Source organism: Quercus robur, chromosome 4 (assembly GCF_932294415.1).
Source record: "Quercus robur chromosome 4, dhQueRobu3.1, whole genome shotgun sequence".
NCBI lineage: Eukaryota > Viridiplantae > Streptophyta > Magnoliopsida > Fagales > Fagaceae > Quercus > Quercus robur.
In genome coordinates this window covers 8,713,528-8,785,616 of record NC_065537.1, presented here as the reverse complement: position 1 = coordinate 8,785,616, position 72,089 = coordinate 8,713,528, and the positions used below count along the sequence as shown (strand labels likewise).

Sequence of the window (72,089 nt, the reverse complement as noted above, 5' to 3'; positions counted from 1 at the left end):
AAGCTGTCAAGCGCCTACAATCATCCAACAGAGGAGAAATGACATTGTTAACATAAGCAGCATTCTTAAAAACCTCTACCATAGCTTGAGCATCCAATTCAACAACAAGAGAGTCAATGTTTAAGTTGCAGCACGGCAGTAGCCCCTCTCTAAGCCCCCATAGTTCTGCAATGAAACTATTCGTTGAGCCAATATGTCTAGTAAAACCCCCAACCCAATTGCTGTGCTCATCCCTCACCAAACCTCCACATCCAGCTCTGTCCGATCCACCTAAGCAAGATCCATCAGTATTGAGCTTCTTCCAACTTGTTGGGGGTCTCTCCCATTGAATAGCCCTTAAGGCTTTGTGACTTGGGTTTCTAGGAGAATGAACATAGTAGAAGAATTCCAAAGTTTGGTTCATAATATCCTTAGACAGATTTTGGTTCTGACCTTTCCTATTGAAGACAACCATGTTTCAACTTTTCCAAATACATCACACAGCAAAAGAAAATATAGATTTCCAAGGGAGGTTACCTTGATCACAGCTGCTATTGGTTTTCCCATTGAGATGATCCATTCTTGGAGATTGCTCATCCAAAAAGCCTGATTGGATATGCTCACTCCCAGCTGTATCCACACGGCTTTGACCCAAGCACAATCTCTAATGGCATGAATGATCGACTCGGGCTCTCTTTGACATATAGGGCATAGCTCATCAACCACTACCCCTCTTTTAGCAAGGCACACCTTTAAACCTATGCTATTGTGTGTACACAACCTCAGGAAAGTTTTAATTCTAGGTAGCGTTTGAAGCTTCCAAATCCAGCCATAGTTGAAGGGAGGGGCAAAATCCTCCTTCGTTGCAATAGAGTAGGCACTCCTAAGATCAAAAACTCCCCTTGGATTGCTTGACCATGGTAGCTTGTCTTGACCTCTACTCATGAATGGAATGGAGGTTGCTTGAATTATGGACTTGACCTGAGAGGGGAGCTCAAAAGGCATCTGATCTCAATCCCAGCACATATTTGAAAGAATATCACCCACCTTCCACTTATCAGCTCCTTGGGTTCAAGGTCCTTGGATCATGTAGTGTAGTGCACCTTTACTTGTCCAATTTTCCCACCAAAAGCTGACCTTACTGTCTCTTCCAATTTTCCACATACTGCCCTCATTGAAAGTAGCCCTTCCTTTTTTCATTCCTTTCCAAATCTACGAACACGGAAGCCTATCTGCATTGGCCGAATTTATCCTTCTGTGGTTGCAATATTTCTGCCTTAGAACTTTAGCCCATACGGCTTCTTTCTCAACATGTAGCCTCCAATTAAGCTTGGCAAGCAAGGCAATGTTTCTACCCTTGGCAGTTTGTAGACCAAGCCCACCTTCCTCCTTCGATTTTGCTACCTTTTACCACCCAACCCAATGGATTTTCTTGGACGATTTTGATCACCCCCAAAGAAAGTTTCTATTCACCCGGTCTATTCCCTTAAGGCTTTTGTTCGGAATGTGAGTGCATTGCATAACATACACATGAATAGCCACCGAAGAAGCATGAATTAAGACCGCCCGACTAGCCAAAGAGAGTAAGTTAGCTTTCCACCTAGCTAACTTGGTCTTCATCCTATCGAGGATGAAATTAAAATCTTGAGATGAAGATCCAGGATGCTTAATAAGAATTCCAAGGTACTTTCCAAGAGAAGGGGTGGAGGCAAAACCAAGAATATCACAAAAGGATTCCCTAGAATCCCTATCCACATTTGGCGAGAAATAAACTCTTGATTTAGCATCACTTATAGCTTGACCCGATAAACTGCAAAAATCATCAAGAAAATCCCTCATAGCCGAGCAATTGGTGTGGTCAGCTTTGGCAAACAACACCAAATCATTTGCAAAAAATAAATGTGAAAATGCCGGTCCACTGCACGATGCCTTCACGGGTTGCCAAAGCTTAGTATTACACTTCTCCTCAATGAGTTGTCCAAGAAATTCCATACAAAGAATGAATAAATACGGCGAGAGTGGGTCTCCTTGCCTAATCCCTCTAGACAGATATATCAGATCAAGTGCTTTACCATTGAACAAAATAGACGTCGAGATTGTGGATATACAACTCATAATAATATTAATCAAATTAGATGGTAAATTGGCCCTAATTAGCATATCCCTTATGAAGCTCCACTTGAGTTTATTTTACACCATTTCTAGATCAATCTTTAGGGCCATGTACCCCACCCTTCCTTTCTTCTTACTGATAGTATGTAAGACTTCTTGCACTATGATCGCATTATCAATGCCCTTTCTTCCCGGGACAAAAGCCATTTAGAGAGCAGAGATAAGCTTGTCCAAATACGGTCTAAGTCTGGCAACAATAATCTTTGTAACAATCTTGTATACAATGTTGCACAAGCTAATAGGTCTATAGTTGCTCAACATCTCTAGACTTTGAATCTTTGGAATTAAGGCAATAAGAGTTCAGTTAAAATATTTCGGGACAGTCCTCTCTGTAAAAATCTTTTTGATCACATCAATCACCAACCTACCCATAATCAACAAAAACTTGTGAAAGAAGCCAGTATGCAAACCATCTGAACCCGGAGCTTTAAAAGCTTTTAAAGACCATAGGGCAAATTTTATCTCTTCCTCCGATGCAATCCCACCAATATTCTCCTTTTCTTCATCAGATAACCTAGCCTGCCATTGGGATACATCGGGTGCAGCCCGAGATCCCGATGTAAAGGAAGAGGTTTAAATACTGTTGAAACCACTCCTAAACATTTCCTTAACAGCACTTTCTTCATGTATCCACTCCCCCACATGATACTTAATGGCCAAAATCTAATTCCTCTTCCTTTGTACAAGGGTAGACACATGGTAGAAATTAGTGTTTCGGTTACCTTGTATCATCCAATTAACCCGAGACTTCAATGCCCAAAGCTCCTCTTCTTGATTAAGCACTCGGTCTAACTCCTTAAGAAGCTCATTCTCCAAATTAACAAGGAAAACAAAAGGTTTCACAGATAGGGCTTGTTGAATACCATTGATCTTAGCCAAAAGGTTCTTTTTCCTAGTAAAAATATTCCCAAAGTGGGAACCATTCCACCTAATTGCTGCTTGAGTAAACCTGTTCACTACATCCCCTAAGGTGGGAGAGTCTCTCCTGGCATGTGTCACAAGAAATGGGAAGGATGGCTCTAATAGCCAGGAGGTTTGAAATCTAAAAGGCCTTATTTTCCCCAAGATTGTTCTTAGCTGCATCTCCAAAAGAATAGGGCAGTGATCAGAGTGGCATTGGGTGAGATGGACAACTCGAGCTTCTGGATACAATACGCACCAGTTAGGATTCACAAATACCCTGTCTATTCTTTCCTGGATTAGTGTTTGGAACTCCCTTCTATTTGTCCAAGTGAAATGGGGCCCTGAGAACCCTATGTCAATCATGTTACATTTATCCAAACACTCTTTAAATAAGAGCGACCTATTGACACTCACTGCTCTTCCCCCGAATTTATCTTCCTCCATAAGTGGTTCATTGAAATCACTTGCCAACACCCACGGCATATTATGCAGCTCAGCAGTTTTAATAAGGTTATTCCACAAAATAAATCTTTCAGTAGTTCTAGGACTAGCATACACAGCAGTAAAGAGCCAGCTAGAATTAGAGTTCCATACCTTAACAATAGCATGAATTTCCTACTCGGTATTAGCCAGAGGCGTGACCTCCACTCTTTCTGAATCCCACAGCAACCAAAGCCCACTGACATATCCAATGGTATCCATATGCATTGAACCATCAAAAGGCAATTTGTCAGTTATCTCCTTTGCCCTACTATCCCAACACGTGTCTCCATTACAACCAACATCGTTGGATTATGATTCCAAACCAGCTCATCAACATGCTTCTGAAATAAGGGCTTAAGAGCACCTCTACAATTCCACACGATTATATTCATGAGGACAAAAATGATCTGGGTTGGGGCAATTATCAGTTTGGGACAACATCTCCGCCTCCTCCCTCAAGCTCCATTCAATCCGCATCAATACCTCGTTGAGATGCAACACTCCCAAAATCCTCTCCTTCAATGCCCTGTGGAGACTGAACAGCGTGAATTGTTGAGACACTCTTTTCCCTATGAGGCTTGTGGAAACCCATAAGCAACAACAACATGCAAGCATGCTAGATGCATCACAACATGGCCCCACTTCATTTTCACATAAATAAATGTGTAATTTTGTTGTAATAGGAAACCTAATGCGTGATAGCACAGCAATTGGACACATAATGTTGTACTACCCTTCATGAACTGTCATATCAAGCCAATTCAAGACATCCAATATCGAACCTTGAAGATGAAAAAGACTTATGTATTATCAAAATTTTACCGGATAGAGACAAACCATCAATTACTGTGAACTCGATGGGCTTTAAATGTGATCATACACTACCCTTCAATTACCTCTCTCTCTCTCTCTCTCTCTATATATATATATATATATATATATATATATATAGGCCAACACATAAGAAACCACACTACCCCTTACTCCCCCATAACACACACCGCAACGCACTCCCCAGTGAAACACACCACCACTCACATCATACAATGCCCATATGCAATTGACTACTACCTCGGTTTCTTGACAGCTATGCATGGGAAAGGAATTCCGATGTAAGAGAATACTATGCCGATATGAGTGGGAGTTTTGTGTGAACAAGTCAAATGCTTTGCACAATAATCTAGTATTACTCGGAGAACCTTTGCTAGATCGTGTGTCGCTAAGGAAGCCAAGGCGCAATGTCGGCAAATGCAGACATGCAGTCCACCGAATACACAAGGAGAACAAATTGATGTTGCTTCATAGGTCCAAATATCATATGTTGCAACTACTTGCAACAACCACAACCAGGCAACTCACACCACGTGAGCGTAACAGCATCTTAAGCTATGAATCATACCTATCAAAATGAATGACACGTTCGTACCTACCAGAATGAAGTTGCACCATCTTTGTTTAGGGTGCATCTTCTCTAATGTGAACTCGTTCGTGACTTGTGTTATGTTTACGTTTATTTTTTTTTTCTTTTTCCAACTTATAAGAGCATCTCCAATAGATTCTCTATCTCTACTTTTTCTCAAAAAAAGCTCACTGTTCATGCTCTAACAGCTTCTCTAAACACACAACTTTTCCAAATTTTTTTTTAGAGTTGCTACAGTAGTTCTCTTAGAGCATCTCCAGTAAATTCTCTATATTTTTGTACTATTTGGAGAATGAACAGTGACTTTTATCTTTTAACTATACACTTTTTCAAATACACTTTCCAACAGATTCTCTATCCCATTCTCTATCTCATTTAAATATTATTTCTTCATTCATTCTTTATTCTTTTTTTTTTTCATCATTTATCCTTCCTATATTTATTCCCAACAATTATATTTTTCCAATGAAAAGTGTTATATCCACAACATTTTTCACAATACATTCACAAGAATCACATCAAAATCTTATGTGGAAAGTTGTTACTAGTTCTAATTTGAACCCACCGATGAAATTATTTTTTTAATCACCAATATTAGCTAATAACAATCTATTACTTAAGATTTATTGTGAAAATATTCTGGTAGCATTTCTTAAGGGTTATTTCTTATTATTTTTTCCCTTCACACCATCTATCATCCATACATTTTTTTTTTCTTCTCCACCACACACGTATCCCACTATCTCTATCAACCCTTCTTTTGCTTTTTCTAGTTCATTCCGGATCACTTGTGGTAGCCTCCAAAACAATGACATATCTCCACTTCTCCCTCTCTTTCTTTCTCTTCCTCTTACACATACACACAAATTTCTCTCCCTCTATCTCACACAAACAAATTCTCTCTCATACACACATAGATCATCAGCAGAGAAGTGGAGATCGGCGTTCTACATGTTTGTTTGTTTGTTTTTTTTTGTTTTTGTTTTGTTTTGTTTTTTGTTTTTTTTTTTTTTTTTTTGTTCTGGTTTGATTAGTTTTATTTTATTGTTTAGATTTCATTAGGCTTATGAGAAAGATTGTTTTTGTGTTTCAAATCTTTCGATTGGGTTTTGTATTTTTGTTTTGATTGTGGTATATTACCGTTGAGATAGAGAAGTACGAGAGAGAAAGAATTATTTTTTATTCAATCGGGTATTATTTTAAGGGAGAATATTTTTTAGAGGTGCTACAGTAATTGCTACAATGTTCTCTACTTGTAGAGAAGCACTGTAGCAACTCTAATCTAAAAAAGGGAGATAGAGAAGCTGTTGGAGTGAGTTTTTGGGGTGAACAGTGGGCTCTTCTCTCCAAAAAATAGATATAGAGCATCTGCTGGAGATGCTCTTAATCTAGAGAACATTGTAACAACTCCAAACCATTATTTTATCTTAAAAAAATACCCAGCTGAATAAAAAAATATTCTTTCCCTTTCCTCCTCTCTTCTTTGTTCATCCGTCTCTCTCTCAAATGGTAATACAATCAAAACACAAACAAAATAACAGATCAAGAATAGGGAAAAAGACAAATTTAATTAGAACAAAAAATCTAAAATCAAAACAAAAACAACAGATCAAGAACATGAAAGCCTATCTAAGCTCTATTGTAACAACAAAGTGAATTAGAACAAGAAAAGAAGGAAGAAAAAAAAAAAAAAGATAGACGAAGGCCAATCTCTTTGCCAGTTGTGTGTGTGAGTGAAGTGAGATGAAGAAGAAAGAAAATAAAAAACAAAAATGCAAACATAGAGAAGAAGTCAAAAGATCATGGTCGGCAGTGTGTGTGAAGTGAGACGAAGAGGAAAGAAAATAAAAACAAAAAGGTAAACAAAGAAGAAGAGGAGAAAGAGAGAGGGAGGTATCAAGTGGAAAGTAGAGATAAAAAAGGAGATGATGGAGATATATGGGTATACATGTGTGGTGGAGAAAAAAAAAAGAAAAAGAAAAAAAAAAGAAGGAAACGTATGGATGAAAGAAAGGAAAAGAATAGGAAATGACCATTTAGAAATACTACCATAATATTTTCACAATATTTTCACAATAAATGTTAAGTAATTAGCTAACATTGGTGAGAAAAAAAATAATTTCAGTGGTGGGTTCAAATTCCACATAAGATTTTGATGTGATTCTTGTGAAAGTATTGCGAAAAATGTTGTGAATATAACACTTTTCGTTGAAAAATATGATTGTTGGGAATAAATATAGAAAGAATAAATGATGATAAAAAAATAATAAAGAATGAATGAAGAAATAATATTTAAATGAGATAGAGAATGGGATAGAGAATCTGTTGGAAAGTGTATTTGAAAAAGTGGATAGCTAAAAGGTAAAAATCACTGTTCATTCTCCAAACAGTACAAAAATTTGGACAAGCTACTGGAGATGCTCTTATATGCTCTAAAAAGGGGTCATGGACTCCTTTTTAGTTTAGGATCCCCTTTCTACATTCAATTATTTATTGAGTCACATTATACATTCATTGTTGGTCTGACTGCTAGTCTAGTGATCCCTCTTAGCTGCTGCCTCGAATGCTTCATATATATATATATATATATATATATAGAGAGAGAGAGAGAGAGAGAGAGAGAGAGAGAGAGATGGGTTCAAGTTACACTTGGTGTAACTCTAGAGAGTTATATCTTTTTTAAACCGTTGAATTTAAGTAGATTCAATGGTTAAAAAAAGACCCACATTATTACAAATATTTCTTATTAGGATCTCATTAATTGCCGTCATTTATTACATTCAAAACCTATCTCTAAACCCAAAAACGTTTGACGTCTAACTCTCTCTCTCCTCCACCATTACTCCACCTCCACAAGTTGCCGGCAAGAAAAAAAAATGTGGATTAGGCTGGCCTGCTTTTCTTTGTCTTTGTTTATTTATTTCTTTATAGGAATTGCAAGGAATCTACCTGTTTTCCCAAGTTTTGATTGACTACACTGAAGGGAGAAGGAAATTGTAGTGAAGTTTCTTGGAAGTGACCTTAAAGTGTTTGTGGGTAGCCTATTGTCTTCATAGACTCATAGTCACGCCCACATGATAAGCATCTTTGATTCATACCGCTGGCTCATAGAGAGAGAGACAGGTTCAAGTAGATTCAATGGTTAAAAAAAACCCTCATTATTACAAATATTTTTATTAGGATCTCATTAATTAGCCTCATTTATTACATTCTAAACCTATCTTTAAATCCAAAATCGTTTGACGTCTAACTCTCTCTCTCTCTCTCTCTCTCTTTGTTTCTCTCTCTCTATCTCTATCTCTCTCTATCTCCTCCACTATTGCTCCACCTCCACAGGTTGCTGACAGGGAAAAAAAATGTGGATCAAGCTAGCCTGCTTTTCTTTGTTTTTGTTTATTTATTTCTTTATAGGAATTGCAAGGAATCTACCTTTTTTCCCAAGCTTTGGTTGACTACATTGAAGGGAGAAGGAAAGTGTAGTGAAGTTTCTTGGAAGTGACCTTAAAGTGTTTGTGGGTGGCCTATTGTCTTCATAGACTCATAGTCATGCCGACATGATAAGCATCTGTGATTCATACCGTTGGATCACAGAGAGAGAGAAAGGTTTAGAGATAGGTTTAGAATGTAATAAATTAGGGTAATTAATGAGATAATAATAAAAATATTTATAATAATGAAGGTCTTTTTTTTAACCGTTGGATCTACTTAAATCCAATGATTTAAAAAATATGTAACTCCTTAGAGTTACACCGAGGGAGATTCTAGCCTTTTGCCCCTATTGGGAAAAATATTTAGCATTATGCCCTTGTTTCCAAACTATATAGGAGCGTGCCCCTATTTTGATACTCGGCCACCTAGTAATTGAGTTACTTAAATAACTCAACTTTTATGAAGCCAAATTCTGGGCAGGTTCTTACCACGCTGGTAATCCAGCATGGCTCTTGGGCAATAAAATATTCCTGGGTACTGTTCATAACTCGGCAATAGGGAAATTGAGTTATTGACAGGATTTCAAATCACCTATGCGCAAGTGAAGCTCAACTTGATGAAGGGAAAATCGATTTATTAACTATACTCGGCTCTAGTGTAATTGAGTTGTTCTGCTATTTACATCACCCCATATCAACTTCTCATGCAACATTACATTACATTCTTCTCATCATTTTGAGATCAGCTTCTCCTCATTTTTAGGATTTTCTGCTGGAAGTTGGTGTTATCTCTCTATCATCTCAGGTGAGAAACTCATTTTCTTCTTTGAAATACATACAAAATTTTATTGTGTAGGTAGAAGTAGTTGTAGATATTATAAAAGTTTATCAACCATAATGTATGTTTTTGTTAGAGAAGAATTTTTAATAGGTTGTATTACTTGTGCTTTGGTATTTTCTTGAATGAGTGTTATGTGAGTAGATTAGGGTTATATTAGTTGTTTGGCGTTGTTTGGTGCTACAAGAAATGTACAATAATCTATAGAAACAGTGATGAGTGTTATGTGTGTACATTGGGTTATATTGGGTCATTGCTGGTGTAAATTTCATTGACAAAAAATGAAAATCTTTATATTTGCTAAAACTAATGAATAGTTAATCTTTAGATTTGCAAAAGTTGAATGTACATACTTATCATTGGTTAGACATTAACAACAACATTTTGTATTGCACACGTGTAGACATTAACAACAACGTCTAATGTTTGTGGTCAAATGTGAGTGTTACTATTTCATTTTTAACATGTAATAGTACACAAATTTATGAATGTCTTTGTCGTGTACCATTTTATGCAGCATTACATTATTTACCAACAGTTGATGCATACTGTTAACTTGATCATTGGATGTTATTATATTCAGCGTCAATGTCTGGTTCTAGCAACCCACAACTCTATAGGCCTCACGATGTGTTCACTACTATGGGTTGTTGCTAGGTATTGGAAGATGACTTCAGCTATCCAATCAATCTGAATCTGTGAAATAGTGCTTATGTTCACAATACCATGAGACAGGAGTGGGCTTGGTTATTTTGTGAACAACAAATGTTTTATGATGAGTTGGTTGATTATAAGTTGTCAGTGTCTTGGTGACTCGCATCGTAGATGCCTAGAGACATAATCGACGAACTTCGTAAATCATTGAACTGCATAAGAGAAGAAAATAATTGAATGAAGATATGTCTTAATCGATATCGAACCTAAGTCGAGATTCAGGAGTTAGTGGAGGGTGGGTGGTACAAGCACACACAATTCATGCGATCACTTCTTGCTGATCCCATTTATCAATCAGATGTGGAGATGTCAAATGAAGAGTAATTGTGTAGTGGTGTAATTAGACTTTGTTGGAGAACTATTTTGCTTAACTATTTTTTATATGTATGTGTGTCACTGTTGTTGCATTTGTACTATGTAAACCTTATTATTGATTGTGAGGAGCATGCACGTTATTCATAATCTAGATTATTCCCATGTAACGTATAAAAGTTAAATATTCCCAACATGATGTTTTTCAATAAGCACCTACAACATAACACATAAAACTTAAAATAACTTACACGATACCACCAATATGCATGCATTGCATACTGAACACTAATGCTACTAATATTATTAACTTAACCCTAGACATAACACACACACCACATAGGCATTCACTCAGATAGGTAATCCTCATAGTTGAGGACATTGTTACGTTCTGCCGGAATGAGTTGTTTATTGGCTGCGGCGGCTGCACCTACGGTATAACACATAAAACTTAAATATTCTTACATGATGCCACTAATATGCATGCATTGTTTATCGAACACTAATGTTGCTAACATTAATAACTTAACCTGTAGACATAAGAGACACATCACATAGGCATTCATTCTGACAGGTAGTCCTTGTAGTTGAGCACATTGTTACGTTCCACTAGAGTGAGTTGCCTGTTCGTTACGGCGGCTAGCACTTCTACCAGTTGTAGCATATGATATCTGGACCTACAAAGTATCATAAGATTGTTCTTTTTTTTTTTTTTTTTTTTTTTTAATTTTTTTTTAATTTAGTCACTGCACGCTTATATTGGTGCATGTTTCACCGTGGCAGTGTAAGCAAGATACGGTCGACCAGAGGCGCTCCAAGTCGCATGAGATCATCGTGCAAAGCGTTGGAATCGTTCACGTGAAAGTCCCACTGCCGCCGCAGTTCGGCATAGTAGTCCCTCTTATCGGAATCTCTCTCCCTCCTATAGTTATCTGGAAAATGAGGTAGCATCCAACTGTGCATTGACATTGGAAAATGCGACTTCAAATTGATATGTGTAGATGTTTTGTAAGGGTAGATGTAAATGGGACTTTATATAGGAGTTTTGCAAGGGCAAGTATTCACGTGGATGTGACTATATGTAAAGGTAAGTATTCAGGTGAATAAAGATGATATGACTCGACAGTGTATTGTTCAGTGAGGTGTTGAGGAGCACATGCAAAACTGCGAACATGACTTGGCTGTACAGTGGCGTCTGTTGGTGCATGTGGTTTGCTGAGGCAGTTGTTTGATATGGCTATAGCTTGTGCTACAGCAACGGGTTGGTGATGTGTACTGCAAAAGAGGTTGCGTATTTATTCACGTGAAGACTATTAAGCATTCCTGTGCTTCATTTGACATGACTTGACAAGACAATGTCGAGCTGTGTTAAATGTATTATAAACTTTTCAGGGATGCTCTACATTCTTGAAAACAGTGCATTGCAAAAGGATGCATATCTGTGTATTCTCATCCGTGTAGGTGATATGATCGACAAGGTTCAACAATGCGAAGCTGTTGAGCAACACATGCAACACTGTGAACATCAATGTAGCAATGGTGTACAGCTTACCCCCAAAATTGATGCATAAACTTTGAAGGGATGCTCTGTGTTTTCACGTGAGTATGGATGGGTACTTGTGGTTAAGGTTCAACAGTGTTGAGCTATCCATTGTAGCTACACTTACTGCTCCCTATGGTGGTATTTAGTAAGTGGGATTGAAGAAAACTGATAACAACATTTGGTTTTGTAATGGTTGGCAGGATTTCGTTGAATGCCATTCTATTTGTTATGGTTATTTTTTTGTCTTCAGATATGAAGGAAATTCAAGCTTCCATGTTCTTATATTTGATAAGACTGCCACTAAGATTCAATATCCACCCAGCAAATCTTAAAGTTGGAAGATCATCAGGTAGAAATAATAGACTTAGATGAAGATGATACAAACATATCCCTTAGATGATTTGCCCATAAAACATGAAGCCAGAGAAAAGTTTGTTAAGAAAAAATTTTCTTGTACATAAAGAGGAAGAGAGAATGAGTGGTTAGTCTGGTTTGGATGAGTCTGTATATAATGTATCTATATAAAGTAGTACACCAGCAGAACTAAGAGACATAGATACGGGTATATGATATAGCGACTCACGGTGTCATATATTTGAATTATTTGTATTATTGAATCATATGTGTGGTTGGTTTGTGTGGTTTGGATAAGTCTGTATGTATTGAATCTATTAAATTTTTCTACACAGGCCTATGCAATAAATCTAAGTTGGGTGATGAGTGTTATATGGGTAACATTTCAAATTACATAGACAGAATATTGGAAACATCAACATATCTAAGGTTTTTCCTACATTACAAAGTAGAGGACATTGTCCAACCGAAGCACAAGAATCATATGTAGCAACAAAGAACAGCAGGAAAAAATGAGCAAGTGATTTCATATACACTTAGCCAATCCATTGAAAACATTGCAACATACTGACATAGCAATGTAATACATTACCAATTTCATGTCATGCATGGTGGAAGGGAGTATTATCTACATCTCGACAGTGATGGTTCCAGTTGGGCCCTACTCTACTCCGGTGAGTCCTTGCTTTAGGAGCCATATGGTTTTTCTGTGAAAGAGTGGTTGGTCTATGTGGTTTGGATGAGTTTGTATGCATTGAATCTATGAAATTTTCATATTAAAATTTCATATGTAGCAACAAAGAACAGTAAAGGAAAAAATGAAAAACTTATTTAATATAAACTTAGCCAAAACTAATAAACAATTAATCTTTAGATTTGCAAAATTTGAACGTACATAATAATCATTTGTCAGATATTAACAACATTTTGTATTGCACAGAATGTATAGACATTAACAACAACGTCTAATATTCGTAGTTAGAAATTTTTGAAAATCATCATTGCTTGAATCTGAGAAGTCTAAAATATCTCTTTTATCATCTAACGCAGTAATTTCATTAATAGACTTCATAGCTCATTCTTGTGCCTTCCCCTTTAGATGCTTCCTAGCTTTTTGGATTGCGTGAAAACAGTCTAGTCGCCTTTGCATTTGATTGTTCTCTTATTCAAGACGAGCAAGTATGTTGGTAGGTTCATCTCTAGGTAACTCGGCTGAGCATGCCTTAGGAACTCATAACCCATGCCATCGACAATACACCTCCAACTCACATCTCTTCTTGTATAGGGTTGACCATGGTGGTTCTGCTACGGTGAACTCTGTTGCAGTGGTATCTATACTTAGTTTTGTAGGTTTGCCGACCATGATGTGCCCGACGCTTCTAAGACTTTCGTACGTGTATATTGGCATATTAACGAAATCTCTCTTCTTTCTAACCCATTTCCCTCCATAGTGATCTGTGTATGTCTGTAGTTGTTGATCTACTGAAACTTATGATGATCCACATGTTGAAGTAGATCCAAACTTATTTCGCATTTTATGATTTGATGTTGAGGTTCTACGACTCATAGCTTAGTCAATCTACGAAGTTAGTGGGGTAGAAAGAAGATCATTATTGTGGTAAATTTGTAACCTCATTTCATGGTCCAAGCATTACAATCCAAAGTTATTAGGGCTTGTCAGGTCAATACAGGCTGGAAAAACACTATTTGAACAGGGTTATAAATGTTCCCAGTGTCATGTGTCTAGATTCGTGTGGGGACCACACCAATTTAAATATAAAATTGGTGACTAATTTTCCTCCATTTATCTAAATTTAACTGGGATCAGTTGTAATTACGCTCACTTTCATATAGAAGTTAGGTGAAAGTTAGTTGTGCTTTTTTTTTTTTTTTTCCCCACTCCCGCGTAATTTCAAGTTCACCTCCCCTTCTATAATAATAAAAACCCAAAATTGTTCCTCTCCTACTTAGCTAACAGTGCATGTTCCCAGTTACCACACTGATTCAGGCACCTTAACATACAGCTCCCCTCTTCTTCAATGAATGCTATGGAATTTCAAAAGAATCTCTCGGTATTAATGATGCATATCTTTGGGTGTTTCTGTATCTTATATAGGAAGAGGTTCTCCATCTATTTTGATTTTAATTTTCTTTACAAGTTTAATGGTCCTGGTTTATGCTTTGCAAAACGAATTCCACCCATTCCTAAGGTTTGATTACTCTTTTTCTTTCATTTGCTTATACTTTCATTCCATTTTGTCAAAAAAATTTATTTTTTAATTATATAATTTTATTGTTTTCCTATGATTGATGTTGCATGTTTATTTTCCGTTTCATAACAAGTTGCAAGGAAACTCACAATTTTAATGGTCCTGGTTTATGCTTCCTAAGGTTTGATTACTTCTTTCTTTCATCTACCTATACTTTTGTTCCTTTTGGTGAAATTTTTTTATTGTTTAATTACATAATTTTTTTTTTTTGTTTTCCCATCATTGATGTTGCATGTTTATTTTCTGTTTCATAGGAAGTTGCAAGGAAACTCAGAATTTTAATGGTCCTGGTTTATGCTATGCAAAATGAATTCCAACCATTCCTAAGGTTTGATTACTCCCTTCTTTCATCTGCCTATGCTTTCATTCCTTTTTGTGAAGAATGTTTATTCTTTAATTATATAATTTTTTTTCTTTCCTATGATTTATGTTGCATGTTTATTTTTTGTTTCATAACAAGTTGCAAGGAAACTAGGGAATTGTTTGAATTGAAAATGAGAGTTCTGATAATGCATTAATATTTCAATGATATATTTCAAAAAACCTGTTTATATTGCACACACAAGGCTGTCTCCCCATGCTTTAGAAATCGAAGTTCAAAAGGTCTCTAAGGTTCTACTTCTTCTTCTTCCCCTGATTGCCCTAATGTATATTATGTTTTAGCATAAAAATTTGTTGGTAACTTATATGATAAAGGGTCTTTAAACAACTTATTGTCTTAACAAAGGTCATCTATGTTTTTACAGTTTATGTCCTTATTTGGTGTGCTTTTTTCCCCCACAGGAGATTGTCATAAAATTGGGAAACTCTATTGCCAACGAACTGAGGCTTTTTAACTACTTATTTTCTTACCAAACATCAGCTCTTTTTTATTGTTTATGTTGTTATTATTATTGGTCAATTATTTGATAGGTTGTTGATATTCTATTTATTACAGCTTTTAATGTTTTCATTTTAACGATAGTCACAATTGTACTAAAACTTTCTATTATCCCGTCAATCTATTTTCAAGTCATTGAATAATATGACAAGTAGTTAGTTGTGATTTTCCATAGTACTTGCTTATTTTGTTAATAAAGGTTATTTTTTTACCCCTGTTTATGTTGTGATTACAAAAGTATGGTTAGTATTTAACCCTGATAATGTATAAATAATTGCTTATTCTCTTGAAAAAGGTTAGCTACTTTTTTACTGATAGTGTTGTTATTATTACTGGTAAATTATATGACTTATTGTTAATATGCTTGTCGTTAGAGCTTTTAACATTTTTGTTTTTATGATATTCACAAACTACCAGAATTTTGTATTTTCCTAGCTAATAAATTTTCAAGTAATTAACAAATATGGTGAGTGGTTAGCGATAGTGTTGTGTTAATGGTTCGATAATACAAGTATATTATTTGAGCTAGTTATGGATGAAGCACAAGGTAGAAGGTCAAAAAGGCATTTGATTTCAAATGAAATAAAAAAAAAAAGAGCTATCCGAACTCAAGTGGAGATGTGGTGTAGATGTGAAATGGATCCTGGCAACCTATTTGATGTTCCTATTTTGTACGGTCTAGGTACCTTTGCCCTTCAACGTAAAACCATCAATGGAAATCTATTTGAGATACCTAGAGAAGTATGGTTTTGGTATCTGTACCTTTGAATGTCATGATAAAAATGGTGCTACTAAGAGATTGAAATCGGGAAAAACAGTGGGAATTATCAATAAACAATTGGTGAAGGCTCCTATTATTGGATGTGATTTTCAATTTGGTAATGTGGAAAATACGTTGCTGCTGTCTTAATTGAATGATGAAATCCTCCAAAGATGTGACAAAGAAGTTATAGATGAAATTAGATGTTCTTGTGGATGTGATGGTAGAAGAGGTGGCAACTGATTTTATTCCAAATAGTGCGAATACTATCTTTGGGAGCACTTCACATGAATCCAAAACTATATCAGGTTAGCCTTTTGTTATACTAATAATGTGCAATGGCTATTTGGAATCTATCTTTGCACTACTAATAATGGTAAATTTAGCAGATGATCTTCGTAATGAGCACTTGATCCACGTGATAAGCCTTGTCAAAGTTGCTGCCCCTATAGGTAATGAATGGAATAGAACTTAATTTTTTTCTTTTTAATTTTAATTTTTTTTTGTGCACATGCCTTTTCAAACTATATGTATCGACATCCAAATTAAAATGCATGCATATGAATGTTTGAAAAAACACCCGAAATCTAGTTTGTTTTCCATTACTCCATCAGTAAACCTAACTACCTAGGTAGGTTAAATAAAAAAATAGTTGTTTGTTTTCTTTCTCTTGCCCGCTAGCATTAAAATCAACAATAAGACACTGTCCATTAACCCCTCTCTGTTGTAAGGTACCAATTACCTCTTCACCTCTTCGTTGTTTTTGTTAATAACACTTTTATCTTCTTTTCCCTTACCAAAGATAAATGAGTTTCATACTTCTATTCATGGTTTCACAAACAAAACAAGGTCAACCCTCTAATTAGCTGGCTTTCTTAAAAACATTGAATCTTGTGGCAATACCTCTTTGACTCTGTTTTTGTCTCTCTTTCTGTTTGTTATTTGTTTCAATCACATACTTAAAGTAAGTAAGAATCTAACTAGAGCTTCATTTTGTTTTGGACTCTTTATATTTAAATAAAACCTGCGAAAGAAAATATTTATGCTCTTTTTAAAAATTGCTTTCTCTCACTATATATATGGACACCAAAATTTAAATACATCCATATGAATGTTTGAAAAAACAGTCGAAATCAAATCTGTTTTGAATTAGCAATTGTTCAGATTTATCTATTTAATTGTAGAGCTAAACAAGTTGGCTCCAATAGCTACCAATTATATATTTGACATTCTAACTAAAACTTGATTTTGTTCTAGATTGTTTACATTTAAATAAAGCCTACTAAAGAAATTATTTATGCTCTTTTTAAAAATTACTTCCTCTCATTAGTTGGTAATTAGTTTAGTTGTGCTCATTGTTGGTTCTGTACCCTTTTCTTTTAACTAGCCTCCTTCTCATGCCACATCATTGTAGGCAAATATTTCAGGTTGCAATTGTTGTTGGTGGGGGAAATATCACCTCACAAGTGAGACCAAAAAACCCTTTCAAAGTGACAAAATTTTCAAAACTGCTTGTGGGGAAAGTTCTTTCTATTTTGTTATTCTCCAATTATTTGCAAAAAAAATTATTTGTCCCATGATAGAAAAAGATTTTGATTTTCGTCTTTCCATGGTCCAAAACATTTTGAGTTTAACTCTATCTATTTTTATATCAAATTCCACAAGAAGAGTTAATATTAGTATAAATTTTAAAACCTTTACCATAAAATATTTTCTAGAAAATTTTTCATTATAGATAATTTATTTGAAAACTTGATTTAATTTATTTAAAAAAAAAAAAAACACTCTATGACCGGATCTAAAGATTAGGTTGGGAGATAGATAATTTGTTTCCAATAATTTTAGTATATTTTGGTATTTTTTTCACCATTCATCTGCTGATTACATTAGGTAAATCCTTTATTTGAATTGATCGAATATGCACATATTAATCCTTTCAGTTGTAAACATAACATCTATTTTCATGATCGAATATGCACATAATTTTAGTATTTATGTCTCATTGAATATAAAAACCAAACTAAATTCCTTTTAAGATTTCATCTAAACTCTCATTTTCATCCCATAAAATCTGAATCATCTGCATTTTCTAATAAAGTTTGCTAAATTATAAATTAGAACCATCATTTCTAACTAAAAATTTCTGCATTTATACATCTAATCTACCAAACAATACCTACTAAATAATAAAGCACAATCTTTCTTGTCCAAAGCATATTTTATGTCACTGTGATGACATTGAACCATACTCATGTGGAAGCACACATTAATAAAATAAAAGTAAACCCCACAGGTCACACATCACATAGCTCCCAAAAATCAATTATACAAATTCAATCAAACTATACTCATCTAAGCTAGTAGATAGACAATCCAAATATCATTTCCTATACACCCAACGTACAATTCACCTATGCTCACAAACCACACTTATGCCAATTATTTATAAGCAATTACAAGTAAAGCCCCTGTTGATAAGCCATATCATATAAGGTTTGCTAGTCTGCTCGACCCTAATTGTAAAAAAATTACATAATGCTAAGTTTTGTTAATGAAATTTTCTGGTTAATAATATGAATTTAGACTTAACTGATCCTTTTAAAGATGAATAAACTTATGATTAATAAATAAATAAGAAAAACCAATAATATAATAAAATGCAATATTTTTTTTTTCATTGTTTTATTTAATTATATCCATTCCTGTGCGGTAGCACGGGTTACATACTAGTTTTATTAAGGGAATTAAGCTAGTTGGATGAGAATTAAGACTGATTGTTTTTGCATTTATGTGTGTCGGTATTGGATAAGATTTGATTTGACAAGACTCTCTCTATTTATGCGTGCAGGTACTTATATATTCTTCTTCCTAACACTTTTTCTGGTTTTTAGGTTATAGATTTGGTGAACAATTTGGGTGCAATTGCGAGGTATGGGACTGAGGAATTTATGGAGGCATTGCAGGTTGGAAGGAATGTGTGCATGATTTGCCAATTTGGTGTTGGGTTTTAAGGGAATTAGGCTACTTGAAGTGGTAATTTACGCTACTTTTTTCCTAATGTAATTTACACTACTCTTTTTTAGAGGGTATTATGTAAACAAGTTTTTCCATGTAATTTACAGTATTTTTATAAATGTAATTTATGCCACTTTTTTTTAAGAGGGTATTATTATATTATATATTTGAGCTACTAGATAATGTTACCCAATTTAGCCTTTTATTTTCTTGGACAATCAGATATGTTAGTGCCTAAATATAAGGATATGGATGGAGAAGTGGAAACATATATCCTTTTGGATAATTAGTGATAGGAAACAGGAAACATAGGTATCAATTATTAAAATAAATCTATAAAATGTTCATCCAAGAGTATAAACGTGTATGAGTACGGCAAGTTTAATCTAATTTTAACTACAAACTAGCCTTTGAGCACGCGTGTGCTTAGAGGCTCTTCTATTTTTTGGATGAATATTAATTTAGAGTATTTATTATAATTTGGGATTACTACATTTTTCAATAAAAAAAAAAAAAAAAAACTAGGGGTGTGATGAGTATTATGTGTGGTGAAATAATTTTCCATTACAACGCCGTACTTTTTTTTGGGGGGGGGGGGGGAAATGTAGTAATCCCAAATTATAATAAATGCTCTAAATTAACCTTTACCCACAAAATAGAACAGCCTCTGCGCATGCGCGTGCTCAGAGGCTAGTATCTGTTTAATGTACTTTTATGATCTCTTTTTATTTTTTTGGTATAGCCATTGCAAAACTAATCGATAATGCATCTAATGAGGTGGGTTCCTTTCTGTTATCATTTCAATGACTGTAGTTTTTCTTCAAATATGCATATGTTATTAGTGAGGTTACCTTATCCACATTCCAGTTGAAGGAAAAAAAGAAAGAAAAGGATCATTCAATATAAAAATCATCACACATTGTGAATATGGTCATATCATCATAAAATTAAAACCATGTTTGTGGACCTAGAAGATTACATATAATAATATACAAATACTTGAGAATCACATTAAAAACCTTTCATATAATCTATGGAAGCTACAAAAAATACTCTCCCCCCTACGCTACAATCCCTACTTCCCCTGTCTGTTATGTATTGCCAAAGGCAATTATCAAGAGTCAAAGGGTAGAGGAGGTGGAAAAGCACTCCTATACTCTGAAAAATCCACTCTCAAAGTAGCAACCTCAGCAATAAGCCCATTTAAAAGCTGTCAATGAGCTGCTTGAGTAGCCATAAAGGTCTCCATCATAGCACGAAGAGAGAGAGGAGGAGGAACGGTGGGCTTCACAGTTGCACTGTCAGCATGTACCCCATCATCACCATCGTCAGCAATAGCAGCTGTAGGATCAACAGGACTCTCCTCAGCATGAACATCTCCAGTGGTGGACTGTACTCATGGTCTTTTTGATAAACCAACACTCGGTCCAACATTCTTCTTTTGTGCACTCAGTTGTTTCAGAAAGGTGGCTCCTATAGGGGCTGTGATGTGGATCAACTCTAGGGAAGGAAAGTCTTCTAACTGCAAAAAGTTTAGAACCCTATATATGAAAACTGGGAAGAATAGACCATGCTTCTTACACTTGCTCCTATGTCCCTCAGCAAGCGTTTGAAAGAAAAAGGGAAGGAAAACAAATGGAGGCATTAGTGATGAGAGCGTACAAAAAGAAACACCTCTCTATAATTAAGATTGGTTAACTCACTCGAGTTCATTCTTGGGTCAGATCCATGTCACTAATCTTTCATAAAGAAGAGTCATAACATCAGATATAAAAGGACGCTCCGAGTATGGACAAGTAGGTCTACAAACATGAGGTACATTAAGTGCATTGGATACATCATTCTTAGTTATGACAAAACTTTGACCTCGAATCCAAGTACTCAGATTATCATCAGAACGAATACGAAGATTGGAATAGAACTCTCTACTCAGGGCAGCTGGAAGGGGTTATAAATCTTTACACAGAGACAACTAGTTCCTACACTGTAGATTCCTATGGACAAAAAGAGGTAATTCATCTAGATTAATTTGTCGTTTTGGCCAAATATTCCTATACTAAATTATGTTTTCAAACCTTTGGTCATTTGTAACCGTTTCAAACCTTATTTCATCAAACACAATTGCAAGCTTAGATGATGAGGCAGACACTCTTTTGGGTTTGGTTTTAATGGTTTTAGACTTCTTAGGAGCCATAAGTAGGATCTATAGATACGGAACAAAAGCACAATTGAAAACCAATATTCAAAACTACGTTAAAGACACATAAACACAATGTACATATGCATGAGAAAAAGACTACATGATGCATGGATACAATTGGGGCATGAATGAATGCATTGAAATGATCAATTTTCTAGAAATATATGAACATTGACCCATGCAACCAAGTTATTTGAAAAACATGCAAACCCACATTGCACATTGTGTAGCTGCATTAAAACCAGTGACTACCAATCCATCGAACTTTAGACGGTGGTCACTTTCAGGCAATTATACCTAATTCAACAAAACCCCAAATTCCATGAAGAGCAAGATTGGAAAATGAACCAACATGCATACCCAGCTGTGAAAAATTTAAATATAAATGATAGAGAACGTGTCACCAACATGCATACACAACAACCTATGAACTAGTTCAAATCAAAACTACTCCTATTCATTAAAATCCACAAATTCCCAATATGAAGACATGAACCCTAATTTCCCTTTTTTCACAAATCATGAGTTCTTTGCAATTAAAGGGTAGAAAATGTGTGTACAACATCCATACAAAAAAAAACTCATTACATATTTCACGTCAAAACACCCACACCCATGAAAATCCCCAAATTCCATTTGAACAAATGAACCCTAAATTCAATGGGCTTTTACAAATCAGCTATGTTTATGTAATTAAAGGGTACAAATCGTATGAACAACATGCATACATAAAAACCCATGAACCATTTCAGACCATAACACCCAAAATCATGAAAATCCCCAAACTTGCATAGTCCGAAATTTTAGCTTTTAGAGGGAGATTAATGCAGGATTTTTAGTTAATTTCAATGGGAAGCAAGGGTAAAAGAGTCTTACTATAGTTGAGGATCAATGTTTGGAGCTCGAGAAGTCGCTTTCAAGCCTGAGGAATCGAGAGCCATCGAACTGCTACTTTTGTGGGGAGTCGATTGCAGCAATCAAACACCAGAAATAACATTGACTAATCCAAATATGGAGATTGCACATAACTCAATATTAGCATCAGCAAGTACTATAATACTCGCTACCTCTAAGATCGAGTTTGATAAAAGATGACCGATCCAACACCAATCGAATAGCAATTAGTTTTTACAGAGAAGTTTGGCTGGACTCATGCATTTTTTTGATGGGTCGAACCCCAGATTTGACTGATCCAAAGGGAGGGATTCGTAATCAATACTCGACTACACTAGTGTCGAGTTTTATAATCCTAACTCGAGTAATGTAAAGCCGAGTATTGTCTGGTCGTGATGATCAAACTAGTTAGAGACGATTGCACATTACTCGATGTTACCATAATCGAGTACTATAATACTCGCTACCTATAAAGCCGAGTTTAATGAAAGCTGACCAATCCAACACCAATCGGATAGCAATCAAATTTTACATATAAGTTTGGCTGGACTCGTTCATTTTTTCGATGGGTCGAACCCCAGTATTAACTAATCCAGAGGGAGGGAAATTTGTCATCAATACTCGACTACAGAAAGATCGAGTTTTATAATCCTAACTCGAGTAATGTAAAGCCAAGTACCATCTAGTCGTGGTGGTTAGAAATGATTACACATTACTCAATTTAAGTGATATCAAGTTACTATAATATAACTTGATATCTCTAAAATCAAGTTATGAGGAAAACCCATCCACAATAATCATACTCTAAGCATGTGGAAAACCCTGTGGAAACAAACATACTCTAAGCATGTTTCTTTTGTTATCCGCTGCAACTTAGTTTTATCAATACACCAGCTATGTTATGTTTATTACAATTTTGATGAAGCACTTGTGCATTGCAATAACAAGTTGCTTTTGAGATTGCACCTGCTATAAATAATTTTTGCCACCAAGTTGTAGAAGCTGGAAATCATACTAAACATAAGGCACTGCTTGTAATAATAACTACAATTTACATGCAACTGAATTGTTCGCTTGACCAGCTTAGTGAAATCTCCAAAGTACATAACATTAATGGCATTAACAAAGTGCATGATCACATAAGTACATAACAAAGTACAGAACTTAGTATCAACTTCCAAGCAAAAAAGAACAATCTAACACCGTCTTCTCATTATGTGCCTGTTCAATTGGTGTTGTTCGGGTGCTTCCTCAGGCGGTGGGGATCATCCTGGCTGCGTAATGTACGTCCGTTATCACCCATCCACCTTAGCTGCTGTACCTACTGTAAACAGTTCAAATATGTTATGTACACTGGAGCTATATAAGTTATTAACAAGCAACATAGCCACAACAATGCTCAGATTCATGACTTACGACGAAGGATGTGACAAAACTATTGAACAACCTCATTTCACGATTCTCCAGTGAGCATCATATTTAAATAACAATTGGACTCATTTGCCTATCCATGCATGAACATCAACGTTTGTTTCATCTTCAAACCAAATACTTACTATGGCAATAGAGAACAATTTACTACTACTGAGTTGTTAACAGTCACGTAATGATTTATATGACAAAAGTTGTTAAGAAATGGAAGCTTTACCTAAGAACCAGCTCCACCGCTTTTTGACTCTGCATTTCGAGTAGGACATGTTCTACGGTTGTGCCCCTCTTGTTGACACAACCCACATCTTAACTTTGGTCCATTCTCGATCCATAGGGAGCTCGACAAATCCCTATCATCCTCGTCCATCTCATTGCAGATTTGTGTGGACTTTGGCAGACCTTTGTTCTGAATCAATCGCGGGTTAGGCATCACTAGTCTAGTTTCTTCCAGATCTGGCCATGCTAATCTGTCTTTCAACGGTTGGAATACTGGTTCATAGCTGTGGTACCTTTGAGTCACGCTATAGCAAGGATCAATAAATTGCTACGCATCGTGCTTATACTTAGCACAAATTGCTATTACGTGTGAACACGGGATCTTGTACGCTTCCCATTTCCCGCACGTGCATGTCATACCCCGAAGATCAACCCTATGCGTGTGTTGTCTGCCCCCATTACTTAGAGGATTACCCGATGTGTCAACTTGATATAACTGTACTTGTGCCCACATTTGTGTCACCATATGGTCTTTTGCCATCACTTGATTTTTTTCGAACTTGTCCATGGCATACTTGCACCATTCTTGACCCACTTCCAACTGATCTAGGGTGAGATTATGACGAGCGTCAAAGTACAAGTTCACTTTGAAAAAGGTGAACCTCACCATTGCCATTATTGGCAAGCTGTGTGCACCTTTCAGTACTCCATTAAAGCACTCCGATAGGTTGGTTATCATTGCTCCGTATCGACGCCCTCCGTCGTGTGCAAGTGCCCACTTTTGTTTGTTTTTAGCTTCGAGGTACCTGTGTGCAATCAGCTTGACATTGCAAATTAATTCCAGTGTGGCTTCAAACTTTCTAACTTGATTCACACTTGCTGCCCTCCATACCAAGTTCTTCAACTTCGAAATTTTCCATTTTGTGTTAACATTACTGGCTACATGGTGGAGGCAGTACTGGTGATGGGCCTTGGGAGGCTGCAACCAAGTCATACTTGTGTCATCAAAGCAGACTTTTATCCCTGAATACCGGTCAGAAATGATGCAAAGATTGGTTCGGTCCGTAACAAATCGTGTCAGGCATGCCAAGAACCATCCCCATGTCTCCTTGCTCTCACTCTTAACAATGGCAAATGTGAGCGGATAAACCTCGTTCTTAGCATCCGTTGCCATTGCTATCAACAACCTCCCCTTGTACTTGCTATAGAGGTGCATTGCATCGATGCTTATCACCGGCCTACAATGCTTGAACCCTTTAATACATGGACCAAAAGCCCAAAAGGCACAGTTAAATGTGCAAGTTCCGAACACACCACGACAGTCACACTTCAACTGTGTCACTGTGGTTGGATCTACATCTTTTAACACAACCAGAAACCGAGGCAATTCTGCGTATGACTCATCGAAATCCTCGTAGATGGCTACAACTGCCTTCTATTTTGCATCCCAAACCTTATAATGAGATGCCTAATGGTTGTGCTTCACATGCAGAAGACTATGTAGGGTTACTATTGTTCTTGAAATGTCTTCTCGTACATATGACTCAAGTGTGATGGCAATGAACTTCGAATCCATCATCCTTCCATCATGATCCACCTAGAGTGATGAGCAAGTGTGAGGACCCTAACATGTTGTGATCATCCACAACTTGTGCCTTTTGCTATAGATAGCTCAAACTGACCACGGACATGCATCGTGTACACACATTACAACCAATCTCTCGAGGTTTGACTTTATGTACTTAAATTTCTTATTGAGCCCTACAAAGAACATGGTTAACGCGTGTTGAACCGCAACTTTATTCTTGAATAGCATCTCCTTGCTTAGTTCGTCCCCTGGTCGCCAACTTATCAGACCTATTTCCTGGGAAGGTGATGGGTCATGGATGTTATCCCAAATGTTTGATGTGAACCATTCGGGGTTAGGGTTTGGATTGGGGCAATCACCCATATTGTTTTCAACTTGTAGTTCATCTAAAAATTTCGGCTTGTCCTCCAGTCCATCATTATCAATGAACTCCTCGTATAGATCTCTCGTGTCATCCATTCTGATTGCCTCATCCAAGTAGGTTTGGATATCTTCATTTCCGTGAGTATACCCTCAACCCTCACGGGTGTGGATAGATCCTAACACTTTGGCGTCTTCAATATTGTCCATTGCAACCACATTGCATGGTTGAACGTTGTAGGGCAAAGACGTATCGGCTGTAACTGAAGGGTACACAATGGTTACAAGAACTGATTGTTGCCCTCCAGCTCTGCCCGCATATTGTGAACCCCCGTCGACATTAAACCCAACAGTGTCAACAGTTACATACAAGTCAGAACCTATGAATTGCGGTGCCCACTTTATCACTCCCTACATTATGTCCACATCATTGTCGCATTGTAACTGAATTGAATTGTAGTAAACTTCGATACCCACTAGTTGCTGAGGAGCTCGAAATACAATGGAGATGTCATGGGAATCTTTGTCTAGCTCCAAAGTTGACATTATCTTCTGTTTCAGTTTTCTCATATGTATCCCATGTTTCACTTCAATAAGCTTCTTCTTTTGGTTCAGACCTCGGTATGATAGCCCATGCAAATCATTAATATATGCCTCCCCGTCGTAGTAAACGTAGAAGTAATGCAGACTCATAATGGACTTGAACCACAAATAGTAATAATTGTATCATGTTGTGTAATATTGTGAAACTGTAGGGTAACCATATATGTCCCATGTTTGGGTGTTCATGCAGCTAAACAAACCTACGAAAATTATGCTAAAAACCCCATCTTTTTTATCATAAAGTTATGTCCTTAAAGTCTTGATGCTAAAAAATACTATTGAATAATTGTATCATCTACTCCATCAGATAGAGATTTCGAAAAAAAAAATGTCTGCACAATGTGTTTCGGTTCCATGTAGGATGTTGTTAAACAAATGAGAATTTAGAAGCATTGCAAATAAGAGATAGCATGCAATATGTACCACATTATTATGTTCAGATTTTCAAGGTTGAGAGTTCAAAATTGCTTTTTCGAACAAAACAAAATAGAGAGAGCAAGAGAGAGAACTAGGAAATTAATTTCTAGGTTTTTTTTTTTTCTTAATTGACATTTTTTTAAATTAAGAAAAAAATAAAAAAATAAAAAATTATACATTAAATTATGGCCAAAATGATGTCATTTTGGGCATGTTAACGACAAATATAGTTGATGAGTTAGCAGAACACTGAATTGAGAAAGTTTAAAACTTAGAGAAGTGAAACAATAAAGATGCAAATTTAGAGGACTGAAATAAAAAGTTGTGAAACTTAAAGGGCGAGTTTTGCATTTTGGCCAAAGTTTTACGTGCACCACAACTCTACAACATGCATGAATATTTTAAAGAATGAAAAATCTAGGTACAATTCTCTAGATTTTTCATCTTAAATACTCTGATTAAATTCAATTATACACAAAAAGTGTTATCTTTCACTAAGGACAACTAAATCCAACTAATTATCTTGTCTAAATTGCTGATTAGCTAATGCAAATATGCAATCATGCATATGGATAAAAATTTAATTAAGAAATATAAGGTACTACGTTTAGGGAAACTCTACCTAAAATTTTGTCTTCCAAGAAAATTATCCTAACATTGTTTAAGTTTTTATGAAGTTATATTTGTCTTAAATTTTACTATTTTAGTGATACATCTTACATCAGTGTTAATTTGATCTTTAAACTTTTAGTTCGAACAAGTAGCTCTTGAATATAAAATTTAAAAATATATCAAACATTACATTAATATTTCATACTTAAATTTTAATGAATTTAATTATTTGATGCACACACGGTTTCTATTGTCATCAACATAATTAAATATGTTAGCCTTTAACAGAGAATACCACAAGAAAGTTTGATGCCTCATAAACTTGTTATCCAGTGGGTTACTTTTTAAAATTGTAGGTTTAAGAACCAATTTGACTTTCACAACAAAGCTGAAGGCAATATTTGTAAAAATAAGTATTACATGCTAGTTGCTCTCAAAATAATGATATCCCCATGTCATGAGCCAAGGGTCTGCTTGTGTTATCGAATAAGTTTAAGTTATCCTAAATGCATACTAAGAAAATATTCTACTAGTCTAAAAATACTCATTACAAATTTGTTCAAAATTGTAAAATATGAGCTTTGCCTTTAAAAGAGCATTAACTACTGAATTGATATTTATAAACATCTCTTAAATTGCAATTCTTGATTTGATAAAAAAAAAAAAATCCAGGATCAATCTTAGATATACAGTTTTTTTTTTCTTTCATTCTTACTATTTCTTTTATTAATTAATTTCAATTATATAATTCAAAAAATCTCTTAATTTACATATAAATTTTTATTAATCCGTGCATCAGGCATTATTCTCCAAATAGTTGGAGCCTTGGGAGGTTAAAATATTTTAAAGGTGCTTGTTTTCAAGTAGTAGGAGTCTCTCTCTCAATATGGAATCTTTCTGGGTTACTCTCAATATAATAAGTTTTGAGTTTTTGTTTTTTTAAAAATAAAACTCAAGCTTTTCAAATCATTTCACTTTTTGTGAGGGAAAGTATCATTTTAGATATTATGAGAAAAATATTTTGAAAGATATATATCAAGGTACAATAAACATTTTTTTATAACTATTTTCTTTTTTTAAAGATTTTTTTTTAAAATTTAAAGAAAATTAAAATTTGTATCAATGCTAAAAAATATTATTGAATAATTGTATCATCTAGTCCATCAGACTGAGATTTCAAAAATTCAGAAGCATTGCAAAGAAGGGAAATAATTCCTAGCATGCAACATGTACCACATTATTATCTACAGATGCCCCTCATTCCTATTAGAACATTCAAAGAATTTGTGTTATCATAAATTGTACTACAAGTGTCATCAGTTATTACCTATCAGGTGAGATGTTGATAGAACGGAGAGGACGTGGACAACAAACAATTACTATACTTGGTGAAGCTGGTCAATTGAAGTTGAAATTGGCAATAGAAGTTGTGACACAATGGTAGAACTCTCAGACTGGTACACGTTCAGAAGGGAACCCCACAGTTCATGCATGGCAAATGGTCAATGGTCCTAGAAGGTGGGATAATTTAACATTTCTCGATTTTATGTAAATCGAGTTATAAATAACTCAGTTATACAGAAGTTGAGTACCATTAAAATCCCTCTACTAATGCTAGTATAACTCGGTTATAATGAAATCGAGTTTACTGTAACTCAGCCCTATGGAAATCGAGTATTATTTACTTCACCTACATACAGTTGGGCAGTAGTTATACATACTCATCTATTTGATAGGCGAGTTGTATAGGTAACTCGATTTTAAAACAGGCAAGTACTATACTCGACCCTATGGAGGTCGAGAATTGTACCCTTGTGATATTAAAACACAGCATCCTGTCATTTTGGTTGGGGGTATGAGTAGAAGATAACAATCAGACATGGAGAAGAGAAGCCTTCTAGAGGTAACATGCCCACGTGTTTTATAGTTGTGATTAAAAAATCTACCATTGTACAATTATAGATTATGCAACTGTTTGTCAGATCTTGGAACAAGCAGCGTCAAGGTTGCTGTAGTCCACCGACACTTGTTGGTAAAGCGACATGATACATGTTTATCTAAGAGCTCAGATTCGAAACTTGGTAAGTTCTAATCCCAGCACAACTCATGCAGTTTTAACATACAATGCTGTTGTATGCTCCTCTTTTAGGGTGGTAGATACTATGTTGTTTTCGTTGGTCGTGCTCCTGGCATATACGACAATTGGCCAGAAGCAAGTAGACAAGTTCATAAATTTGCAAATGCCGAACAAAGGTCATACAAAGATCGACGGTAAGCAGAATCTGCATACATGGAGTTCATGCAACGTAATGGTAGGAATGTGCAGTATGGTGCTTCCCCATCGTGGACATCTCCTACCATGTCGACATCAAGCCCAAGGGGGACGTCTCAAAGCGAAGGAACTAGCTATTGCGATGGAGACGTTAAGAATAGATTGTTGAGGTATCAATTAGACGTTGCCATTGAGGAATGTGACCACGCAAGGAGGATTGCAACCTTGAGTACTAACATGCTCAATGAAGTGGTAGCCCATCTTATGGGGGATGATGAAGTTCATGATTCAACACGACAAGGAAGTGCAAAATGAAGGCGAAACTACGGCTCCTGCTTGTGGCATTTATGAATCTAGTAATACTAACGACATGTGTTTTTATGCCCCCTGTGCCTCAAGTTTGCACTATAGATGGGGTGAAATGTTATTGAATAGCATTTTTGTTTCCCTTTTGAACTTTAATTTGGAATTTGTCTTGGCTTGTTGGCCTATAATTGCTTGTATTGTTGTTACCATTGGCTAGGTTGTTTTGGTAATTGTACTTGACTTTGGATAGCCAATAAGTACTTTCTTTATATCTTTTTTGCTTAGGTAAAAAAATACACTTGTTATGAAGAAGTTGTGAATATAACAAGCAATTTGAAAAGTCATAACGCTAATGTAATATACCCCCTGTCTGTTATGATTATGCACCATGAAATGGAGCCATCTTGGAACATAAAATCCAGAAATGCACACCACCTAGCAATGAAACATGTACGGGCATTTGCCAAAATGTTTCATTACGTAATATGCAATTATGCACATATGGACCTTAACATATAGAAATGTACATTGCCATTGCATTTAAAGATATTTGTCATTTTACATATATCATTTTACATATAGAAATGTATATTTCCATTGCATTTAAAGGGTTATATAATTTATAATTTAGATAGCACACTTTGAATATGTCTAGGCCCATAGATTGAGCAATTTGTAGAACTTTTTGAATCAAGTGTGTAAGGTTGAATTTATTCAACCATCTAATTGGCTTTATTCCGTGCCAAATTTGCTTGTAATTCAGCATTTAGTAACCCTGTATTTAGGTGGGTTTGTTGTAAGGGTAGTGAGTGAGATAGAGTGAAGATTGCTCAAGAGTGTGCAAGAAAACAGAGTGTCGCGGCTGGGACTCGCGGGTGGACTCGCGGCTGCAACCCGCCAGAAGCTGCACACGTGCCAAGCATGCTGGAAGATGAACAGTCATGCTAGCTGGAGCACTACAGGACAAAACAGGACAACTGGCCATACGGTTAACTCGCGACTGGATCTCGCGACTTGGTCAAGCCGCGAGGTCAAGCCGCGAGCCACCCCTGTTTTGGAAAAACCTGACGTTTCACATTCCTCTCCACTCCAGTATAAATACCCCTTTAACCCACGATTGAAAGAGGGCTTCCAGAGAGAATTTTGAGAGAGAAACCCTAAAGAAAAACCAGATTGTTTCACCCACAATCTATACCTTAGAGTCTCATCAAATTCCCTCACTCTCTTCCTCTCCATTGTCAAATCCTTGAGAGGCATTATACCAAACCTGGTTCTCACCATTATCATCTCTGTGAGACAGTCGTTTGGAGTTCTGGGAAGTAGTTAGGAAGGAGCCAATCTTCATTGGTTGATGCTACGGTGTAGTAGCGGAATCCGGGAAGCTAGAAAAGAAAAAGGTTCGGCGCAACCTCGTTGGAGCAAGAAGCTTGGAGGGCTTAGGTGCACTGGGTAGATTAGGCTTGGAGGGTCTATTGCTGTCCTTGTATCCCAACTGTATTTTCTAGTGGATTGATTACCGCTTGGAGGGCGGCGGAGAGGTTTTTCGCCGAGGTCTTCGGTTTCCTCTTCGATAACACATCGGGTGTTATCTCTGTGTTTGCATCTTCCTTCCTCTCTATCTCTGCCTTTACATTATCTGCTGTGGTTTTATATTGTTATGGCTTAGATAGTTTATAACCAATTTCATATTATAGCATATGTTAAGGTTCCGCACACTAGTTGTTTGACATATTGCTTGTGTTGGTTAAGTTGGTTTTTGGGGGTCTAAACGTTCAAAAGTGTTTTTGTATACGTTTTTGAACTTTCAAAGTGGCATCAAAATATGAACTACTATATATCATTTAGATAAAAACTTTTATCATAGATACATTATTGTTTTTTTGCCACAAATATAAATCACGCAAACTTAATAATTTTATATTATATGCTAGCATTGTCTCTACTGCTTCTTCTTCTTCCCAAAAATGTTATGTATCATCTTTAAAGGATGCCAACAATATTGATATTATGGGAAAAGTTAGATAAAATATTGAGAAAAAAATGTTTTAGATTACAATCTACTAAAAATGTTTTTTAAATATTTAAATCTTTCTATTTTTCATATCATTGATGTGTTTTACAATTACCACATGTGTTAACTTAAGTCTTAATATTCTTAAGTTGTTTTGGTAAATAACGAAAAAAAAAAAAAAACAAAACAAAAACAAAAGGTTGTCACGAAAGAGGAGTTCATGTAAAGTTTATTTGCAAAATGAAATATATGTTTTGTAAGGCCACAAAACTTGATAATTTGCAAATGATGGAACCACTTGCAACAATATTTGCATAGTTATATAGTTCCAACTAAAGCAATTGTGTATACTTATAATCTTCCAAAAACACGCATCTACAAGTGGTTAAACGTTTATCTTGGGTATTTTTAACTTTTCATACTTTTACATATTCATCTATTTTTGATGTCGCGGAAGCCTAGAGAAAGCACACACGATGCTCTCTTGATGGAACAGAAACTAAACTGTTAGTTCCTGGTAGTAAACCTCGAATCCACGAGGGGTTCCTTGAATCCACGAGGTAATAGGTCTGGAATCCACCAGAGAACACAATAGACACAAGTCTGAATTTTTATTGATAATAAACTATGAAAAACGTTTACAGACTTAAGGGCCTATTTAAGGGCTCCTTAAAACTTGACAAACAAGAAAATACAATCTAAAATAATTCCTAATTGATACCTAACCATAATAGGAATCAAATTTGAACTAAAAAACATTAAATGCACCTAAAAACAAGGAAATAAATCACCTAAACCTAAAATAACGTTTTTTTACATAAAAATACCAAAAATAATAAATTACAATAATTAAATAGTAAATTGTTTCCTACATCAATTTTAATTTAGATTTTTTTTTCAAATTAAAAAAAAAAACCTTAATTTAGACATTTATAAGTAAAAAATGAAATTATGATTTGTGAATTAAAAAAAAAAAATTATCTATGCATATTTATCTTGTGCAGTTGTAACTTTACATATAATTTTGCATTTATATGTCATCTTCTTTAATTTAGATGTTTATAACTTAATAATGAAATCTATACACAAGGTAATTAAAAAAATCACACTTCTACAATTCAAAAAGTCACAATTTCTTTTTTCAAACAAAGGCCTTTTACACTAGGGGTGGCAATTCATGTTCACATGTCGGGTTTGTGTCAGGTTGAGTTGTAAGTATTATGTTATATGGGTCAACACGAACCCAACCAATTTAGCAAACGGGTCAGGACTCCTTAACCCTAACACAAACTGTTTATTAAATGAGTAACTCGATACGACATGTCTAACCTGTTTAATTAGTACGTCATGTTAAGGTTGAAAAAAATAACCTATTAACAACCTGTTTGATTATGACCTGAAAAACCTGTTTAGTTAAACTTTAAACTTAATTCAAATAACCTGTTATCAACTCCCATATATCTAAATTCATAATTCAACCATAAATCAAGTAAAAAAAAATCAAATAATAATAGAAGCAAATAATTCTTTCATTCCTTCAAAATAAAATTACTAGTCCAAAAGGTTCCACCCTCCATACTATCAAATTCAATAATATGTCAATGTTTCATAATAAATAACCAAGATTATTACATGGCATCCAAGTTCCATATCAAAAACTAAAAGACATTACAGATTAAGAGAATAAAAAACCAAAATGATTACCTGGCATATCAAATTATCCTTGATGGCAAAATCCAAGTCCAACCATCCAAGTGCCATATCAAAAAGTAAAAGACATCACTGATTAAGAGACTGGATTAGAAGAGATTGAGGGTTCCATTGAAGAGGTGTCTTCCTTGTGCTCATTGTTATTGATATTCATGCTCATTTTATCTTCAGTGAGCTCTTCCAATTGTGATTGTGCAAGTTCTACATCAAATAAATGTAATGAAACATTAAAAACTTATCTATGCATTATAAATAAGAAATTTAAAAATTGTGGGTAATCAAGCAATTGAAGCAATGAATCAATTAAATAAATAAGTCATTTGCATAGTAGTAATTATTGGTAATAAAATTGTAGTGTCTACCATCTACCAAGTCTGCCAACAAAATCTATAAACTATTTTATTTTGAATATGCATGAATATAATTTGTATAATATTGGTCAACCATACCATCATGCATCATTCAACTCAATTTATTCCATTTAAATTCTCAAAAATATTGTGCATATTCTATATGTTCTATTTTGATAACTCAATTCCTCTGTCCATAGAGAAACTTTTCTGCCATTTAAAGTTTTCTCTAGCCATACTTTGATTAATATTTAAAATAAATATTGACATTTTATGGGAAATCCAAAACCTTTTCGACATATATATTATTTTCTTTTTAAAAAATCATCATAAAACTTAGAACTCATTCAGCCAACATATAAATAAAAAATACATTACTGATATCTACAACTGTAGAAACAGAAATGCTCAATGGCACTTCAAATTTCCTTGGACATAACTCCAAATGGCGCTTCAAATTTTCAGTAACATTTGCTTTGGCAGCAATATATTCCTTTCCACACTTCTTGCATTTGCATGTAGGCTTTTCTTCATCTTTTGTCAGAAGCATCTAAAAGTAACGCCAAACAGTTGAAGTCCTCCTCCTTTTGTAGACTTTGATATTTGTCTTAGCCTTCTTTGGTGGAGGAAGTTCAATCACTTCATCAAGCTCATCTTCTAAGTCAATGTCTTTTCCTTCATGCTTAATGTCAATAGGAATCATCTCATCACTTTCTATCTAGACCAATTTAAAGAAAAATTATTGATAAGAAATTTAGTAATTCTAAGAAAAATTAAAGAATGACAAATAAATTTAAAATCAACAAAACAAACAAACAAATCTACTATTAGTACCTTGGGCATGTCAACATTACAGTAATTATGGATCTTCAATTATTTTATTTTAAGATGATAGAAACAGAAAAACTTGAGAAGAAATCATAGACCAAGATAGATTATTTTAAAATCAGCAACAAATAAACAGATCTACTTTTATTTTTTCACTCAAGATCTCCTATTAGTACTAAAAATCACCAGTATAGTGATAAACACAAAACAAGTGGATTTTTTGCACAGTGTCTATTTTTCTACACAGTGGTGTTTTCAGAACAGTTATTTTTTGCAGTGTTATTGTCTGCATAGTCAAGGCCAGCCCAAACATTTCGGAGGCCTAAGGTGAAATCTTCAAATGGGCCTTTATGTTATCACTACAATAGTATTTAACTAGCATTTTATATAATAATTTTTTTTTTAAAAAAATCACTTCTTTTTACTTTTTAATATGATTTTTTTGAGAAAATGCTAAAGTTATAAAAAAAATTACTATAAACTAATGTTGTAGCAGATGTGATCAGTGACATGAGGCTAACAAAAGTGCTTGAGATATTATAAAATTTATAACATGAGAATTACAAAGATATATCATCAATCACAAAAATTCATTCAAAAATGTATTCAATAATCTATTGAAGTCCACCTATCATATTCATTGTCATATCAAATTATAAAACTTATGTAGATCACCGCACATCCTTGCCATAGTAGTTACTTCATAAGTATGTTTATGGAGTGTGGGGGACAAGAGCCGATGTTCAATTCTCTAGAAGAGAATTTCACACATATACACTTAGATAGGCTAGAATAGAATTTTTATCTAGTATTAAAAAAAAAGTTATATAGTAAAATTTATAATATTTTCCTATTTGAATTATTTGTGATTAGTAACATGTTTATATGTAAGGACTATTTATTTTATTTGATCTTATCTCTATCTCTAGCCATACTTAGTTCTTTGGGACTTTTTAATAGTGAAAAAAAAATGTAAACTAAAATTATTTTAATATCTCCCAAAAATATGTATTAAAAAAAAAAAAATTGCCCCCTAAATTTGGGGCCTTTCTCTAGTAGGGAGCCCTAGGCAATGGCCTAATCGGCCTAAGCCTAGGGCCGGCCCAGTGCAAAATGTTATTTTTCTATAGTGTAGTTTTTCTGCTTCTTGTTTTTTGATGTGTAATTTTTATGCTGTGTTGTTTTCTGCAGTATTTGTTTTTCTGTAGAATAGGTTCGGTTTTCCCCTATTTTGATGTTTCAAGGATCTCATGCCTTGTTTATTATACTTTATCTAATAAAACTTCCATCTTTTATCTCAAAAAAAAAAAAAAATCAACATCATAGTGATTAACAACATAAGGGAACAGATCTATAATTATTTTGTTTTAAGATGACAGATACAAAGAAACTTGAAAAGAAATCATAGAGAAAGACCCAATTATTTTAAAATCAACATAAAAAACAAAAAAAAAAAAGTCTACTATTAGTATTAAACAATCAACATGATAATGATTAACACAATAAACAAAATCTACAATTTATTGAAAATTTCATTAGTAAGAAAACAAAACAAAAATATATAACATATATAACTTGCTAATGGATTTGGTGGTTGAAAGTTGAAGAAAAAGAATAGAGGGCAGCCACGGTTTTGAGGAGAAGATAAATTAGAGGGGTCGGCTCGGGATTTGAGGGGAAGAGAGAGTAGAAGGTTGAGAGACATGGGAAAGCTAGGGTTTTGATTTTATAGTGTAGAATCAATCTGTAGATCTGTATCTGTAGTGTAGTGTAGATGAAAGAGGGGCCGTTGGAGTTTTGAGGAGAAGAAGAAGAGTCACAGACAGAGTAAAGGTTGACGATGAAAACAAAGTGACACAAGATTGAGATTGAGATTTGAAGCGTGAGGTCTGTTTTTTAGGGGAAGACCAAATACCTTTGACATAGGGACGGAGCCAGGACTTTGAGTTAAGGGGGGCAACTTTGACCTCTAGTTCAACAGTTTCTTAGCCACGGAGGTTTTTTTTTTTTTTTTTTTTTTTTTTTTTTTTTTTGAGTTTTTGATATGTGCATTTACTGGGTAAAGAAAAAAAATATTTTGCTTAAAACTTTTTAAATGGCTAGTTGTTTGTTTGAGTAAAATTGGTTAATTGGACTTAATTTTTTTTAGTTTTGCTATTGGTGATTTTTTTCATTGCACAAATGTTTTTGGGCTAGTATATGTTGTTTTAGATTTTAGATTTATAAATTTTTCAATGGCCTTTAAAATGAGGAAAGTGCTAGAGGTATATTGCTAATATAGTGAGTGGTTATTGGTAAGTAAAAAATTGATGTAAGTGATAGGCCCAGATGTGAACCAATAAGAATTTGTACCTCAATAGTTTATAAAAATATTGTAGATAAGTTTGTAACTACAACGTTACTCTAAAAAAGAATCAATGATATTGTTTAGGGGGCAAAATGTAATTTTATAGAACAAAATTGCTAAAATTAATGCATATATATATTAATATATTTTTTAAAAAAATTTAGGGGGGGTAATGTCAATTAATGCCTCCGTACTTGCTTTGACATACCTAGTCGTGGTAATCAATAAGGTAGAAACGATTACACAGTACTCGATGTTACCATAATCGAGTACTACAATACTTGCAACTTATAAAGCCGAGTTTAATGAAAGTTGACCGATCCAACACCAATCGGATAGCAATCAAATTTTACAGATAAGTTTGGCTGGACTCATGCATTTTTTTGATGGGTCGAATCCCAGTTCGACTGATCCACATGGAGGGAAATTCGTCATCAATACTCAACTACACTAGTGTCGAGTTTTATAATTATTACTCGCTGCATCTAAAGCTGAGTATCGGGTACAAAACAGGGTTGGGCATCAATTTTCGTTGTGTTGGTTGATTCATTGAACTGTAAATTGTTAATATTCACGGATATCAACAATTAAGATTTCATGTAGACTCTCATTTTATTCCATAAAATTTGAATCATCTGCATTTTCTAATAAAGTTTGCTAAATTATAAATCTATTGCTAAAATTAAATTCTTGAATTTAAATTTCCATCCATCATCACTATATTGCATTCATCTAAAGCTGCCTTTGTTCAAATATGCAAATACATAGATACAAAAATATAGAAATAAACTTTTCCATTGCACATGAAAATATCCACCCTTTGCAATTATAATTGGTACCTAACTAAAAACAAAAATATAGAAATGAACTTTTCCATTGCATATGAAAATATACACCCTTTGCAATTATAATTGGTACCTATGTTGAAGCTTACTCAAACATGCACACATAGGACCTAAGATGTTTAAGTAGCTTCATCAGTTACAAAATATGTTTAAAAAGATTCTATAATCTCAAATTAGCTGTCCAGAAAATCTGTCCAAATTGTCATATATTCTCTCCAAAAATATGTCAAAGTCTTCTATGTCCAAAAAATCTTGTCAAAGTTTTGTCCACTAGCTGTTATAACTATTCCTCTCTGTTGTCCAACTACCATGCAAAAAACAAGGAAAACAACCAATATGGTGTGGTTTTCAAAGTTTATCTATAGTAGGACTGAAGCCTGCAAAATATGCCATCAAATATGAATCAGTAAATGAAAGAAGAAAAAAATAACTAAAGGAAAATATAAGTTTAAGTTATAGACAAATTCATAATGTCTATGCACACCTGACTCAAGCCATATATCCCAACGTGATATTGTCCAACCAAAAATCCACAATCAGAAGATTCCTACTCTATTTCCTTATTGTGTTTACGCGGAGTGTTGGTGGCAATGAAAAATTATATTCAATTTTTTAATAAACCCAACAAAAAAGAAGCCACAGTTGCTTATAGTCTTCCAAACAGACATGATGAACAACAATATTTAGAACTCAAAATACCTAAAAATCCTATTCAATAGAAATTATACTCAAGCTCCCTAAAAATAAATAGTAAATAAATCATTGCCACCAACAATAAATACCCATTCAAATCCAACAAAACCAAACCATCAGCTCTTAACCTATAGAACTCAGGTATGGAAATAACTCAGTCATAAGAACAAATATTCAAACTTCAAATATAATGCAATTTGAGAAACCAATTTGAGGAAATAATTATATTTTAAAAAAAACAATTTTTTTGTTTCAATTACAATAAATTCAATGAAAATTAGACCTAAACAAATTGAGAACCATTTGCAGGAGTTGCTGTTTGTAGGAGTTGCTGCAAACATGTTTGGAGGAAATCCCTGTCCATTCTAGAATTCTTGGGTATGGGGCCATAGCTGTTGGCCAATCATGGTATTTTATTAATAAGTTTTATTTAGTTTATGGGTGTTCATCCGTGTGGGTTTTGGGTTAATTCATTGAGGGTTTAGTGTTCAGGCAGATTGTGGGCGGATTCAGTTTATGTTTCTTCTTCCTCGTATGCAATCCTACATTAAGTCTTTTTCTCTTCCATATTAAAACCCTAGTCATTATTGAATCCTAAAGCAAGGAAGTTATTTATGCTCGGACTTAAGAAAAAGTTTTGTTTATAAATGGTTCACCTGCATGAATTTCATCCTCACTCAACATGCTCTTGTCCCCTAAAATAATTCAAATGAGGTTCCCCCCATGAATCTAAAACCACAGACAAGACCAAAATAAATTGACCCAAAAATGCCTTTTTCTTTGTACCAAGAGTAGAAGAGTTTCTTAACTAATGTAGAAGGAATGCCTTTTCTATTTTTCAGTTACCAATCAACAAAAAGAAATGCCTTCTCTTTGTACCAAGTATGCTTGTCCTTACGGTCTGAAATTTAACAAGTTGCTATCTCTAACATGCTATGTCCAAGCTGAAACATAACACTTGTGTTGTGTCTGTGTCCAAATTTCATAGATCTAATTTGATGTGTAGGGCACCTTTTTTCCATTACTTTCTTGCAAATCAAACAAATCTTAAAGAAAGGAAGAAAATCTATAAACAGAACTAAGCAAATTCAATTTCTAAGCCATATTGGACTTATGTATATCTAGAGAGAGGAGAGAGAATTCTATTGCTTAAGGGTAACAAGTTCCTTTTATAGCCAAGAAAAATCCCAACTGTCTAATATTGTTTTTGATTTTTTTTTTTTTTTTGGTTGTGAGTTGTAATTATTGAAAAATGAACCACAAAAACTAAAATAAATTAAAAGTCCAGATATTGGGCAAGGTGTTACCCCTATATGCTCCATATCATCAACAACTCAACGATCTTTTCGCTTCCTCACAGCTGCCTTGGCCAGTCTCGTCTTACCTGAAATTCAAAGCATAGCATATTACTTGAATACACATTCCCTAACAGCCAAAGTAGAGTTTAAAGAGAGGGGTCGCACATTCCCTAAGGCCACAATGATGTGGAAAGGAGCTATATAGCTTCTTTCTTACTCATCCACTAAATAAACCAAAGCAAAATGTGTGTTTAGGGGTTAACACTCAATAGGCTACATCATTGTGCAGATTTTGTGGAATGAAAAAGGAAAAACTAATGAGAAAACTTCTATATCAATGATTGATCACCCTTGACACCACTAATAAGTTGGGTGATGAATTGGATTGCCATCCAATGTCACATGACTACTACAAATTCTACAACCACAAATAATGCTGGTGAATACATGATTAACTGTACTGCAACAATGGCAACAGTAATACACTACTTAAGACTCTTGGATTATGCGTTTGATGATGAAGCTTTTGAAATATCTACCAAGTGAAGTGAGTAATAGTTGATGAACCCACAAATAGTAATAATTTCATTATCAAAAAATGTTTCATATGAGTATGATCATCACTTAAAGCAAACAACATCATATGCAAGTCTTGTGACATTCTATTAAGGTAAATGATAAAAGGTTTACATAGCATGAAGGTGTACTAGCTAAATAAGAAAATCTAATGCAAACTCTTCATTTTGATTGTTAATCTGAACATTCTAATCAACAGATAGCAGTTAAGAAAGATGCCTTCCTAGCTGTGTAAATAATTACGTTGTCATTCTTAAGATAGAAGAGTAGGACAAAAATCTACGGAGAGGCAGACATAGGAATAATTCATAACAAAAATCTTTTATAATTATGCTTTTTCTGTGGATTTCATAAATGTTTCCATAAATCATGGTATTTATTGTCATCGATCCTACAACTAGGAGGATGTACGTCAATGCGGAGTGATCTTCGCAACCCATGTACCGTCTCAATATTTTCACTCCGTATTTGTTCGATCTGTGCAGCCAATTTGTCGAGGTTAGGAAGTGAAGGGTCCTGGGTCGGCTCAGCCTGAACTATAGGTGGGGACAGTCGGCTAGGTGTGGGTACAAATATACAGCCACCATCATGGGCAGAGCCACTGAACAATGGGGGAGACAGCTGAGTGGGTGTTGGGGACAGAGGGTTGGCTTGAACATCGGATGTGTGTTCTGCACTATCATTATAGCCAATGGGGTGGGATGGCCCAGCAGCAGCATCAAGCATGCATCATAATGACCCGGCGGCATCCATGTACATGCCCCAATCTCCCTCCAACGCCTTATCATCTGTACAAAAACAATTGTGAAAGTTTTTATTCTGTTAATTTGATAAGCATATGGAAAATAATTGTGAGTGAAGTGTTACATTCAATAGAGTACTTTTTGTAAACCTCTCCAATAGGACGAAAACTAAGTCACATGTGAAATGCACATTAAAAATTGATTCAATTTCCATAAACTTGATTCAATTTTTGAACATTCTCATGGTAGGTTCTTTCCCTCCTACTTGATTTCATATAACCCAAAGTTCTCTGACTTAAACTTACTCCATATTGAAAAAAATAAAAAAGAAGTCAAATGCTAAGAAACATTCAACATGTAAACCTTGCCTACCCTCTTTTCAGCCATTGAAATTTGTGAAATCAGCAGAATGGGATATCAAGTGTGGCTGTGATAAAAATATACTTCGCTACTATAATACGCCCTCTAAATAAATTAAAACTAAAAGTACTAGAATTGGAAGTCAGTAAGAATTGGAGGTATTAGAGGTGGAAGTTACCTGACTCATCCTCATCCTTACAACTACGTATGGATGCAAGCGTAGGCCCATGACCACCTTTACGACCTCCAGCGCCTCCACGCCCTCCCAACCCACCACCTTGCCCACCACGGCCTGTGGCCTGTGTGCTCGCCTCAGTCGCCATACGCGCATTCTCTAATGCCACTCGGCTTAACTCTCTAACAACATCCACTGTATGTAGCAGGTGGTTGTACATTTGGGAACCTGGTTCGCATTGCAATAGTGATGTAACATTGGACATAACTTGTGAAATAAAGGAGTCACGTTAAAATTTTTCTGGTTACTTTAGTGTTGTGCAAAATTATGCCTTTACGAATTGAAAAAGTATAAAGATTTAAGTGCAAATTGTATGATTGGTAATTCATGACCAATTTGGAAACAGATTATACATGATGAGCTTATTCATATACAACAATGTTGTTAAAATGGCTATTGAAATGGCACACCAACACATATTGGTTGTGAAAAATGCATATCTAGTGGCAAGAAATGAAATGTTCTCTAGAATGAATGTCAAAATATTGATTCAATGGCTCCACAAGACTTAATTTTCAGAATGCATGCAACAATACACATATATTGTCAATCCAAAAAAGAAGCATCGAATTCTTGCCTTACCAGGATGTCCTAATACGCCGACTCTCGCGTAATGTACTGCCTGGCCGTCCTTTGTTACAACTCCATGTAAGCAACAAGGTACGTCGTGTCCCCATCGAATGTCGGTATGTTGGCAAGATGTTCCCCTCTTTGGGCCCATCGATCAATGTAGACAGCATGTGGTGCTTGCTTCATCCCAAACTGACGAAAGACACGTTTAGGATGATGGTCCTATACTATCCAAAAATAGATCAACGGCACAATGGCCCTCCATATATGTCAGCCGGTAGTGCAATATGGGGGCAGTGAGTCTAGGACATCCCTATATGGCTCCCAAACAACTTGGATAAACGATCAACAAACAAAAAAATCAAATACGTTATTAACTATACACATGCAGTAGTTGACAACCCTACCAAATGAAAAACAAAACTACGGAGAACTATATCCTCATGACATGAAGAGGTAGATGACCTAGTGTGCCCGTATACTCGACAGTGATGCACAATACATAGCTAGCACATGTGTGGCATGCTCTGTCATGCTCTTTGGCCCCTTCCATCTAGTAAACATACAGTTTCAGACAATGGTATTGAGTTAATATCAAACAACAATGCTGCCATAAGAGTAAAATGCTTAGCAAAAGACATTTCACTTATATATATATATATATATATATATATATATATGTTATTTTGCTCAATAGGGGCAAAACCCTAAAATCAACTATAGCCAATGCTATCCATGTTCCTTCACCAGGTAGAAGGAAAGGAAGGTACCAAGCTAGTAAACCACCATTGCCATGGCAAGACAAGATCTTAAATGCAAGTGAACATGAAGATCCAAGTGGTCCAAATCCCATTTCCAATAGGTAAGTAATTAAGCAAAACAAAGAAAAAGAAGAAGAGGTAAAAAAAAGGAAGTTTCATCCATCTTTGTGGTTTGTAATTTTTTTTTTCCATTTTATATACAATTAATTAGGGTTACTACAATAGTGAATGGCTTTGGTGTCTCTAGTTGCTAAAGAGCTGTTTAGGTTTTTAAAAATAAGGCCATTTATTATATGAGAGTCATCACCACACATTGTAGAATATGATCTGTAAGTGTTGTAATCGGACTATCTAAATATGTTCCACATTTATTGTAATACCCAAAAAAAAAAAAGATTAAAAGGAAAGGTATTTAAGTAAATCTCTTGTGGGGTCAATTCTATAATTTGCAATTATAAGGGAGTTTTTAGAAAATAAGGTTGAAACCCTAGCTATATAAGCTTATTAAGTCAACGTATATGGAGAGATATTTTGAGAGAGGAGACTACCCAAAAGACTGAAGTAGAGAAGGATTGAATACACCTTTGAGGTAAGAGCCTAAGAATCTCTTTCTTGTCAAATCTAAGCTTTATTTAGAATTAGAGTATTCTTTTATATGAGTATTTTGGCCAATAGTGAGATTATTTATATATGAGATTAATGATGTAAACGAAGAAGGATTTGATTTATCTTTTCTGTGCCCTGTGTTGCGTTAAGTGTAAAAGAAGGCTATTGGGTCCGGTTCTGTACAAGTTTACAAAATTGGGGCTTTGGCGAATAGCAAAAGGTTATGGTGTCCATGTAGGCTTGATATTGTATGACATAGAATGTAGTACCTTTTTCCTAGTTCTGTCCTGATCTCAAAGAGAACTAGGGGTGAATGGAGATTAAAAGAAAAAACGAGCACATGTATAGAAGATTAGGTGGTGTACTTTTGACCCTACATGGCTATGGTACTATTAATGGTAGAAAGTGGAGGAAATATATATATATATATATATATATATTATGAATACGGTGTATTTTTAACTATGAGACAATAGTGGAAAACTATTAGATATTTTTAGTAGTCTCTCTTTTGGCCGGGTATTCATATAAGTTTTATTTAAAAATATTAGATTATTGAGTAAATGATATTTGGAAATTTTTTTAGGTGATATCTAAGTTTTGAGAGGAAGCATTAGGGAGAAGTTCCTTTTGATATGGCTTTTTGAGGTAAGTAACCTTATCCTAATTGGTTTTATCTTTGCGTATTTTAACTACTGAAAATTGTTTACAGTTGTTACAATTTATTTCTATTGTATTACTAATTTCAAGTAAAGAATTACACAAATATATCTGATTACTGAATATATGATGTATTTTATTTAATTGTTTTTAGCTATACTGATTCAAAGTATAGAATAAAGAATTTCCACCAATAAATATGAGCATTGAATATAAGATTTATTTTATTTAATTGTTTTTTTAGCTATATTGATTTAAAGTAAGAATATAGAAATATCACAAATACATTTGAATATTGAATATATGATTATATATATATATATATATGTATTTGAATAAGATATATTTTTGTTAGAAACTATGATTTCATATATATGATTATGGACAATTTGACCATGAATTGATTCTGATACCCAAACCAATGGGGGTTATTCATTGGTATTCTGATACCCAGCCAATGGGGGTTATTCATTGGTATTTTGATACCCAAACCAATGAGGGTTATTCATTGGTACCAAACCAACGGGAGTTATTATTTGGTATTCTGATTCCCAAACCAATGGGGGTTATTTCATTGGTACTTTGATGCCCAATCATGGGGATATAGCGTGACCATAGTCATAAGATTGTTAAGAATATGAATTACGTTTGAATATTTGAACTATTTTGAGTTCTTAAAACTACATATGTGATTTTGGAAATGTTTGAGTATTTAACTATTTTGAGTCACTTAAACTGCTTATATATTTTTGGAACCTATTGTAAGTTATAGGTTTGATATATGGAAAACTAACTACTTTCTAAATCATCTATGATATATTTGTAAGATTAAAGTATGAGATCTATGTACAACGTATTATTTTATGACTAAGAAACTTCTTCAGTTATTTTGAAATTGCATTGTATATCACAACTTTTGAAAACAGATATTACATCTTATACTTTATGGATCTATTGCTTGATAAAACTTATTAGGATTTTGGTTACTTATTGAGTTGTCAGCTCACCCCTTTTTCCCCTCCAGTTTCAGATTGTGAAGAATACCAAGTTTTGGGAGTTTTGATGTTGTGCTATGAGCAGGAAAAGAAGCTTAGTGATTTTGGGATTGGATGGTCTTCTAATAGTTTTATATTTATTGGCCATTTGGCATTATGTACATGAGGTTTGGATTTTGTTCCTATTAAATTATTGGAGATCTATTTATAAAGAAATTGTTGAGGTATTTTGGATTTATTTGATTTTAATTTTTAAGGATAAATTTTAGTTGCTAAGAAGGCCTTTCACACTTGTAGGGTGCTTACTTTATAAGCATGCGGTGGTTGTTACGTGCCTAGCTTTATAGTTGGGTTCGGGGTGTGACATTTATGATTGACCTTTGTGCTTCTGGATGTTCTATAAAATGTGAGTATTCAATGGTTAACCAAAATGTGTCCCTGGATTTATTTGTGATTTAATTACTACAGAAAATATGAGTTTGGATCTCTGTGTTAAGTGGCCATTCAACAATTGACTTTGTTGATTTGTGGTGCCCCTTAAGCACATGTCTTATTTCCGGGGTGGTGGTCTTTGTAGTTTTTTAATAAAATATTTACTTATCAAAAAAAGAAAAGAAAGAATTTGTTTGTATGATATAGACTGCTTGTTGTGTCTATTGACATTATAACCTTTTCTTTTGGCAATGATGAAAATCTGCAGAATGACCAGTACCTAATGTAAAGTTAGTTGATTTACTAAAAATAGGTTCCCTTGTTATTTTGCTTGAATTGATGGCAAATCTCACTTTTGTTTAATATATTAAGCAGGTTAGGAAGATGAGCACAAATATACCATTTATCCTTGATGCACTGCAGACTGCTAGTACTATTCAAGTGCAGGTAGATTTTCTTCACTATTTGGTATTGTTTCTCTTAGTCATTCTATTTCTTACTGCATTTATGTTGGACGTTTTGGAGCCATAAAATTTTCTAAATTGCGGCAGAGTTTAAATTTAAGAATCAGGTTTCTAATTCACATTTTAATTGACTTTTTTTTGTTACTCTTTTTAAATTTAAGTGAGTTTTTTGTTGGTAATAGAGTATGATCTCCTTGACTATCACGAGATCTTCCTGATTTGTTTGAAGCTGACTCAAAAGAATATTTTGTAGAGGCTAAATCTTCCTAAAATTTGTTTGCTAAATTTGCACTTGAAGTTTAATATCCTAGATAGTAGATCTATGCTAACCTTCCTATGATTGGACACTTCGACTGTCTTGTTCCAATTTGTGATTTAGGCTAATTTTATTTGTCTAATGATGTTTGAGGATTGCATGGGAAAGGAATCTGAAGAAAATGTTGAATTTCCATCACATGCTAGAAGTTTGGTGGAGCACTTACCACTAAATAGAGAAACTCCAGTCATACCACTTATTAGTGACATAGAACGTGACGACATGAGTGCTATTTTTAATGGTGGAACACAAGCATTAGGCTATGGAAGGGTCAAGTTCTCAGATCGTGGCACTAGTTATAGTCCACTAAGTCGAGACCACTCACAAAGAGAGGAGCATACAGAATTTTCTGTCGACGGGACTGAAGGCAGGGAAATGTCATCAGATATGGCTAGTGACTTGTCAAACGATTTTGCAAAAACATTTATGCTTGATGAAAAGATAGAGCTCGAATAGAAGACAATAAAGAATGATGATTTTTTTTTTTTTTTTTTTTTTTTCTGCTAGAAGGTACTATATGCATTTGTTTTTGCTTAATGTACTTCAGCTGGAAGTTACAACATGCTTTTGTTTGTGCATGACCTTTATTTTGCATTTCATAGTATACAATGATCTTTTTTCAAAGTTAGAATTATCTGCAGTGTGACTTTGTTCTGTCAATAAATTTTCTTTGGGTAGTTTGGGGTTTGTAATTTTAAGCCTTCATGAATTGCATTCATTTAATTGAAAGCATGCAAGGCCATGTAGGTATTCCTTAACTTTGCAGGCACATTAAGGATAAAGATAAGTGTAACATTGTTAAAAAATTACAATGTGGAGTATCTATTTGAGTTCTTTTGATACTTGTTAAGTTTATTTGAAAAAAAAAAAAAAACACTTCTAATAGAATTTATGTTGAGGTTACTTTATTGAATATTTGATGTAGCAAATCTTTGCTGGTGCTGTAAAACTGCAAATGGAATAGTTTGTAAATTGTGGACATCGGTTTTCTTGCTTATGAACTTGAGAGAGGGCTTTGGTCGCAGAAGCAATAATTATTTCATTGTTATTTACTCAATCGTTATTTAAATTTTTTTGATAAATTATATTGTTCATACAATTATACATTTTTTTGATACCTTGAATAGTTAAAAATAGGAAATACAATATAGTTCCAATATGATTTCTCCCAAAGGGCCTTGTTAAAAGTTATGCATGTAGGTTTATTTGTTTATTTTTGGTTACAAGGAGTATTGGGCCTAAGGATTTTTGCCAATATTTATATTGGGTTTGGAAGTCTCACAAACTTTGTTGGACTATCATGCCATTCATTTGTTTACCTATGCATGCATTTGGTGCCTCAATAAATTTGGAGTTGGGAATACGTAGTGGATTCTGATACAGAGGCTGAAAACACAATTTCCATTCTGTTTTGGTTTTGAGAAAAAGGTTTCAAGTATAGAAGTCAGTGTTGTCTGAACCGCTTGCATATCGTACATCTTCTCTCATGACTGCCATCTACAATTGACTCTCTTCCTCAGTGGCAAGGCAAGGACAAAATTTAGAACTGCAGGTATCACCTCAATGTTTGGTTTAATGTTAATTGAATTGAGGACTTCTCAAACAAAGGATAGGGGGAGGATGGTGGGTTGGGGAGTGGTCTTCTATTGACAATTGACTTTGACTGCGATTTGATGCTTAGCCACAAGGCGATGACAAGATTCGTCGAATAAAGAGAGATGACTTTCCAAACAAAAGGGGGCTATTCTCTACAATTTATTCTTATTATTGTTTTCCAAATAGAACCTACCAACCAATCATTTATGTGTATGAGATTCTAGTATTCATCTTTGGTTTTTTTGGTGGAGTGTCATCATTATGCTTCCCTTCTCCTGTTCTAGTTACTACTGTGTTTCCTTTCACGTTTCTTTGTGGATGAAGCTGAACTCGCTGTTTAATTTCTATTTTATATGCAATTATTTGTAAAGGATGTTGTCGCTTTTTGCTACTGTTTAATTTTATATTCATCCATGCATAGGAGAAGCAGTTGTATCAATTACTAGACAAGAGTCCATTCTCATACCTATTCCTCATTCATTTTTGTTACAACACCGAAAGAAGAAAAGACAAAAATCTTTTATTATCTAATATACTATATATCTATATCTATATCTATATAAAAGCAGAAGCTGAAAGAAAATGAGTTCCTAAAATTAAGGAGGTAATGACAAATAGGAAAAGTTCCTACTTAAAATTCAGACATGTGTAACTTTTAAAAGCGATACATTATATTGTTTTCAAAATATTAACACCGTTTGGCCGTAATTTTTTATATTAACAAAAAAAAAAAACTGTTAAAAGAAAAGAAAAAAACGTAGAAATTTTGAAATATCTGCCTATCTCTTCAGACTACTTAACATTTGCTCTTTCTTAAAAAAACAAAAGAAAAAAAAAAAGTGCCAATATTGCGATACAGAGAAAGAGAGAGAGGGAAAAAGGGGAAAAACCTACTCTCTTCACGTCAGTCTTCTTAACTTTTTTTCTCTCTAAAAAAAACCCTAGCCATACTACGATAGAGGCGATCTCTTCACATCAAACTCCGCTAGGAGAAAAGAAAAGAAAAAAAAAAAAAAAAAAGACTTGCGCCACACTGGAGATTGGATTGATCATCGCTATCCCCTTTTGAGTTTTCCAGGTACGTTCTTCTCTCTCTCCCTCTCCCTCTCCTTCTTTCTATGATTTTTTGTTGTTTTGATTCGGTTTTGAAACTTCTCTGTGATTTCGGGATAAGTTTCTTCTGTTTCCGTCAATTTACGGAATATTGTAGATCTGTTTTGCGATTAAAACCCTATCGATCTTCTCTTCAGACTCTGCGAACCAGTGGATATTCGTATGGCTGGCCATTGCCATACCCTGCCGGGCTTAGACCATCACAATCGGCATCCGTCAAAGCTAAATACGATACAACGCCCCATAGGTTTTGAGATACGGAGTTAGAGATTGGCGCTATTCTGATGAAAGGTACGCATCATTTCTGTTTGTTCATTCTACCTTTTTTGAGTGCTTTGTTGTGAAAATTGGATGAAATATACGCATCTTTTCTCTGTGTTCATTTTTCCCCTTTTGGTGCTTTGTTGTGAAAATTGATTGTTCAAATCTCTGCTGGAATTTTCCTGTATAATTTCGTTTAAGAACTATTGTTCAAATCTCTTACTGCATTTTATGCCTAAACACTACTGAAGTGTTTGCTATAAGCAAAATCTGTGTTTCATATATTTGTGTTTTCTGTTTTCCAGAGCCACATTAAGGGATTGGTTAATAGAAAAATCCTAAGAATTAGCTGATATATTAGCTCCTATAGAATGGTTTACCACCCTAGCCTTACTAACCTAATGTGCCTTTTATGCCGTACAATATTGAGTGCTACAGTCAATTTGATTGGAGTAGTTTTTCACTGATTTTAAATAACCATTAATCAATTTAACAACGTAAGGCAACAAAGCGAAAGAGATATCTAACCATATTTGCACTTCCCAATGGTGTAGACTGTAGAAGAGTCTTTGTGTCCTTGCGTGCAATGCAGCAAGATCATGTCACTTTCCAGTTCATTGTTTTCTCAGCCTTTTTTATCCATTGGATAGATTGTCCCCATAATGTTGCTTGCAATTGAAAATCTCAGGCTTTATTGATAGTAGTTTCTGCAGTATTTTTATTTATTTTTATATCACTGGATTAGGCTGTCCTAAGATGGATCAATTTTAATTGGAATGAAAGGCATGCTTGGCCCATAAGAACTCCCAACTTTACAAACCAGCCTTTCACAAATGGTACAGCTCAAAGCTAAAAGGGCATCATAATTTGTGTATATTTTATATATATATATATATATATATAACTACTACTAGATTTATCCCCCGAGCACTTCCTAAAGGAATGTCACAAGCATTTATTGGCTGGTGAATATGCTTCCCTTAATTCAACATCATTGGCTGTCAAAGTTGCAGAGTTCCATATAATACTATGCTACATTTACCAAAACAAAGAATCTAACTCTAGATATACAAGTATAAATCCATCAGCTCCATTTTTTAGTAAAGCCACATTGTCTCAGCATATATATAAAGAAATTCCCATTGATGTAATCATGGGCCTCCTCTAAATTCAGCTTACATAATACTCCTGGTATGGCAAATTTCAAACGAATCAGTTTGAGTTGTAGTCTAATTACGTTGCAGGAAAAGAGTTAGGGGCCTTTTTATAAATATGAGAGCTCGAATTCAAACAAATCCTAATCCTTTTATTTAGTAAATTCTAACCCTACATGTAAGTTTGTAATTATTGTAATAAAACTTGAACCAGTGAGTGCCAAATGACTAAGATGGACTCTCAACCGAATGGGCCTTTTAATTGATGCAAGTCCTTAGGCATTAGTGGAGTTCTTCCAAAGAGGCCCTTTATTTGAAGCAATGCAACTATTGTGTCACAATCATACTAATCTTTTGTTTCATAGTGCTTATTGTTTACTTATTTATTTTTGTTAACATTTAGAGTTATGTTTGGGTGTGCTTTTGTTTTAAATGCTTAGCAGAGATTGATGGGGTAGATGGCAATGGCAAGGCCAACATTTGATTTTTTTTTGAATCGTTTTAACTTTTATTCAGTTTTAAAATCAATTTGACTTCTAAAGTAAATCTGTAAAGTCAATTCAACATTAGATATTTGGCTTTTAGTTTAACTATTATTGGTTTCTAAAGTCAATTTGTATTTTAAGAGTGTGATATGCTCCCAAGAATTTGTGTATTTGATTATTTACCAGCCATTTCAAAGTGAACAATTTGCAATGTTAATGGCTATTCTGGCATTCTGCAGAACAGGGGATGTAGAAGTAGGTATGTAACATTTAGTTTCCTTTATCTAATTCTTTATTGTTAGCTCACCAAAAACGTAAATATACTTTCAAACCATTAATATTGAAACATCTCATGCTTTTATTTTGTTGCTTTGTTGAGAAACTGTAATAGGCAGTACAGTCATTATTGATTTTCTTACTCCCTGAAGAAATATCTTCTAAGAATGGGCCACAACTTTACTTGCAATGTTAACGCTGATTAGTGTTTGAGTGTCTTATATGGCACACTTTGTACTTCTTTCTATTTGTTTATTGGTCTTCTATTATTTCTGTTAATTGTTTCTTCAAACTTATCTTATTTTAAAATGTTATTTTATTTCATATTTTTAGTGCATATTGGCATGACCAGCATGAAGATTTATTGAGTTTTTTTTAATGCCTCTTATAAGTGTTGAATATAGAGGACAAAACATGGGTATAATAAAGTTGTTGGTCACGGATAATGTCTATATTCCCATGTATTTTCTTTTTAAGTTCTTTTTGGCACTTAAATGTGAAGAGAAAACAATAGAAGACCAGCAATTTTTGTTGAACATTCCACTTGACAAAATGCAACTAATCCTAACCATGAAGAATAGACTATCATTGTACAAATACATATTATCATTTCTTAGAGTATGAGTTTTTGATGGTTGTAGGTAATATTTTGAATATTATAATCCACCTTTAATCTTATGTAATGAAAATTATCATAAATAGAGGGGTTATATGTCTTTAGTAAACTTTGGTGCTTGGTCTTACTATAGTTTGACAATGTACTACTATTTGATAGTAGACATGATCTATTAACAAACGATCCTTAATTTCCAACCTGTTACTTAAGATTGCATTCAGAAATTGGTCTTACAGTCACCCATCAATGTGTTGTAGTCTCTCTTTTGTTTCGGTTTTGCCCTTCCAACATGTGAATAAAATGGTTTTTGGAAAAATCTTGATAGAATTTTGGAGGGTTAAATTATAATGGAAGTAACTACTGCCATGCTATTTCCTTTTTTTTTTTTTTTTTTTTTTTTTTTTTTTTAAATATAAGAAAATTAAATATTCAACAAACTAGCAAAAAAACATTTCAAATCCAAACTTCTGCTTTAAAAAAAAAATCCAAACTGACAAAAGAAATTACTAAAACTTATTTTTCAACAACCAGCTTTTAACTACTACCTTATTGACCATAGGGCAAGGTTACACAGTCCAGAATAAAGGTTGTTAAATGTGAAACACAATGTCTACACATAAAAAATAATTAGTATATGAGAAAGTAAATATATTCAAATAATTAAAGGTAAATATTTGAAGTGAATATTTTATATTAAAAAACTTATTTAAAAAAATTTAATTAAATAAGTGTGTAGCTAATATTCCTCTGAGTAAATACTTAACGTTGAATTGATTATAATTAGTTTCTTTTTTTTATATAAATTTTGTAGATTTATTTTTAGTTTCAACTAAATTAATGACTTCTCTATGTAGATTTGCAATCTTCCTATCTCCTCTCACATTGTTTTGCCAATAGCAATCCACTATTAGGTTTTTTGCTCTCTTTGATTTTATTTATTTTTATTCCTTTCAGTAAATTTGTAATTATTTTTGGCTAATCTGAAGTTTGTTTGGCTATGCATTTGATCTGAGCTTGATATGGTTTTTCATGTGATTAGGTTTCAATCAAATGAGAAACCAGTTAGTGAGATATAATGAATTGTCTAACCATACAAAGCCTCTTTTAACAACTTGGTATAGGGTTGCATCTAAAGGAAGATTTGAAAATGGTTGCTCTTGATGTTGTTAATAAGGAAGATGTTGATTTGGCATGTTGTTTTAAAAATTATACTCTGTTATCATCTTACGACATGCCAACTTTATCTTAAAGAATGTTCCAATTAATGAATATTCTTTGTGAAAATTAATAGCTACAAATATTAGAATAATAAATGTTTGACTTTTCGTAGATCACTCCTCATTGCGCTATGTGGCTACATAAATTTGTGCCACGTCTATATATTTTAAAACACAGAAAAATGTGTCTGGTTGTTAGGCCTGCTTAAGCAAACCGTTTTAGCTGCTACTGTTTGGTGTTTGGTTGCACCAGTTCACTGAATGGTTATGAATTTCTCTTCAAAGCCTCTCTTATATATATATGTAAAGAAGTCTAATACATCTTAAATTGCAACAACTTATACTACAAAAAAGAGGTCTAATGCATCTTAAATTGCAACAACATATACCAAAAAAAAAGAAAAAAGAAAAAGAAAAAAGAGGTCTAATACATCCACTTAGAAATTGAAACTCCCATAATATTGAAATCATATATACAAATTTGCATAAAAGAGGTCTAATACATCCACTTAGAAATTGAAACTCCCATAATTGGAAAAAGAGCTTCCGTTGTATATTGAAATCATATATACAAATTTGCATAAAAGAGGTCTAATACATCCACTTAGAAATTGAAACTCCCACAATTGGAAAAAGAGCTTCCGTTGTATATTGAAATCATATATACAAATTTGCATATGTTTCTTTAAAAAACATAAAAGGAAAAAAAAAAAAAAAAAAAAAAGATAGAACTTGCATTTTTTTTTCCTTTTTTTTTTTGGTGGATAAATTTGCATCTTATGTCATCTTTTTCCTAACAATTAAGTAAAAAACAAAAAAAATTTTGAGTTTTACCTAAATACTTCTTTTTGTTTATATCTTCTTCTTCACAACCTAAAATTCTCACTATATATACACACAGTTTTTTGATGTTTCATTATTTCTACTACGTACTTTACAATTATTTGCTATATTCTTCATTTCTCCTCTCTGCCCTACCTACAACCTTGCAAGTAATTTTTTTTTTCTTTCATCAAATTGAAAAAAAAAAAAACTAATATGTAATTATTAAAACTTTCTATAAAAAACGTAAAAGGAAAAAAAAGATATTAAAAAACTTTCTTTTTAAAACTTTCTTTAAAAAAACTATTAGTTCTTGCAGGTTAATTACATATTAGATTTTTTTTTTAAAAATAAAATAAAATACTCCTACCATCTATTTCACTGGATGCTTTTGAACGTTTCAATTGGGGCTATCGCTCACAACTTTTTTATTTTAATTTGTATATATTAATATTAGATTAATAAAAAAAAATATTATATACTAAGCGTAAAATAAAAACTACTTCATGTAAGATTGTAGGTAAATTAATATTAGATAATTAGGGCTCTAATTTATTTTTATCTCTAATTCATTGTTATCATAAAGTAAGTGTATCTCAAAAAAAAAAAATTGTAGATTAATATTAGATTAATCAGGACTTTAATTCATTCATATCTCAAATTCAAAAAATAAGGACTCTAATTCATTGTTATCATAAAGTAAGTGTATCTCTAAAATAATTAAAAAAAAAAAAAAACATACTACTTCCCGTATGTTGTTGTTGTTGTTGTTGTTTTTTTTTTTTTTTTTTTTTTTTTTTTTTTTTTTTTGGGTATTAACTTTAACGTAAACAAAAAATTAAAAAAAAAATCTAATAACAATAGCTAATAAGGTTAACTAATTTTTTTTTGGGATAAAGTATTTAAAAAAAAAACTAATATGTAATTAACCTAAACTTCTTGATTAGGTAACTTCAAGGAGTTTAGAGTATTTGATTTTTACTTGGACTCCTTTTCTAGGTGGAGTATGTATATATATACATAGTTAGTTGGTGTAGTTTTTCATTCTCCAATTTATTGTACAGTTTTTTTATTCAGGCTTCCATTTTTCTACCTACAATCATGTAGGTATGTATTTTTTACTCTAATTTTTTTATTATAATAAATTAAATACGTTTTATGTATTTGTTGCCTTTTGTTTAGACTTGTAGGGTCCCGATTCGGGGTCCAGGCCTAACAATTATGTGGTTCCGGCCCAAGGAGCCCTAGACAATGAATTTGTAGAGGGTGAGTTACAGAACTGGGCTTTGGTGTGTAAATGACGACCATCAAGGTATTTCCCATGGGCCAAATTTAACAAAGAGAATTAGTCCTCGGCAGAATCCGAGGAGCTTTTCTTGGTGCTTCCGGTGTGTTGGGGATTCCCCCTTCTCCTTTTTTTTTTTTTTACTCCCCTTTTTATAGTCGTTTTCCTCCTCCTGGCTGGGGTCCTTAGGGTAGGTACTTGTCCCATCCGCCCCTACCTCCAGTTATGGGGAGTGGTTGTAAGGATAGAGAAGTATGGCTGTGTCAGGCACAAGGTACTGAATACAATAAAGGCTGCCTTCCCTTAGACGCTTCCGTTCTATCTGTTGTCTTTCTCTACTTTCGTGCTTTCCCTGCCTTGTGGAACGATCTGGAGTCTCGCCACCGGTGGTCTGTTACCTCTTTTACCATCGGCTATATCCATCCGAGGAGATTTTTCAATGGCCAAGGAGGGGTTTTTCCATGGACTGGGCCCTTGGCCCAGTATAGATATTGGAATGGGCCTCTCAGTCTCCCCCCCCCCCCCCCCCCACAAAGCTAATTTCCTTATATTTTTCTTTTTTTGAGGGGGTAATTTCTTTATGTTTGATCTAATTCATATTTTAATGGTTTGATCCAATTTAATTATTTTGTTGTCCAATATATATGTAAGGTGTCGTAGTAAATTCCAATCATAGACTATTAAATTTACATACACTTTTGCAATCTATATGGTACTTTAGTTTTTTAAAAATCTGTTTATTTTTTATTTTTTAATTTTTTTTTCAGGTTTGTCAAGAAAGATTTCAAGCATCCGAAGAAAGGTTTGTAATTTAGATGTAGAACTTTGCAATTTTTTTTAATTAGAACAAAGGTTTTATTCCTTGAATAGTTCTATCTTTAAAAAGTGATCAATTTTATGTTACTTTGTCTAAAGATTTTAATCATTAATATTATTGTTAACAATACTGCAAATCACTTATATTGTAGATTCATTAGATATAATATTCATATGCGAATAGTTTGATACGTATAATTACAAATGATATTATAATAACACAATTGGTATGTTAGAAGATAATTTTGTATTAAGATGCTATCATTTTATATTTGATGGTTGTTATACTAATGCAATTTATTCATTTCGTTATAATAATTACTTATTTGGTTATAATAATTATATATATTCTACAAAAACCGTGCAACGCACGGGCCTTCAACTAGTTAGAATAATAAATGTTTGACTTTTCGTAGATCACTCCTCATTGCGCTATGTGGCTACATAAATTTGTGCCACGTCTATATATTTTAAAACACAGAAAAATGTGTCTGGTCGTTAGGCCTGCTTAAGCAAACCGTTTTAGCTGCTACTGTTTGGTGTTTGGTTGCACCAGTTCACTGAATGGTTATGAATTTCTCTTCAAAGCCTCTCTTATATATATATATATATATATATATATATTTTTTTTTTTTTTTTATAAAAGCCTCTCTTATTAGACTCTTTTCTCAAAAACAGTTTCTTCGCCTTTTCTCAGCCTTTGACCCCCAATGTAGTCTCCATTGTTTTCCCCAACCCTCCCCTGTCACTGCCTTCAGTCATCAATTTGCTACCCTCACCGAAGCTGTTTCCCCCTTCTCTTTCTTTTCTCTAATTTACCAAATCCTTCTCTCTACAATGATGAAGAACTTCTTAGGCCCCTTAAAATCAACCCAACGTCTCACAAAAAGCTTTCCTCCCATTGTATTACGTCCTGCTACCGTCTTCTCGGAGTTGCTGCCTTACAGTTCGACGTCAAGAACATGTTTACTGTGATCGGACCGGTCTTTCTCCAAAAGCTTTACTGGTAAAGTTTCCAATTTTGTTCTTTTTACTTGCCAGTTAAATATGATTTAGGCTTTTGGTATTTCAATTGGCTTGATTTTGATTTAGGGTTCATTCGGTAGTTACAAATATTACACCGTTTCTTTCTCTTTATACGCTCTTCAATCACACACATGTACATTTTAAGAGCGAAAGGCCACACGAGTTCTGGGAATGCTAATTCACTGTTTAAATTTCAAGGCCGTTTAAAGGTTTCTTAATAAATGTATATGGTTTAAAAAACACACAAATGAATTCAGATAAGAGAGAGATTGAGAGACAATTTGAAAGATGCAAATAAAGAAACTGAGAGATAGTTTGGAAGAAATATTGAAGGGCCATTATAACCATTAATTTTCACTACAACACCAGCCTTAGATTGCTGGAACTATAGGCAAACACAGAGAGAAAAGCTTTTTAATACTTGGGTTTTAAGTACAACTCAATTTTGGGTATTTTTGATGGATTTGTTTAGGTTTAGGTATTTGTGTAGATTCAATTTTGTTTTGGGCTTTTGGTTTTCTCTCGAAATGTTTGTTTACTCAATTTAATGTATAATAAGCCTTATCAATTCATTATATTCATTGAATCAACAGAACTATTAATTACGAATTTTTTTTTATAAAAAAATGGTTAATGTTTTGGGTAATCACTAAATCAACAAAATTATTAATTTTCTGTTCCAATTTTGTATTGAGCCCTTTCATTCTTTTATAGTTTTCAGCAATTTAATCTTGATTTACTTTTTTCTTTAATGAACGTATTGTGTAGAGAGAGTAGGAGAGAAAGATCTATGGGAGGCCCTTCACTACTGTTAGACCAGTCCCCTCTGATACTGATGAAGAGATTGTAGCATCAATTGTTGATTTGACGCAACCGGATGAAGCATGGAGTCAAATGTTTTGTCTATGAGATTGTTCTGGTATTGGACAGATTCTTTTTCTTCTCTTTTATACTCTTCCATAGATTGTTCGTTCTTCTCTTTTCTGATTTTTTCAAACACTATTTTCATTTGATTGTTGTTATATAATATGCATTTGCAGTAAACCAAACACAGTTGAACACATAGGGTGTGGCTTCTTCTTAATTTTGCTTCTTTCTTATTAATCTTATTTTTCACTTGCTGGTTGGTTTCTCACTGTCCCAAAAAACCAACAGTATGATTTTGAATTCTAGGTTCTATACTTTATTTTGCGAATTGGAAGGTTTAACATCATTTAAGACAGATATCATGTGATTTCTTATGATATAAAAGCCATGGAAGAGTTGGGTTTTTGGCTTTACACTGTTCATGGAATAATTTAATTAGTTATTTAGTTTTGTATATTTGATACTCTTTAATTTGTTTGTTCTGTCTGTTTGTTATGTTATTGTTGTTGTTTGTTGTGTTACAGGAACTGTTCAATGTGTAAATAAGCTGTATATTTCTGTTTTAAAATATTAGTTTCTTTTATTTATAATAACAATCGTTAATATCTTACACATTATTCAGAAGAAGAAAAATCCTATATCTTAGACATTGATACATGAGGTGTGGATTTCTGACTTGGCTTTGATTGTTTGAACTATTTGATGTACTCATCCCACACTTAGGATTGTTCATTATCGGTTTTATGGTACATTCTAATGTTGAAATTTTGTGCACACCATGTGTTTGACAAAATGTCTTACTTACTCTTGCATTAGTCTTATCCACTCTATGGTTTGTACCTGTTGGTTTTAGTTGCCATTGGTCATTGCATTTTTTCTAATGTGCATTTAGGCATTAGAAAAAATCAAGTGTAAATCAAGGTTTATGTCCACTTTGACCTTTAATATCACAGTCCAATCCAGTTCTTGAGGTCTTTAACAATGCCAAAACAATTCGTGTAAGGTTGAATTTATTCAACCATCTAATTGGCTTTATTCCGTGCCAACTTTGCTTGTAATTCAGCATTTAGTAACCCTGTATTTAGGTGGGATTGTTGTAAGGGTAGTGAGTGAGATAGTGTGAAGATTGCTCAAGAGTGTGCAAGAAAACAGAGTGTCGCGGCTGGGACTCGCGGCTGGACTCGCGGCTTCAACCCGCCAGAAGATGCACACGTGCCAAGCATGCTGGAAGATGAACAGTCATGCTAGCTGGAGCACTACAGGACAAAACAGGACAACTGGCCATACGGTTAACTCGCGACTGGAACTCGCGACTTAGTCAAGCCGCGAGGTCAAGCCGCGAGCCACCCCTGTTTTGGAAAAACCTGACGTTTCGCATTCCACTCCACTTCAGTATAAATACCCTTTTAACCCACGATTGAAAGAGAGCTTCCAGAGAGAATTTTGAGAGAGAAACCCTAAAGAAAAACCAGATTGTTTCACCCACAATCTCTACCTTAGAGTCTCATCAAATTCCCTCACTCTCTTCCTCTCCATTGTCAAATCCTTGAGAGGCATTATACCAAACCTGGTTCTCACCATTATCATCTCTGTGAGACAGACGTTTGGATTTCTGGGAAGCAGTTAGGAAGGAGCCAATCTTCATTGGTTGATGCTACGGTGTAGTAGCGGAATCCGGAAAGCTAGAAAAGAAAAAGGTTCGGCGCAACCTCGTTGGAGCAAGAAGCTTGGAGGGCTTAGGTGCATTGGGTAGATTAGGCTTGGAGGGTCTATTGCTGTCCTTGTATCCCAACTGTATTTTCTAGTGGATTGATTACCGCTTGGAGGGCGGCGGAGAGGTTTTTCGCCGAGGTCTTCGGTTTCCTCTTCGATAACACATCTGGTGTTATCTCTGTGTTTGCATCTTCCTTCCTCTCTATCTCTGCCTTTACTTTATCTGCTGTGGTTTATTTTATTATGGCTTAGATAGTTGTTTAACCAATTCCATATTATAGCATATGTTAAGTTTCCGCACACTAGTTGTTTGACATATTGCTTGTGTTGGTTAATTTGGTTTTTGGGGGTCCAAACGTTCAAAAGTGTTTTTGTACACGTTTTTGAACTTTCAATTGGTATCAGAGCGGGTACACTTGTTGTGGTTTAAATACCTAAGTGTGATCCTTGACCCCTTGTGTTTTTTTGCCATGGATTGTGCTTTGTATGACTCTTTGCATGATTTGGTTGGTGATGAATGTAACATGCCACGTGTTTGTGAAAATGCCTCTATGAGTGTTAATCCTCATAAGTGTGATGACATGTTATTTGAATCTATGGGTGTTGTTGACAAACTCTTCAAGAAAATTGCTAAGAAGTTTCAAAAGAATTTGAGTAAGTTATTTTGTGAAAATGATGATTTGATTGCTAAGCTCAATGAATCCAACAAATTGGTTGAGAAATATAAAAAACTTGCTGAAATTTCTCTTGAAAAGCTGAAAGAGTTTGAATGTTTGAATATGGACTTGGATGCTAAACTTGTTTTGTCTAACAAACTTGTTGATGATCTTAAATGTGAAAATGAATCTCTTAAGATGCATGCCAAGTGTTTGATTGCTGAACCTATTGTTAAAAAGGATGATAATGTTTGTTGCAATCATGTTGTGGTACCCGATTTTGTGCCTAGTGTGTGTTCTACCTTAAAGGACAAATCGGTGTACATTCCTCCACATAAAAGAAATCAAAAGGTGGAGAGAAAGGCTGTTAAGTCAAAGACTTCGTTTAGGTCTCAACCTAAGGCTTTGGATGGATCTAAGTTTGTTCCAACTTGCCACCATTGTGGTGTGATTGGTCATATAAGACCTCAATGTCATAAGTTGAAGAGGGAACAAAACCATGTTGCTAGATCCATTCCCAAAAAGCCTAGTGGACCTAAACACATTATTTGTCACCATTGTGGTGCCTTTGGTCATCTAAGACTTCATTGCTCTAAGTTTCAAACTCTTAAGAGAATCAAAAGAAAAGAGAAACTTGAGCTTTTTGGAAGTTGTGCTAAAAAGAGTAAACTGGATTTGAGTGAAAATAGCATGTTGTTAAAGAAAATGTTTAATGCTCTTAACTCCTTGACTATGTGCATCTCCGGTTCTCATTCTTCCAACCCTCGTCTCGCTTCTCTTGAGACACTCATTCCAAACAATCGTTCCGTTTGGATGAGGAAGGGTTCCTATGGTTGAGCTTTTGCTCTTTTGGTCCTTGATCTAATTCTTTCGATCTTTGTAGGACCCTTCATGCATTAAATGTCATAACTTCATGCATTTTGTGCATCTTGCATTTATTTGTATGCATTGTTTCGTTTTTTATCTTACTTTTATGTTTCTATTTTGTGTGAGTAAAAATCCAAAACCACATAAAAAGTGAAAAATTCAAAAAGTTTGATCGTATATGTTTGAGCACATATCACATGTGAGTTTGGCCTTGTACCTTTGTACAAATGGCTTTGTGCATTTTCGAGCTTAGCTTGTTATTTTTGCACTTATATCTTTGTGGGAAAAATCTTGACATCTTTGTGTGATTGTTGTAAATCGATCTTCAAGCTTGTCATGAATGATTTGTCAATAGTCATGTTGGTTTTGATACATGCGTAGACTTGTGCTTATATCTCTTCCCACTCTTTTATCTTTATTGCTTAAAGAGCTCAATAAATGTAAATCTCAAAATGAAAAGAGATAATGAGCTGCAAAAGCCATCGCACATACTAGTATTCGACTAGGAAAAAGGGAAAGCGACTTATATGAAAATGTATGATGCCCAAAAAGCCAAAGGCTTATTCATCAAATTGAAATATCAAAAGTTTCAGGCATCAATCTCAAAAATGAGATGTATTGCTCAAAATGAGTTGTATTGATTCAAAATGATCAAATGATATGAATTGTAAGAAGCCAAATGAAAAGCTTCAATCTTATGTAATCATTTTCTTGTGGGAGGTCATATATGTTCACTTCTATAATTGAGATATACCACTTGACTTAGTACTAGTTGTGTATGACTTGATTGAATTGATCATTGAAGCTTCATTCTAGACTAAGGACTATTCCACATTTGATACACACACATAACACACTTGCCTTATGTTCAATGAATGTCTTATTCATTTGTTAGATGGTACTTGTCTAAATGTGATGTGTGTGTGCTCAATCATATATGGTTCAATCCAAAAAGATTTTTGATCATTTTATATGTTTTTGGAAGTGATTTTTATCACTCTTTGAGTTTATGTTTAGTGCTTACTTTGTTTTTCAATGTTTAAACATGTTCTGGTTTGAAAAACAAGTGTCAGATTTTTTGGCCACTCATTTTGGCTACTTGCGTGAGCTGCCAGTTTTGGCTGGTCGGTTTGGCGGCTTGCAAGCCGCGAGTCTAAGCCGCGAGCTCAGACAGAGAGGTTTCGCGGCTCACTCGCGACTTGGCTCGCGACTCGCCAGTCGCGAGTCGCCCAGAATCAGCTTTTTAAAGAGCTTTTTCGTGGGAAACTTGTTTTAAACCTCTCCCATCCTCTCTAAAACCCCTCTTTCAATATTTTTACATCAAAACCCAACCAATTTGAATGGTTTTTCAATCCATTAACATCTCTAAGGTAATTATAAACTCTTTTCATTGATTTTGATCCTTAGATTATGTTTTGGAGAGTTTTGTGCTCTTGGTTGGGATTTTCATCATAGGGGTTGGGAAAACTTATTTTTTGTTAATTTTCTTCATGGGATTGGTTTCTTTTGTTGATATGCATTGGATGTTGGCCCCTTGTGGCAGTAAGAACATGTATTAAGGGTGGTTTTCATGATGTTCATGCATTGTTTCACATTTTTGTTTATAGTGTGCATGCTAGGTGTTTGATAAAATGCCTCTTCGACATTTTCTCGCTTGTTTAGACTCCGATGAGTACCAAAATTTGGGGTTTCTCATGTTTCCTCATTAGGAACATGTTTGGTTCATTGGTTGTGTATTTTAACACACTTTGCCCCACATGTGCATTTTTCATGCATTGATCATGCATTGCACTTAGCCACCTCTTGCACACACCTTTGCTACCCTTGTCATGCATTGGTCTTGACCTTGCTGTTTCATCCTAGCATGTCATGCTTACCTTATGCTTTGTAGCATGTTACTTTGTCTTAGGTTTGAGCTTCATTTTCTCATTCATCTTGCACCCCTCATGCATCATTAGCATTGTTCATACCTTCATCTCTTGCCCTCGTTTCTTCTTGACCCTTTGTCTATTCCTGACAAAAAGGGGGAGAGTATACTCTAGAGAATGTTTCGGAGTATTTTGTCTTTTCTATATGACTCTTGTGCACATCCTTAGGGGGAGAAATTCTATTTCTCATGCATATTTGTAGGGGGAGAGATATTCCATAGGGGAGATGCATATACCAAGGGGGAGAAGACATTGTGTTAACTAGAAAACCTTGTTCTGTTTGTTTTCTTGTTGGCTTTATGGTGCTTTGTGTTATGCTTTGGTGTTCTCATTGCATCATGTTTGTGCTTTGGACATGCATATATCCCTATGTTATTATACTTCATTGAATGCATGTTCAGATGATCATTTGCTTTGCTATGTGATCATTGTAGTCATTTCTATACTTGTCATTTATTACTTGCTTTACCTTGAGGGTCTAATGTGGTTTGTGCAAGTGTTTCAGGGTACAAGTATAAATATGTTCCAAGTGCATCACAGCTTCTCATCACTTTGAAGAGGAGAAACTTTAATCACTTTGAAGGGGAGAAACTTTATGCACTTTTAGTTTATATTATTTAAGTTTTTATTCAATATAATGTGTTTGTACCCATATGCTTTTGTAAGCTTTTAGGGTTATTGTTTTATGCATAGTTTGTAGGCCTTGTGGTATGTACCATGCTTAAGTGCAGCCTTTATGCTATGTTGAAATCAGTACTTTAATCTAAATGTTCTGCATTGTGATTGTTGTACTGTCACTCTTGTGCCCTTGTAGGATTGTTCCTAGATGCATATGCCTTGTGTGCTATGCATTGGTTGAGTGTTGAACATACAAGCGTCTTGCCTTGTGCTTGTTAACTTGTATGTCCTTGTGTTCATTCCAAGTGTGAATGAACACTGTGATCACTACCTTGTGGTGTTCACTTGGTTGATCAAGCCATGGTTTGTTTATTAACTCCATTTTTGCTTGATCTCATGTTGCCTGTTTCATATGCATTTATAATTTTCTGCTTACAATGATCATGGTGTATTGTTGTGTTTCAGGAGTTTATGTTCATATGATTCAAGTGCTTCACAGCTTCTAGAGTTAGGTGTGAGTAAGTTTTGATCAACTGTTCCCAACTCACATGTTAAGTCTAGAGTCTGTTTTAGGGTTTTGTCACGGAATAGCCAAAGGGGGAGATTGTAAGGTTGAATTTATTCAACCATCTAATTGGCTTTATTCCGTGCCAAATTTGCTTGTAATTCAGCATTTAGTAACCCTGTATTTAGGTGGGATTGTTGTAAGGGTAGTGAGTGAGATAGTGTGAAGATTGCTCAAGAGTGTGCAAGAAAACAGAGTGTCGCGGCTGGGACTCGCGGCTGGACTCGCGGCTTCAACCCGCCAGAAGATGCACACGTGCCAAGCATGCTGGAAGATGAACAGTCATGCTAGCTGGAGCACTACAGGACAAAACAGGACAACTGGCCATACGGTTAACTCGCGACTGGAACTCGCGACTTAGTCAAGCCGCGAGGTCAAGCCGCGAGCCACCCCTGTTTTGGAAAAACCTGACGTTTCGCATTCCACTCCACTTCAGTATAAATACCCTTTTAACCCACGATTGAAAGAGAGCTTCCAGAGAGAATTTTGAGAGAGAAACCCTAAAGAAAAACCAGATTGTTTCACCCACAATCTCTACCTTAGAGTCTCATCAAATTCCCTCACTCTCTTCCTCTCCATTGTCAAATCCTTGAGAGGCATTATACCAAACCTGGTTCTCACCATTATCATCTCTGTGAGACAGACGTTTGGATTTCTGGGAAGTAGTTAGGAAGGAGCCAATCTTCATTGGTTGATGCTACGGTGTAGTAGCGGAATCCGGAAAGCTAGAAAAGAAAAAGGTTCGGCGCAACCTCGTTGGAGCAAGAAGCTTGGAGGGCTTAGGTGCATTGGGTAGATTAGGCTTGGAGGGTCTATTGCTGTCCTTGTATCCCAACTGTATTTTCTAGTGGATTGATTACCGCTTGGAGGGCGGCGGAGAGGTTTTTCGCCGAGGTCTTCGGTTTCCTCTTCGATAACACATCTGGTGTTATCTCTGTGTTTGCATCTTCCTTCCTCTCTATCTCTGCCTTTACTTTATCTGCTGTGGTTTATTTTATTATGGCTTAGATAGTTGTTTAACCAATTCCATATTATAACATATGTTAAGTTTCCGCACACTAGTTGTTTGACATATTGCTTGTGTTGGTTAATTTGGTTTTTGGGGGTCTAAACGTTCAAAAGTGTTTTTGTACACGTTTTTGAACTTTCAATTCGAAATAACAACTCAAGGTTTTTTATTAGTTTTCCATGGTTTGCTTTTCAATGAAGACTGTCTTTACACTTTTATTCCTTTCATTTCAATTATACATACTGCATATATATTTCTTAATTATGCATATGTTTTAGGTGTATTAGTTTGAACTTCTCATTATAATGTCTCTTTCATGTCATAGTGACATTTTTTTTTTCTTGATAAAGTCATAGTGACATTACTATGTAGTTATAGTGGGGCAAAAATTAGAAGGAATCTATTAGAAAGTTCTCTTGTTTGCTAGATTACCAAATCTAAAAGAAAATACCATTGCTTTTACCTCCTATGTGCCACACTAACTGAGGTATTTTACAATATTCTCCTCATCAATTTGTTTCTTTATATATGTCATTTTAAATATAAGTTCTATTTCAATTTTTTTTTTTAATAATTTGCTCGCCATTTCTTTTTATCAGGGAGGATTTGATATGATCTATAGTGGAAGATACAAGATTGAAACTCCAGAGTAGTTAAGATTTTTTTTTTTTGTCTGGCTTATTTATTGACTTTCTACAAAGTTTTTATGCATTAAGACTAATTGATTGCAAATGGATATGTTTTTTAGTTTAAGCAAGCTGCAGAAACCGCATTGAAGCTTGATTTGGACAGGCATTAATATGTTGTTACTTATGCAGTGAGCCACATCAAGTGCAGTTTCTATTCATTATAATGTCTATCAATATTGTATGCTTTGTTTGAGGACTCGGGTTGTGTTACAAAGCTGTTTGTACCATAACATTGTTCATTTCCCTGCCTTTGTATTATTAATAACAGCAGCTAGATAAATGCGTGGCCTAGCAAAATGCCACATGTTGAAGTTATCATTTCTTTGAACTTTAAAGTTCACCTGTTAAGGCAACATGGGCAGTTGTAAGTTACTAATGAAGAGAATATGGATGCACTAATATAGGTGAGTGAGTAATGGGGATACTTTGTCATGGACAATGGGAATTAAATTGTGAGAACCATGATTGTGGCTAGGGGGTTTGGTGTCATTGTGAAGAATAAGTTTTTATTTAATTTTTTTGTTATCTTATATTCATTAGCAAGGAATAGGATATTTTCATGATAGCTGAACGAGAACCCTTTTCAATATTAATTGTTTAGTAACTAGTATCAATCAAGTTTTATACTCAATAGCAAAAATTCAATTCCTTAATTAAAAGATTAGTGTTATTCTTTAAGAATTCAATTCCTAATATATTTGAATTGTCATTGTAAATATGAGATTTTATTTTTTTTGTTCGTTTGTTTGTGTTTGGATACCGAACAGTTGTGACTTTTTATTTGAGGTTTTTATTTTTCAATGGGAACTTTTCATTCAATAGGCACATTTTCGGTTAATATGCACATTTTCATTTAATAGGCAATTTATGGATCAATAGGCGTCTTTTGGAATGTCTAATATGACATTTCAATAAACACCTTTTAGTATATTATATTCGAAGGACTATGACCTTTCAATAGTGAAAGTTCAAAAACGTGTACAAAACACCTTTGAACGTTTAGACCCCCAAATTACAACTTAACCAATACAAGCAATATGTCAAACAACTAGTGTGCGGAAACTTAACACATGCTATACTACGAAATTGGTTAAAGACTATCTAAGCCATAACAGAATAAAACCACAGCAGATAATAAAAGGGTAAAGATAGAGAGGAAGGAAGATGCAAACACAAAGACAACACGCGATGTGTTATCGAAGAGGAAACCGAAGTCCTCGGCGAAAAACCTCTCCGCCGTCCTCCAAGCGGTAAACAATCCACTAGAAAATACAGTTGGGATACAAGGACAGCAATAGACCCTCCAAGCCTAATCTACCTAGTGCACCTAAGCCCTCCAAGCTTCTTGCTCCAACGAGGTTGCGCCAAACCTTTTTCTTTTCTAGCTTCCCGGATTCCGCTACTAGACCGTAGCATCAACCAATGAAGATTGGTTCCTTCCTAGCTGCTTCCCAGAAATCCAAACAACTGTCTCACAGTGATGATGATGGTGAGTACCAGGTTTGGTATAATGCCTCTCAAGGATTTGACAATGGAGAGGAAGAGAGTTGATGAATTTGAAGAAACTCTAAGGTAGAGATTGTGGGTGAAACAATCTGGTTTTTCTTTAGGGTTTCTCTCTCAAAATTCTCTCTGGAAGCTCTCTTTCAATCGTGGGTAAAAGGGGTATTTATACTGGAGTGGGAGAGGAATGTGAAACGTCAGGTTTTACAAAACAGGGGTGGCTCGCGGCTTGACCTCGCGGCTTGACTAAGTCGCGAGATCCAGTCGCGAGTTAACCGTATGGCCAGTTGTCCTGTTTTGTCCTGTAGTGCTCCAGCTAGCATGACTGTTCATCTTCCAGCTAGCATGACTGTTCATCTTCCAGCATGCTTGGCACGTGTACTGCTTCTGGCGGCTTGCAACCGCGAGTCACCCGCGAGTCCCAGCCGCGAGTCTCTGTTTTCTTGCACACTCTTGAGCAATCTTCACTCTATCTCACTCACTACCCTTACAACAAACCCACCTAAATACAGGGTTACTAAATGCTGAATTACAAGCAAATTTGGCATGGAATAAAGTCAATTAGATGGTTGAATAAATTCAACCTTACAATCTCCCCCTTTGGCTATTCCGTGACAAAACCCTAAAACAGACTCTAGACTTAACATGTGAGTTGGGAACAGTTGAACAAAACTCACTCACACCTAACTCTAGAAGCTGTGAAGCACTTGAATCATATGAACATAATACTCCTGAAATACAACAATACACCATGATCATTGTAAGCAGAAAATTATAAATGCATATGAAACAGGCAGTATGTGATCAAGCAAAGATGGAGTTATGAAACAAACCATGGCTTGATCAACCAAGTGAACACCACAAGGTAGTGATCACAGTGCTCATTCACACTTGGAATGAACACAAGGACATACAAATTAACAAGCACAAGGCAAGACACTTGTATGCTCAACACTCAACCAATGCATAACACACAAGGCATATGCATCTAGGAACAATCCTACAAGGGCACAAGAGTGACAGTACACAAACCAAAATGCAGAATATTTAGATTAAAGTACTGATTTCAACATAGCATAAAGGCTGCATTAAGCAAGGTACATACCATAAAGCCTACAAACTATGCATAAAACATTAACCCTAAAAGCTTACAAAAGCACATGGGTACAAACACAAAAAACATCCTGAATAACAGTTTACAAAACACAATATATCAACTTAAAGAGAAAATTGAAACTGAAGAAGAATGTAAAGACACTCCCCCTTAGGTAATATCCTCCCCCTCTGATCATGCCTATCACTCCCCCTTTTTGTCATGGAATAGGCTAGTCATCATCTTCCAGCTTTGTCTGAATTTGATCCAATTGAGTTTGAAGAGAAGTAAACTTCATATCCCATCGAGTGCTTTGATGGTGTAGAGAAGCTGTGAGTCCAGACATCTTTGTATTCAACTCATGGATAGAGGATACAATGCGATCAAGTTTCTCATCTAGGGAGAGAGTGCTAAACTGAGAGTCACTGTGAGATGCAGAAGTTTCTGGTTTGGCTCTCTTCCGACTATGTCCAATGCTTGCATTGAATGTACGCATGTTGATCGGACTTGGTTTGGAGATAGGAGATTCATCAGCCGTTGGATAAATTCCCTTGAGCTTCAAGATCCGTGAAATGAGACTGCAGAAAGGAACGCATATCTGAGACTCAGTTCGAAGTACCGTTTTGCGCAGAACATGAAAGATATGAGCACATATGTCTATTTCCACATCAGAGATTAGATCATGAAGAAACAAAGCACGTCCGAGGTTCATATACCCAGTGCTTGATAAAGGGTACAAATTGTGAAACATCACAATTGTAAGCACTATCAGTTTTGGAGAAAGAGAGGAAACACTGATGGATTTGCCATTGGGTGAGAACTCCAAGTCTTGACCAAGACTTTCTTTGAGAAGCTCCTCATCAGGACAGAGATCATCATAAACCGGTGAATGTCGGAAAATGGGTCTGTTGATGTGAAGAATTTCTGCCAGATATGTAGGAGAGACAGAAAAGCTCTTTTTCCGAACCCAGCACTTAAGTTCATCTCCTTCCACAATTGCGTTAGCATAAAATTCTTGTACCAACTCTTCATACACGTCATCCGGATCAGAGAGAAGGTAATTCCAATCCTTGTGAGCAAACCATTTCGGAATGTCAGTGTCATGAAGTGAGGACTGATCCAAAGCTCTTTCTAGTAATGGTGTGGCATGTTGAAAGAAATTCTCATAAGACTGATAGGCTGCATATGATCTGAACTTGTTGGGATCGAATCTCTTTGATGAAGAGCGAGTCCCTTTTGGTTGAGGTGGGTAATCATCAACATCAATTACTGGTTCCTTCCCTTTGGAACTACCCCCCTTTCACAGCAGCTTTCTTGAATGGTGACATGACCAGTCTGCATTATGAACAAGGGAAATGACAGAACACAATCCAACAGACTATATTAGCAGTGGGTTAGTGGAATTTTAGGGACAATGAAGAAACCCTAATAGCTGGATGCAAATGGTTAGAAAATAGCAATGAGGGACACAAGTGGCCCAAATTGAACTACACAGTATAGGGAGTCCAAATAGAACCACATAATCAGCTGAAAAAGGACCCACATTCAACAATACATCAACAGGATACCATACAGGATTATAGTGGAACACGACATCAACAGCAGATCAGACAAAAATAGCTAACCCTAGCTAAGCACATGATGAAGAACACAACTACCAAAATAAACTAGCTCAAAAACAGAAACACAAGCTTCCATAAGCTAAGCATGGACAAAGAGTAATAGTTGAGCTAAAAAACCATCACAAAATCACAATCAAATGTGAATAATCCAGAGGGAAAACCATAACAACAAGTAAAATAGAGTTCAAGACAGAAAACCATACCTGTTAGTCGACGATTTTGAGCTGAAAAGAGGCAAATAATGGAGATCGAAAATGGAGGCACGGTGTGAATGGGTAAGAGTAGATGAGAAAGACAATGAACAGTCACAAAAAGATCGAGGGAAAATAAAAAGTTTAAAAACTGCCCCTGTATGTCCAAAACACGCGATTTTCGCGACTGAAACGAGTCGCCAGAAAGTCGCCAGATCAAGCCGCCAAAACGCTCAAGGAAAAAAATTGAAAAATTTTTCTAAGTGTTTTTCGCGACTGGAAGGTCTACCCGCGAGTGAGTCGCGAGCTGAGCCGCGAAAATCTCTGAGTGAACCTTACGACTGGACCTTCCACTCGCGAACAAGTCGCCAAAAATGACCAGCGAAGATGCGACTGAGGCTCGCGACTTGACATACCCGCGACTAAGCCGCCAAAACAGGGCAAAACTGGTTTTTTGAAATTTTCAGATTTTTTAAACAAAATACTTTCCAAAAACACCTAAAACACTCAAAAATCTTTTTGTGCTTGAATTAACAAAGATTGAGCATGTGAAAACACATTTCATCAAGTACAATCACACAAATGAATATGGCATTTGTTGAACATAAACTTGTGTGTTGTGTGTGGATATCAACAATGAGATAGTCCTTCGTCTAATGTGAAGCTTCAATGATCAATTCAACCAAGGCATACACAATTAGCACTAGATCATGTGACCCATCTCAATTATAGAAATATGTATATATGACCTCCCACACAACTTGATAACATAACTTGGAGCTTATCATTTGACTCCACTTTCAATCATAACATTTGATCCTTTTGATCTTTTGAGGCAATCATCTCTCAATGTGAGAGTGATATATGACATTTCACTTTAAAGAACAAGCCTTTGGCCTTTTTGAATAAACATTCACTTTAATATAAGGTCGCTTACCCTTTTTCCTAGTCAAATACTAGAATGTGCGACAGGCTTTTGCAGCTCAATATCTCTTTTCATTTGGAGATTTACAATTGGTGAGCTCTTTATAGCAAAACAAAAATAAAGAGGGGGAAGATATATAGACACAAGTCCATGCATGTCTCAAGATCAACAAAACCATTCACTAATCATTCATGACAAGTTTAAAGATCTATTTACAACAATCACAAAGATTTCAAGATTTCTCCCACAGAGATATGAGTGCAAAGAAACAAGCAATGCTCGAAAATGCACAAAGCCATTAGCACAAAGGTACAAGGCAAAACAAGTTTTGAGACAAAAACTTAACAATGTCAAACAAGCTTTCTGATTCTCTAATTTTTATGTGATTTTTGGATTTTTTGACACA

The 72,089-nt window shown here is 34.8% G+C and overlaps 2 long non-coding RNA genes across 2 annotated transcripts; both read left to right on the top strand.

Moving 5' to 3' along the window:
• Window positions 1–49,204: 49,204 nt before the first annotated feature.
• LOC126720516 (uncharacterized) lies at window positions 49,205–52,656 on the top strand. Its single transcript, XR_007653472.1, has 3 exons — window positions 49,205–49,444; window positions 49,617–49,770; window positions 51,566–52,656. It is a non-coding gene; the product is annotated as an uncharacterized LOC126720516 (long non-coding RNA).
• Window positions 52,657–57,044: 4,388 nt separating this feature from the next.
• LOC126720514 (uncharacterized) lies at window positions 57,045–66,942 on the top strand. Its single transcript, XR_007653471.1, has 3 exons — window positions 57,045–57,417; window positions 58,206–58,356; window positions 66,260–66,942. It is a non-coding gene; the product is annotated as an uncharacterized LOC126720514 (long non-coding RNA).
• The last annotated feature ends 5,147 nt before the right edge of the window (window positions 66,943–72,089 follow it).